A 72,089-nucleotide genomic window follows, 5' to 3' on the forward strand; every position below is an offset into this window, starting at 1 on the left:
AATAAGAAGTGGCAACGGCACCGAGTTCAAGAACTACACCTTGGATGAGTTTCTTAGTGATGAAGGGATCAAGCATCAATATTCTGCACCATATACCCCTCAACAAAATGGTGTTGCAGAGAGGAAGAACCGGACATTGATGGATGCGGCAAGGACCATGATGGCGGAGTTCAAGTCTCCATACAACTTTTGGGCCGAAGCCATCAACACAGCATGTCATGCATCCAATCGGCTCTATCTCCGCAAAGGCTTGAACAAGACTCCGTATGAGATACTCACCGGGAACAAGCCCAATCTCAAGTACTTCCGGGTGTTCGGGTGTAAGTGTTTCATTCTCAAGAAAGGTGTTCGTTTGTCTAAATTCGAGGCTAAAGCTCATGAGGGCATATTTGTTGGTTATGCTACAAACTCTCATGCTTACCGTGTTCTCAACAAATCCAACGGACTCATTGGGGAGACATGTAACGTAGAGTTTGACGAAAATAACGGCTCCCAAGTGGAGCAAAGTGGTACTTGTGATGTAGGTGATGAAATTCATCCCCAAGCCATAAGAAGAATGGGTATTGGTCATATCCTACCCATTGAGGAACCCATTGTGGCCGAAGGAGAAGGACAATGCTCCACCTCTGTGGAGCCTTCACCTACTCAAGACCCACACGCTTCCAAAGAACAAAGTGAAGGCCCTCAACCTCGGGAACAAGACCAAGGGCAAGATCAATCTCAAGATGGTGGTGAACCTTCTAATGATGCCCAAGGTCAAGTTCTCCCCCTCGAGCAAGTTCAAGATCATGAGAAAGCTCAAGATCAAGAACAAGCTCATGACGATGCTCAAGATGATCAAGTGAACCCTCCTCCTTCGACATCCGAGGAGGAATTGGAGCGCCGTGCCGCGAAGATTGCTTCCAAACTCAACACCAAAGGTCATCTCATGGAGAATGTGGTTGGAAGCCTAAGAAAGGGGGTAAGCACTCATAGACAATTATCAAACTATTGTGAACATCACGCGTTTGTCTCTTGTGTTGAACCCCATAAGGTCTATGAGGCGCTCGAAGACTCGGATTGGCTCAATGCCATGCATGAAGAACTCAACAACTTCGAGTACAACAAGGTGTGGAGGTTGGTGCCAAGGCCTTCCGGGAACCATAACATCATTGGAACCAAGTGGATCTTCAAGAACAAGCAAGATGCTCATGGGAACATAATTCGCAACAAGGCAAGATTGGTAGCTCAAGGCTACTCCCAAGTTGAGGGTATCGACTACGGTGAAACCTTTGCTCCCGTTGCTCACCTTGAATCCATTCATTTGTTGATTGCTTATGCTTCCCATCACAACTTTAAGTTGCAACAAATGGATGTGAAAAGTGCTCTTCTTAATGGTCCTATTAATGAGTTGGTCTTTGTCAAGCAACCCCCCGGGTTCGAGGATCCCTTCTTTCCGGATCATGTATATCAACTCGATAAGGCACTCTATGGCCTTAAACAAGCCCCACGTGCATGGTATGACCACCTTACCGAGTTGTTACAAGATCGTGGATTTGAAGTTGGGCTAATCGATCCCACTCTTTTTACTAAGAAGGTCAAAGGGGAGTTGTTTGTATGCCAACTATATGTTGATGACATTATCTTTGGTTCCCCTAACAAAGCTTTCAATGAAGAATTTGCCGCTCTCATGACCTCTAAGTTCAAGATGTCTTTAATGGGAGAGTTGAAGTTCTTCCTTGGTTTTGATATCAAACAAAGAAGAGAAGGTACTTTCATCAACCAAGCCAAATACACTCAAGACATGCTCAAGAGATTCAAGCTAAGTGATGTCAAGCCGGCCTCTACTCCAATGCCCACCAAGTGCCAACTTGACATAGATCCCAATGGTAAAGCGGTGGATCAAAAGGTATATCGCTCCATGATTGGCTCCTTGCTTTACCTTTGTGCATCTAGATCGGATATCATGTTGAGTGTGGGGATGTGTGCACGGTTTCAAGCTGCACCGAAGGAAAGTCACTATGTGGCGGTCAAGCGAATCTTTTGATATTTGGCTCATACCCCAAACTTTGGCTTATGGTACCCAAGAGGGGCAAACTTCAAGCTTGAAGGATATACGGATTCCGATTGGGCGGGAGACAAAGTGGATAGGAAGTCCACTTCCGGAGGGTGCCAGTTTCTTGGGTGCTCTTTGGTGAGTAGGTCTTCCAAAAAGCAAAGTTGTGTATCTCTCTCGTCCACCGAAGCTGAATATGTGGTGGCCGGTAGTTGTTGTGCACAACTCTTATGGATGAGGCAAACCTTAAAGGAATACGGTGTCATTTGTGACAAAGTGCCTCTTTGGTGTGACAACGAAAGTGCCATCAAGATTTCTCTCAACCTGGTGCAACACTACAAGACGAAGCATATTGAGATTCGGTATCATTTCATCCGGGATCACATTAGGCGAGGAGAGATCGAGCTCAAGTATGTCAACACTCATGATAACCTTGCAGATATTTTCACGAAGCCCTTGGATGAAGCAAGATTTCGCGAGTTAAGGCATGAGCTAAATATCATTGATTCGAGCAATGTGACTTGAACCCTTGCACACCCCACCCCTCTCAACTTGGTGTCTAGCTTAGATGTAGGCATGGACATAGGGGGAGTGTTGTTCTCTCAATGAACTCTCCCTCCCCCCATTATGCATAAATCGATCAACTCTTTCACATTAGCCAATTTTGATGGTATTTGTGCTTCAAAGACGAGTGTTGGTCATGGGCCCAAGGATAATTCTTCGCGGTGCCATACCAATTGACTCAAACATAGGTGGCTCCGGCCACCGTTCTCTCCTGAGAGAGGCCAGAGCTCGCTTTGTCTTGTGTGTTTGTTCTTTTTTGAGTGGTTTCTGGTCCGTTGTTTGTGTGTGTGCTGCCTGGTTGGTCTTCTCTTTCTCTTGCCCTTGCTTTCATTTTTTTTTGGAGCGTTAGCCGTTTGTTTAGGAGCAGTGTGGTTGCTGAAGCGGTACTACCGCTTGTGGCGAGCGGTACTACCGCGCTCCAGCGCGGTACTACCGCCGTGAGGCACGGGGCGGGGGTTATATCGGGGGCAGGGGGAGTTTTCTTCTCCCCCATATCCATTCGCTCGCCCCCTCGCTCTGTTCCTCCCTCCTCAGCAACCGGCGCCGCGGGAGGGCTCCGGCGGATCTCCCTCTCCGGGGCGCTCCTCTCCATTTCCTTCGGTGGAGTCGATCCCCACCGTTTCCTCTTGCCATGGATGCCGGTATTGCCCCCGTTCTCTTTTTCCTTGTGTCTAGATTTCCAATCTAGCTTCTTAAGGGCAATAGCAGTTGCATCTCTAGATTTTTGTCCAGATCTAGGCTTGAGTAGGATGGAGATTGCTTCTAGACAGTTTGGATTAGTGTTTGGTTGGAGTATTTTTGAATTTGGTAGGACGGTAGTACTGGATCTGACCACGGAAGTAGGAAACTGCTGTTTCCCCGCCTCGAGTGGTACTACCGCTTTCTCCAGAGCGGTACTACCGCTTGGAGCGGTACTACCGCTCTCTCCAAAGCGGTACTACCGCTTAGAGCGGTACTACCACTGAAGGGTCATGGTACTACCGCCCCTCTACAAGTTTCCGTCATGCTCCTACCTCTCAGTGATCTTTTTGCTTGTGTTTTGTGGCTTACGCTCGTTCTCTCTGTTTTTTTTTTGCGTGTTTGTGTGTGTGGTTCCAGGTGATGAGGTTCCTGAGCATCAGGCTCGTCGTGTCAACCCCGGTCGTGCCTCGTCCAAGTGCTACCGCACCACTGAGCCTGCCGGAGGATCTTCTAGTGCTCCACCTCCTCCTCAACTGCAGAAGAAGCCTGGGGTCAAGCCAAAGCCAGGCAAAACCGTGCCAGAAATGCCGCCCAAGGAGTTCTGGGCAAGGAGCCGCCGCAACCCGTATGAGATCGACCAAGATCCCACTTTGGTCAACCGTCCGTTCTGGAACAGGTTCCAGTTTGCCATCTTCTTTGATGTCCTCAAAGCCAAGAAGAATCTCTATGTCAACATGCACTCCATAGACACCGAGCATATGGAGAACGATCCTGAATACTTTGGTGAAGCTCTTCAAATGTGCACTCAACTGAACATTCTCGGGATCATGCAATTCAACAAGGACTATGATGCTGATATTGTGGCCCAATTCTATGCCACGGTTCACCTTGGGACTGATGAGGACAGGACACTGACTTGGATGACCAATGGCAAGTTGCTTTCAGTCAAGTGGAAAGCTTTCATGGAGTTGATTGGGGTGGAAGATCTAGGTCTTGAGTCTTCTGTCGGCTTTCGCCCCCACCGTCGCGCCAATGCCACTCACAAGCAAGCTCTATGGCCCTACTGCACCTTGAGGATCAACCCTGAGACGAAGAAGGAAACCTATGAGCTGCCTGCCTATCTGGATATCCTTTACCGTATCTTCAGAGAGACTCTTTTCCCTCGTATTGGGAATCTGGACCAGGTTCACTCCTATCTCGTGGAGATGCTTCTCTTCTGCCAGCGTGAGAAGGGATAGAACACCGGAGAGTCCTTGGATATCTCTCATGTTATGTGGTCCGAGCTGCTTTCTGCTATCTCCGAGCGCAAGTGCCCGATTTATGGTCCGTTCATTATGCTGCTCATTGAGAAGGCCTGGGATCGTGTCTATCCCAAGGTGCTGCTGGAGACTGGAGAGTTGGTCTCTCACGATGTCAAGCGTCTGAGGAAGAAGGATAACTGGGGCACTCAGGCCCCTAGGACTGGAGTTCCTTCATCTGCTGCTGCCATGGAGACTGAGGAGGAGATTGGGGCTGAGGCTGAGGATGAAGATGATGACTACATGCCTTCTGAGACAGAGCCCTCTTGGGCCAAGAAGCTCAAGATCAAAGTGAAGAAGCTATTCTGCATGGGGTCTCACGGTCAGTACATGACTCATGTGGCTGAGAAGAAGGCCCGAGGTCACCACAAGGAGCTCATGCGTCAATGGGTGCTATTGTGATTAGTGGTTCTGAGGATCAGCTTACCGAGGAGGAAGAGTGGATTCAGCAGCACTGCCCTTGGACTGATTCTGATGTTGAGCACTTCCCGGCCGACGATGGTGGCGCAGATGATCCCTCTGAGATCTGATGTGTGTCCCTCGTTTGCCATCTCCTGGAGCCGTAGCAGCACTCCCTCTCCTTTTTGGTGTCTCGATGCCAAAGGGGGAGAGAGTTTAGGGATTTGTGCTTTGTGTCTTCCGTCTTCTGTGTTTGTGTTTTCGCCTGTTGCTTTATTTGGTTTGTGTCTGTGAGACCTAAGTTATGGTTTCTGTCAGTGAGACCTAAGCTCGAGTCATATGGTGTGAGACATATGCTACCTTGCCTTTCCAGTATCATTATCTATGTCTATCTAGCTTATGATTTGCATGCTTATCCTGTTATCCATGTTGCTCTCATATATCTTGCTTAGGTAGTTGGTCTCTAAAATGTAGGGGGAGCATTGATCCTGGCATCTGTGTCGTGCAGTCCAAAGCACTTATCTAGGTAGCACACATCCAGGGGGAGCCCTTCTACATTTTAGGACGGTTGTGTTTTGCGCTTATCCTTTATCTATCATATTGTGCAAATCCCGTATTGTCATCAATCCACCAAAAAGGGGGAGATTGTAAGGGCATATTTATCCCCAAGATGTTTTGGTGATTGATGACAATGCTTGTGCGGATTAATCGCCTGCGTTAAGTTCTTTCAGAGATTCATCCTTTGGCACGAGACGATTTTCTCCCCTCGGTGTTTTATTCAAGACGGTGTAGCTCCTTCATTTCGTTGTTGGTGTTCTAGTCTCGTAGGAGTCACCGTACTATCAAGAGGGGATCCGCTTTGGTAAGACTTGGGTGGAATCGACACGTACACATCCATATCACACCCGTCGTTTTCTTTCCGCTTCATTGGAGCTGTCGTTTTCCCCTTAGTATGCTTTGCTCTGCCCCAGCGGTAGTACCGCGACCCACAGCGGTAGTACCGCCGAAGCTCCCCAGCGGTAGTACCGCTCTCAGAGCGGTAGTACCGCTCTCAGAGCGGTAGTACCGCTCTCAGAGCGGTAGTACCGCTCTCAGAGCGGTAGTACCGCTCTTAGAGCGGTAGTACCGCTCTCCGTATGATAGTACCGCTTGGGACCTTCAGCCGTAGTACCGCAGTGCTTCCGGGCTACTGCCGCCTCGATTCGAGAACGATGTTTTTCGTGTCGGGTTTTGCGGTACTAAGGGCGGTAGTTGTGGCGGTAGTACCGCACCTACCCCCACGGTAGTACCGCCCTGGGGTCAGGCCCCTGTCAGCGCGGCAGTACCACTGGGTTGAGCGGTAGTACCGCCCTTCCCTAGCGGTAGTACCGCTCTGTGCGGGGCTGCTCAGTGGGATAACGGTTGGATTGTTCCCCCCACTATATAAAGGGGTCTTCTTCCCCAAAGTTGACCTACCTCTTTCGCCCAAAGCTCCATTGTTGCTCCAAGCTCCATTTTTGCCCGATCTCTCTCCCTAGCCAATCAAACTTGTTGATTTGCTCGGGATTGGTTGAGAAGACCCAGATCTACACTTCCACCAAGAGAAATTTGATTCCCCCACTTATCCCTAGCGGATCTTGTTACTCTTGGGTGTTGAGCACCCTAGACGGTTGAGGTCACCTCGAAGCCATACTCCATTATGGTGAAGCTTCGTGGTGTTGTTGGGAGCCTCCAAGTGTTGTGGAGATAGCCCCAATCTTGTTTGTAAAGGTCCGGTTGCCGCCTTCAAGGGCTCCAATAGTGGAATCACGGCATCTCGCATTGTGTGAGGGCGTGAGGAGATTGTGGTGGCCCTAGTGGCTTCTTGGGGAGCATTGTGCCTCCACACCGCTCTAACGGAGACGTATTTCCCCTTAAAAAGAAGGAACTTCGGTAACACATCCTCGTCTCCACCGGCTCCACTCTTGGTTATCTTGTCCCTTTACTTTTGCAAGCTTACTTAAGTTGTATCTATTGCTTGCTTGTGTGCTTATTGTCTTTGCATCATATTGTTGGAAATATGCCCTAGAGGCAATAATAAAAGTATTATTATATTTCATTGTTCATGATAATTGTCTTTTATTCATGCTATAACTGTATTATCCGGAAATCGTAATACACGTGTGAATACTTAGACCACACATGTCCCTGGTAAGCCTCTAGTTGACCAGCTCGTTGTGATCAACAGATAGTCATGGTTTCCTGACTATGGACATTGGATGTCGTTGATAACGGGATCACATCATTAGGAGAATGATGTGATGGACAAGACCCAATCCTAAGCATAGCATAAAAGATCGTGTAGTTCGTTTTGCTAGAGCTTTGCAAGTGTCAAGTATCTCTTCCTTCGACCATGAGATCGTGTAACTCCCGGATACCGTAAGAATGCCTTGGGTGTACCAAACGTCACAACGTAACTAGGTGACTATAAAGGTACATTACAGGTATCTCCGAAAGTAGCTGTTGGGTTGACACGGATCGAGACTGGGATTTGTCACTCCGTATGACGGAGAGGTATCTCTGGGCCCACTCGGTAATGCATCATCATATTGAGCTCAATGTGACCAAGGTGTTGGACACGGGATCATGCATTACGGTACGAGTAAAGTGACTTGCCGGTAACGAGACTGAACAAGGTATTGGGATACCGACGATCGAGTCTCGGGCAAGTAACGTACCGATTGACAAAGGGAATTGCATACAGGGTTTGATCGAATCCTCGACATAGTGGTTCATCCGATGACAACATCGAGGAGCATGTGGGAGCCATCATGGGTATCCAGATCCGGCTGATGGTTATTGACTGAGAGCGTCTCGGTCATGTCTGCATGTCTCCCGAACCCGTAGGGTCTACACACTTAAGGTTCGGTGACGCTAGGGTTATGAAGATATGTATATGCAGAAACCCGAATGTTGTTCGGAGTCCCGGATGAGATCCCGGACGTCACGAGGAGTTCCGGAATGGTCCGGAGGTAAAGAATTATATATAGGAAGTGCTATTTCGGGCATCGGGACAAGTTTCGGGGTTATCGGTATTGTACCGGGACCACCGGAAGGGTCCCGGGGGTCCACCGGGTGGGGCCACCTGTCCCGGGGGGCCACATGGGCTGTAGGGGGTGCGCCTTGGCCATCATGGGCCAAGGGCACCAGCCCCTATAGGCCCATGCGCCTAGGGTTTCCCCCTAGGAGGAGTCCTAGTGGTGGAAGGCACCCCTAGGTGCCTTGGGGGGGAGGGAAACCTCCCCTAGGCCGCCGCCCCCCTAGTAGATCTCATCTACTAGGGCCGGCGCCCCCCTTGGCACCCCTATATATAGTGGGGGAGAGGAGGGACTTCATACACCAGCCCCTGGCGCCTCCACCTCCCCCCGTTACGTCTCTCCCTCGTAGTCTCGGCGAAGCCCTGCTGCTGTGACGCCCTGCATCCACCACCACGCCGTCGTGCTGCTGGATCTTCATCAACCTCTCCTTCCCCCTTGCTGGATCAAGAAGGAGGAGACGTCTCCCGTCCCGTACGTGTGTTGAACGCGGAGGTGCCGTCCGTTTGGCGCTGGTCATCGGTGGTTTGGATCACGTCGAGTACGACTACATCATCACCTTGCAAGCTTCCGCACGCGATCTACAAGTGGTATGTAGATGCAAACTCTCTCCCTAGACTCGTTGCTTAGATGAACTCATAGATGGATCTTGGTGAAACCGTAGGAAAAATTTTAATTTTCTGCAACGTTCCCCAACAGTGGCATCATGAGCTAGGTCTATGCGTAGTTCTCTTTGCACGAGTAGAACACAACTTTGTTGTGGGCGTGGATTTTGTCATCTTACTTGCCTCTACTAGTCTTTTCTTGCTCAACGGTATTGTGGGATGAAGCGGCCCGGACCAACCTTACACGTACGCTTACGTGAGACCGGTTCCACCGACTGACATGCACAAGTTGCATAAGGTGGCTGGCGGATGTCTGTCTCTCCCACCTTAGTTGGAGCGGAATCGATGAACAGGGCCCTTATGAAGGGTAAATAGAAGTTGACAAAATCACGTTGTGGTGATTCGTAGGTAAGAAAACGTTCTTGCTAGAACCCAATTGCAGCCACGTAAAAGATGCAACAACAATTAGAGGACGTCTAACTTGTTTTTGCAGCGATTGATCATGTGATGTGATATGGCCAGAAGTTGTGATGAATGATGACTTGTGATGTATGAGATCATGTTCTTTGTAATAGGATTCACGACTTGCATGTCGATGAGTATGACAACCGGCAGGAGCCATAGGAGTTGTCATTATTTTTTGTATGACCTGCGTGTCATTGAATAACGTCATGTAAACTACTTTACTTTATTGCTAAACGTTAGTCATAGAAGTAGAAGTAGTCGTTGGCGTGACAACTTCATGAAGACACGATGATGGAGATCATGATGATGGAGATCATGGTGTCAAGCCGGTGACAAGATGATCATGGAGCCCCGAAGATGAAGATCAATGGAGCTATATGATATTGGCCATATCATGTCACAACTATATAATTGCATGTGATTTTTATTATGCATTATGCATCTTGTTTACTTAGGACGACGGTAGTAAATAAGATGATCCCTTATAAAATTTCAAGAAGTGTTCTCCCTAACTGTGCACCGTCGCTACAGTTCGTCGTTTCTAAGCACCACGTGATGATCGGGTGTGATGGATTCTTACGTTCACATACAACGGGTGTAAGACAGTTTTACACAGCGAAAACACTTAGGGTTAACTTGACGAGCCTAGCATGTGCAGACATGGCCTCGGAACACGGAGACCGAAAGGTCGAACACGAGTCGTATGGAAGATACGATCAACATGAAAATGTTCACCGACGATGACTAGTCCGTCTCACGTGATGATCGGACACGGACTAGTCGACTCGGATCGTGTAACACTTAGATGACTAAAGGGATGTCTAATCTAAGTGGGAGTTCATAATTTGATTAGAACTTTATTATCATGAACTTAGTCTAAAACCTTTGCAAATATGTCTTGTAGATCAATGGCCAACGCTAATGTCAACATGAACTTCAACGCGTTCCTAGAGAAAACCAAGGTGAAAGATGATGGCAGCAACTATACGGACTGGGTCCGGAACCTGAGGATCATCCTCATAGCTGCCAGGAAACAATATGTCCTAGAAGGACCGCTAGGTGACGCTCCCGTCCCAGAGAACCAAGACATTATGAATGCTTGGCAGTCTCGCGCTGATGATTACTCCCTCGTTCAGTGCGGCATGCTTTACAGCTTAGAACCGGGGCTCCAAAAGCGTTTTGAGCATCACGGAGCATATGATATGTTCGAAGAGCTGAAACTAGTTTTTCAAGCTCATGCCCGGGTCGAGAGATATGATGTCTCCGACAAGTTCTACAGTTGTAAGATGGAGGAGAACAGTTCTGTCAGTGAGCACATCCTGAAGATGTCTGGGTTGCACAACCGTATGACCCAGCTGAACATTAACCTCCCAGATGAGGCGGTCATTGACAGAATCCTCCAGTCGCTCCCACCAAGCTACAAGAGCTTTGTGATGAACTACAACATGCAGGGAATAGAAAAGACCATTCCTGAAGTGTTCTCGATGCTGAAGTCAGCAGAGGCTGAAATCAAGAAAGAACATCAAGTGTTGATGGTCAATAAGACCACTAAGTTCAAGAAGGGCAAGGGTAAGAAGAACTTCAAGAAGGACGGCAAAGATGTTGCCGCGCCTGGTAAGCCAGTTACCGGGAAGAAGTCAAAGAATGGACCCAAGCCTGAGACTGAGTGCTTTTATTGCAAGGGGAAGGGTCACTGGAAGCGGAACTGCCCCAAATACTTAGCGGATAAGAAGGCCGGCAACACCAAAGGTATATTTGATATACATGTGATTGATGTGTACCTTACCAGTACTCGTAGTAACTCCTGGGTATTTGATACCGGTGCCGTTGCTCATATTTGTAACTCACAGCAGGAGCTGCGGAATAAACGGAGACTGGCGAAGGACGAGGTGACGATGCGCGTCGGGAATGGTTCCAGAGTCGATGTGATCGCCGTCGGCACGCTGCCTCTACATTTACCTACGGGATTAGTTTCGAACCTTAATAATTGTTATTTAGTGCCAAGTTTGAGCATGAACATTGTATCTGGATCTCGTTTAATACGAGATGGCTACTCATTTAAGTCTGAGAATAATGGTTGTTCGATTTATATGAGAGATATGTTTTATGGTCATGCTCCGATGGTCAATGGTTTATTCTTAATGAATCTCGAGCGTAATATTACACATGTTCATAGTGTAGATGCCAAAAGATTTAAAGTTGATAACGATAGTCCCACATACTTGTGGCACTGCCGCCTTGGTCACATTGGTGTCAAGCGCATGAAGAAGCTCCATGCCGATGGACTTTTAGAGTCTCTTGATTATGAATCGTTTGACACGTGCGAACCATGCCTCTTGGGCAAAATGACCAAGACTCCGTTCTCCGGAACAATGGAGCGAGCAACCAACTTGTTGGAAATCATACATACCGATGTGTGCGGTCCAATGAGCGTTGAGGCTCGCGGAGGATATCGTTATGTTCTCACTCTCACAGATGACTTGAGTAGATATGGGTATGTCTACTTAATGAAACACAAGTCTGAGACCTTTGAAAAGTTCAAGGAATTTCAGAATGAGGTGGAGAATCAACGTGACCGAAAGATAAAATTCTTACGATCAGATCGTGGAGGAGAATACTTAAGTCACGAATTTGGTACACACTTAAAGAAATGTGGAATCGTTTCACAGCTCACGCCGCCTGAAACACCTCAGCGAAACGGTGTGTCCGAACGTCGTAATCGCACTCTATTGGATATGGTGCGGTCTATGATGTCTCTTACCGATTTACCGCTATCATTTTGGGGATACGCTCTAGAGACAGCTACATTCACTTTAAATAGGGCACCGTCTAAATCCGTTGAGACGACACCGTATGAATTATGGTTTGGAAAGAAACCTAAGCTGTCGTTTCTAAAAGTTTGGGGATGCGAAGCTTATGTCAAGAAACTTCAACCTGAAAAGCTCGAACCCAAGTCGGAAAAATGCGTATTCATAGGATACCCTAAGGAAACTGTAGGGTATACCTTCTACTTAAGATCCGAAGGCAAGATCTTTGTTGCCAAGAACGGATGCTTTCTGGAAAAAGAGTTTCTCTCGAAAGAAGTAAGTGGGAGGAAAGTAGAACTCGATGAAGTACTACCTCTTGAGCGGGATAGTGACGCAGCACAGGAAACCGTTCCTGTGATGCCCACACCAACTGAAGAGGAAAACCATGATGATGATCAAGGTACTTCGGATCAAGTTACTGCTGAACCTCGTAGGTCCACAAGGACACGTTCCGCACCAGAGTGGTACGACAACCCTGTCCTGGAAATCATGTTGTTAGACAACAATGAACCTTCGAACTATGAAGAAGCAATGGCGGGCCCGGATTCCAACAAATGGCTTGAAGCCATGAAATCCGAGATAGAATCCATGTATGAAAACAAAGTATGGACTTTGACAGACTTGCCCGATGATCGGCGAGCGATAGAAAACAAATGGATCTTTAAGAAGAAGACGGACGCGGATGGTAATGTTACCATCTATAAAGCTCGACTTGTCGCTAAGGGTTATCGACAGGTTCAAGGGATTGACTACGACGAGACATTCTCTCCCGTAGCGAAGCTAAAGTCCGTCCGAATCATGTTAGCAATTGCCGCATACTATGATTATGAGATATGGCAGATGGACGTCAAAACAGCATTCCTTAACGGGCATCTTAAGGAAGAACTGTATATGATGCAGCCGGAAGGTTTTGTCGATCCTCAGAACGCTAACAAAGTATGCAAGCTCCAGCGATCCATTTATGGACTGGTGCAAGCATCTCGGAGTTGGAACATTCGCTTTGATGAGATGATCAAAGCGTTTGGGTTTATGCAGACTTATGGAGAAGCCTGCGTTTACAAGAAAGTGAGTGGGAGCTCTGTAGCATTTCTCATATTATATGTAGATGACATACTCCTGATGGGAAATAACATAGAATTTCTGGACAGCATTAAGGCCTACTTGAATAAGTGTTTTTCAATGAAGGACCTTGGAGAAGCTGCTTATATATTAGGCATCAAGATCTATAGAGATAGATCGAGACGCCTCATAGGTCTTTCACAAAGCACATACCTTGATAAGATTTTGAAGAGATTCAGAATGGATCAGTCCAAGAAGGGGTTCTTGCCTATGTTACAAGGTATGAGACTGAGCTCAGCTCAGTCACCGACCACGGCAAAAGATAAAGAAGAGATGAGTGTCATCCCCTATGCTTCAGCCATAGGATCTATTATGTATGCCATGCTGTGTACCAGACCCGATGTAAACCTTGCCGTAAGTTTGGTAGCAAGATACCAAAGTAATCCCGGCAAGGAACACTGGACAGCGGTCAAGAATATCCTGAAGTACCTGAAAAGGACAAAGGACATGTTTCTCGTTTATGGAGGAGACGAAGAGCTCGTCGTAAAGGGTTACATCGACGCTAGCTTCGACTCAGATCCGGATGACTCTAAGTCACAAACCGGATACGTGTATATGTTGAATGGTGGAGCAGTAAGCTGGTGCAGCTGCAAGCAGAGCGTCGTGGCGGGATCTACGTGTGAAGCGGAGTACATGGCAGCCTCGGAGGCAGCGCATGAAGCGATTTGGGTGAAGGAGTTCATCACCGACCTAGGAGTCATACCAATGCGTCGGGGCCGATCAAACTCTTCTGTGACAACACTGGAGCTATTGCCCTCGCAAAGGAGCCCAGGTTTCACAAGAAGACCAGGCACATCAAGCGTCGTTTCAACTCCATCCGTGAAAATGTTCAAGATGGAGACATAGAGATTTGCAAAGTGCACACGGATCTGAATGTCGCAGATCCGCTGACTAAACCTCTCTCGCGTGCAAAACATGATCAACACCAGAACTCTATGGGTGTTCGATTCATCACAATGTAACTAGATTAGTGACTCTAGTGCAAGTGGGAGACTGTTGGAAATATGCCCTAGAGGCAATAATAAAAGTATTATTATATTTCATTGTTCATGATAATTGTCTTTTATTCATGCTATAACTGTATTATCCGGAAATCGTAATACACGTGTGAATACTTAGACCACACATGTCCCTGGTAAGCCTCTAGTTGACCAGCTCGTTGTGATCAACAGATAGTCATGGTTTCCTGACTATGGACATTGGATGTTGTTGATAACGGGATCACATCATTAGGAGAATGATGTGATGGACAAGACCCAATCCTAAGCATAGCATAAAAGATCGTGTAGTTCGTTTTGCTAGAGCTTTGCAAGTGTCAAGTATCTCTTCCTTCGACCATGAGATCGTGTAACTCCCGGATACCGTAAGAGTGCCTTGGGTGTACCAAACGTCACAACGTAACTGGGTGACTATAAAGGTGCATTACAGGTATCTCCGAAAGTAGCTGTTGGGTTGACACGGATCGAGATTGGGATTTGTCACTCCGTATGACGGAGAGGTATCTCTGGGCCCACTCGGTAATGCATCATCATATTGAGCTCAATGTGACCAAGGTGTTGGACACGGGATCATGCATTACGGTACGAGTAAAGTGACTTGCCGGTAACGAGACTGAACAAGGTATTGGGATACCGACGATCGAGTCTCGGGCAAGTAACGTACCGATTGACAAAGGGAATTGCATACAGGGTTTGATCGAATCCTCGACATAGTGGTTCATCCGATGACAACATCGAGGAGCATGTGGGAGCCATCATGGGTATCCAGATCCGGCTGATGGTTATTGACTGAGAGCGTCTCGGTCATGTCTGCATGTCTCCCGAACCCGTAGGGTCTACACACTTAAGGTTCGGTGATGCTAGGGTTATGAAGATATGTATATGCAGAAACCCGAATGTTGTTCGGAGTCCCGGATGAGATCCCGGACGTCACGAGGAGTTCCGAAATGGTCCGGAGGTAAAGAATTATATATATGAAGTGCTATTTCGGGCATCGGGACAAGTTTCGGGGTTATCGGTATTGTACCGGGACCACCGGAAGGGTCCCGGGGGTCCACCGGGTGGGGCCACCTGTCCCGGGGGGCCACATGGGCTGTAGGGGGTGCGCCTTGGCCATCATGGGCCAAGGGCACCAGCCCCTATAGGCCCATGCGCCTAGGGTTTTCCCCTAGGAGGAGTCCTAGTGGTGGAAGGCACCCCTAGGTGCCTTGGGGGGGAGGGAAACCTCCCCTAGGCCGCCGCCCCCCCTAGTAGATCTCATCTACTAGGGCCGGCGCCCCCCCCCCCTTGGCACCCCTATATATAGTGGGGGGGAGAGGAGGAGAACACACCAGCCCCTGGCGCCTCCACCTCCCCCCGTTACGTCTCTCCCTCGTAGTCTCGGCGAAGCCCTGCTGCTGTGACGCCCTGCATCCACCACCACGCCGTCGTGCTGCTGGATCTTCATCAACCTCTCCTTCCCCCTTGCTGGATCAAGAAGGAGGAGACGTCTCCCGTCCCGTACGTGTGTTGAACGCGGAGGTGCCGTCCGTTCGGCGCTGGTCATCGGTGATTTGGATCACGTCGAGTATGACTACATCATCACCTTGCAAGCTTCCGCACGCGATCTACAAGTGGTATGTAGATGCAAACTCTCTCCCTAGACTCGCTGCTTAGATGAACTCATAGATGGATCTTGGTGAAACCGTAGGAAAAGTTTTAATTCTCTGCAACGTTCCCCAACACATATAGGTTGTCCACGTAGTTGCACATCTAGACAACCTATTTCATTGCAAGGTTTAAATTGTTAAAGAAAAGTCTAAAAATTGTTAGTTGCCTATTCACCCCCCTCCCTCTAGTCAACCATATCGATCCTTTCAGCGGCAAAGCAAGGACGAGCAAATGAAGCAATACCTAGAGCTTCAAAGGAAGAAGCTTGAGATGGAGGAGGCGGACAAGAAGAGGAAGATCGACCTGGAGGAGGCGTCCTGGCAAAGGCAGCTCGACATCGAGGCCACCAACACCGCAACCAAAGCAAAGGAGGTGGCCCTAGCGATCATGAGCGTGGACTTGAGCAAGATGAGCGACAAGACGAGGAGCTGGTTCGAGGCCAGACAGAAGGATATGTTCGACGCCGACGGCCTGAACTAGGTCGTCTGTTCGGCGCCGTTCTTTTTGGAGGCTGGCATGGATGCCGGCCGCTGGGCCGCTGCCTGTGTGCCGGTGAGAAACCTATTCTTTTTTAGGGCTGGCTGTGTTGTCGGCGACAAAACAATTCATTTTGTAGGTTGGCTCTGTTGCCGACCGCTGGTTGTGTTACCGGCGAGGACGTATAGAGACCACTAATTGTGTTGTTGGCGTGAACTGGGGCCGCTGGCCTAAACTACGGCGTGGTTTGAAAAAAGGCCTTTGAAAAAATGATGCAGACAGGATGCGGCCGGGATGCAGCCGCATGTTGGGCGTACAGCCACCGCATCAGAGATGACCTGGACACGAACTCGTTACCCTACCCAAACAAACAGAATCCGAATAAAACGGATGTCCGTTTGTGGTCGTGCGCTGGAGTTGCCTCACAGCTGCTATGGAGGAGCAGACCCGGGACGCTCCCACAGCCGTTCGCTGCATTGCATAATTGCATTGCCATTTCGGTGTAACAGAGTGTTGCCATTTTTTCAGCTTCGGTTTCACATGCGGTGGCCATGTAACGTACAGCTAGTCCTTTTCAGTTTTCCCGGATCATGAACCAGTTGGAGGCCGCCCTACCAGAGCCTTTGCTACACGCCTACACCCGAACTGAGAAACAAATTATTCCATCGGTTGGCTGCTGTTGGGTACTAGTACTACTGCTGGGTTCATGCCATCGCTCGAACTCCGCTCCGCAGCGCATACTCTTCTCTCACCACTCTCTCTCTCTCTCTCTCTCTCTCTCTCTCTCTCTCTCTCTCTCTCTCTCTCTCTCTCTCTCTCTCTCTCTGCAAGCAAAGCGCGGCCGCGGACGCCATGGACAACCCTCAGGCTGCGGCGGCGGCCAACAACGTGGTCAATCCTCCGGCGGCGGGGGCTGCGGTAATGTGCTTCACATTCACACTCTTTCTGTCAAGATATATCGACGCTGCTGCTTTTTCCTTGCTCAACTGCATGGCTTGTGGGGGGCGGGATGCCATCATTGCCACTGATCTTCTCGAGTAACCCCTCCGTCTCAAAACAAGTGTCTCAGATTTAGCAATACAACTTTAATACTCCCTTCATAAAAAATTATAAAAATGTTTAGATCACTGTAAATTTATAGTGAAGTTGAGACACTTGTTTCAAGACATACTGACTTGTCGCGCTGAACTGCAGCAGGCCAATCCTCCGGCGGTGGCGGCGGCACCAGCCAACAACGTGGCCAATCCTCAGGCGGTGGCAGCTGCGGCAGTGTGGATCAACGTGGCCAACCCCCCGGCGGCACCAGATGTGGTAATTTCCCACAGATTTGCAGCTTTACCAGTATCCCCGCCCCGATGAATTGACTTGAGATGGAACCTGTGGTCGCATGCTCAACTGACTGCTGCAGGGAGCTCTGCTGCTGATAGTTGGGCTCGTCTTGTTGGCGATGGTGTTGCTGCTTAGGCTGGTGCTGGCGTGACTCTGAGTAGTACGACCTCATCGTGTGCGCGGCTAAGGAGTACCACTACTACTTATTACGTATAAAACTATAAATTATAACCTGCATATATATAGAGAGTTTGTTGTTCGTACCATCTATGAACTTCATTGCGAACCAAGTTTCTCTGGGCCTGGAACAGCATTCGACATGCTTTTCCTCGTCTGAATGATCGACTAAATAAAGCGGCAAGTTTGTAACCCCTGCTTCTACTTCAGGCTTGGAGAATAACTCAGCATGGTTTTACAGTTTGGATTGTCGACAAGATAAACCGACTTGTACTCATGTGCGCATGAATTGTTTCTGAAGCAAATCTACAGCTTGGTACTATATATCAACTATGACCTATATTGCATTTTATCCACGGATGTGTAAATGTAGCAAATTTTGCTGAAAAGGCCTAGTGAATATATATAACATTTCTTTGAGCGAATCATAATGCCTAATTAGCTACAATGAGAAATTTTGAGAGGGCCCCTCTTACCTCCGAGAGGTAAGAGGATAATTTAATCCTAGCCGCTGGTTAATTGAGGGCAATTTGTCTATATAAATATGGTAAATATAACAAAATAAATGCGAAACAATTTTCGACAAATTTCGTGGTCTCTCTATTTTCAAGAAGAGATTTTGCCTCTATCAAAAAATGCATACTTTCATTTATACCATGTATATGTTCGTTGAAATAGAACATGGCATACATGTTTTTTCCTTGGAGCTACAGGTGTATAATACATACTCCCTCCGTCCCAAAATTCTTGTCTTAGATTTGTCTAGATACGGATGTATCTAATAGTACTAAAATGTGACTTGATACATCCGTATTTAGACAAATTGAAGACAAAAAATTTGGGATGGAGGGAGTATTAAAGTACAATTTTCTTAATCTTAGGACATTCCTTGGTTTTAAAATTAGAATCATGTGATATATCATCATGTCAATGCCACTTCAACATTCATGTGGCACACATGGTTAGCAACTCAAACTTGATGATTTTTTTAATATTATTTATACTTAAGTATGCATATTGATAGGTTGCATGCTGATGTATTTCCAATGTCAAAAATATGGTTTCTCTAAATTAAGATTGATATATAATCAACATATTCATGTATTTCAAAAATTGGGTATGCTATATTCATATCATATGTACTTCTCACAAATGTCACATCATTTACATAAATAGTACTCCCTCCGTCCCAAAATAAGTAGTAGTATCTTTTTTAGTTGGAACCAAGTAAAATTTCAGATTGGTGTGCCGAGGGTGAACGTGCAACAGCTGCTTAATTAGTGCTCACTCAAGTCACTCATATAATCTGTACTGATAGATATTGACAGAAAGATTGTGAAATTTATTTCTTCTTCCTGGGTTGTTGAAGCTACGAGAGCCGAACTTCTTCTGATGCTCATAAAAAAAAGCTGGCGAGGGACGTTCATAAACTTTAACCCGCTGAACCTCACTAGGATTCAGAAAAACGCACGACGACCTGATTATTTGTGCCAATAGATCAGAACTTGGGGAGTGTGAAAACACAATTCTGAAGAAATTAAACTGAACTAGATTGAATTATTATTTTCTGTATAATAATATAGTCAGAGGTTACAAGGCGAATTCGATGGCACAGTTGAATGATACGGGTTCCATTCTCAGGCAGTATAAAGAGGTACAAATATCACAAGATCAATAAGTTTACAGTTCATATGTCCTGAACCAGGGCATTGGTTTCCGATAAATCAATTGAATAAGTCTATGATTTGTCACACCCATTAAATTCCGTTTCTGGGGATTTGGGAAGAGCCTCCTGTACAAGGCTCGCTGTAAGCTACAAGAACCCGCCTAGTGTGCCTATCTACTCTTGCACTAACATCACAACCCCCATTGGAGAGGGATTTCTAAAGACCAGCAAAGCTACAGAACCTCCTGATTCCATCATCCAATGGTGAATATTCCTTTCTTGATTCCATCACTGGATGTACTAGAATGGTGTTTGCTTTCATCGTCCTCCGACGGAAGCGGCACACCGAATACCCAGTCGAGGACATTCAGGTACTTGGACCGGAAAACCTCCCTTTCCTGGGCATAGCAGTGCATAATGATCGAGGTGGCCATGCTGAAAACCACTACATCAGCTCGCTTGATCTGCAATATTGGAGGGCAGAGTCCGGCGTCGGTCATGCATGTGAAGAAACTCTCGATGGCTCTGGCAAGGCAGTACAGGGATATCTCGGTTCTCCTGCTTTTCTTCTCGATAAACAGTGCCAGACCCGCCGGGAACTGCCACATCAAAGCAAGTTAGTATCTCAGAGATGGTTAACTGGACTACGCTTAGTCCATGCGGTGCGGTAAACTGTGTGTCTTCACTTACCGTGCCAAGTACAACGAGTGGAGTACTGCACTTCTCGAAGGTTCTAAAAAGGAAGCATGTCCAAGCCCTAAAATAGAGAAAGAAACAGCATGAATTGCTGTGCCAACAAGGGAGGTTGGCGCTACATCCACATTCTTGATACGACAAGTTAGGGGTTAAAATAAAAAGAACTCACCATGCAGATGCGCAATACATTGAGAGGAACAGGCTAGATCTTGCTGTTCCTAGAAGACTCTTGCCCATTATTGTGTAAGGCCTGCATGTTGTGAGGTCTTCAGCACACTTAATGTTGTAGACACATGTTAGGTGTATCCAGCTATGCTAGAGTTGTACCCAATAAGGAGTCGTTGTCCTAGGGGTGAAGTTATGTTTTTGCAAAAACTGCAGAAGGCAGCATGACAGCTCCCGTAGAATGCAAATAGATAACATACCACGAAGAGCACTCGTTTTTTCAATCTAGATAGGACATAAATTTTTACGCTTTGATACTTACACGAAGCACAATTACCCTGAGGACATCAAGCCCAATTAATGCAGGGCCTGCATGTTTTTTGGCAGCAAAAAAAAAGCGCTCTTCACAAATATGAGCAACGTAACATGTCAGTTTGCTTGATACAGTTGTGTACCTTTTCATCAGATCCTGCCGATGAACTACAAGTGCAGGGACTAGGTAGACTGGAATATAGACAGGAACTGCTCTTCCATATGCTTGTAACAAGAACGAAATAAAATGTCCTGCACATGATTGATTACCATGCACAATCTGGTTTGAAGAGAGAAGAGATTAGATGAAGGAAAAGGTTTAGATTAACAGAAGGAATAAAAACAACAAATGGTAGGAATTAACAAGGAAAACTTCAACAATTATTCACAGCAAAATGTTATACCTGAATGCTTGATAGGATACTATAGTATATTAATGTGATGCAATCATGCGACACAACATGTTATAAACAAAGGAAATTTTGACAGTTATTCACAAATTTGTAGTACTTACTGAGCAGGGCACTTTCATGTCTGGATCCAACTTTATGTCAACACCAACAGATTTGTAGTACTTCTCAATAGCCTCTAGGTTAGAGAAAGCAGTGTGGTTAACTACTTCCTTCAAGCCTTGCAGAATAGACTGATCCTTTCCACCATGCATCTTCAGAAATGATTTATATGATGACGGCAAACTGTCCTGCTGTAGAATGTATGCAGATCTGCGGAATCAACAATATAGGCAAAACTCACTATTCCCACATCCTATTGAATGTATACCGCAAAATATATATAACAAAATACTCACCAATCACTGGTGCATGATGCCTATATGTTTTAATAATGTAACAAATGGTTGAAGTTATTTCAAACAAGATAACATGGGAAATGCCCTTGAATCTACAAATGTATCACATTCTTACATTTATATTCCAGTCCCTGTAATGCACTCTATGATTCCATGTCTCAAATATTTGGACTCGCAAAGCAATTACAGTCCAACAAACACATTCCTTTTACACATTTTCTCAAAACTGACCCTATTGTTGACTTGTGACTTTTGCCTAACATCAAAATATTGTCTGCTCATTTGAATTGAATACGATGCATTCCAATGAGACATTAGTGAACAACATGAAAGATAAAGCATTGCCTTCTAGGTTTACATGCTATTTTTTTATGATATAAATAAATAGCACATCATCTCAAATTTCACTGAAGAATGACACAACTGTTACGGATCAAATGTAGCTGCTATTTTTGTTAACAAAGTAGCCCTTATGTGTCACAAACAAGGTATCTCAAGAGGATTTTGAAAATTCAGAGAAGTTGTCCGTACTACTTTGTAATGCCATGTGCAAATAATATTTCCAGAAGTTAACATACAATGGTTCAAAAATCTGTTATGTGACCCTTTTTTACAATAATCAGTACTTGACCTGCATAAATTTGAAATGCTATACTAGTTTCAAGCGTTGGGTGTAGCGCAATAGGGCCATCAGACCCAAATAACTCCATACACTGCATATCAGTGTATATTAACAGGGCTAAGCGATCTCTGTACATAATACAGTAATAACATTGGCATATACGAAAACGCATACGAATTCTGTCAATGGAACTTACAAAATTTGTGCAGATGAAAGGCACATAAGGAAGACATCACCATGTGACCAGGTCAAAGGTTTGCAAATCTTTCCAAATCTTTTGCTCTTTATTCCACAACGGGATGCAAGCACCGCAGCACGCATGAGAATGTATATTGCCAAACTGGTATGCTGCGTGCCTGGCCCCGTCAAGAGCATAGAAGGACCAGCAATTAACCCAGATAATAATGACCTCCACCTTGCTGTTCTGAAGCAACAAGAGTATTGAGTTATATACTATCCCAAAACAAACTCATACATTAAAGAAGGACAGTGTGGAAGATAGAATGGGACAGAAAACAAATTGCATTCTGTGATATAACCAAAGTTTAAATGTGTAATGCGTTTTGTAGCGGCCAACCCCCTTCATAACTTTGTAACGCTTATGTCGTATTGTAAGGCGACTTCATAGGCACAGCCTGGGAGTCCATTCAGTGGTTTCATGGCATGTGTGTAGAAACCTGACTAAAGTCACTGAAAATTGGAAATGTGGGATATTTTCTTCTTTTTTAATTATTGGAAAACAAAATAAAACCAAGTTTGCGACTTTTTGTTTGCAGGATTCAAAAGTGAAGTTTGAAAGTTCTAGGTTGCAGTATCCCAAGGGAAGTTTCGAAGTCCAAAATCATCCAAGCAACATTTTATGTTAGAAAGGGGAATGAAAGAAGACCTTGCTATGGTCCTTTCGGAAGCCGTATTGATTCATCATAACGATGATGATTTAAGTTCAGACAGACTCACTATACACTATTGAGATTGCGCTCAGGTGGTTGTAAGGATCTTATTTTGGGTTAGCAAGCAACATTATATCTCCAGATCACGCAGAGTTGCATCATTTGGTATTTCCTAGCGTCAATGGAAGTCCAAGATTAGAATTTAGCAGTCAAATATTACAAATCTGTTTTGACGATACCTCAGAGTTGCAAAATGTTGGTCACTGATCAGTACCAATCTAATACTACCTCCGTTCGGGTTTATTAGGTCCGCTTATATTTTGGGTTAAACTTTGACCATCGATTTGATTTGCAAAATAAAAGTGATACTTATAAAAATTATATTGTTGGATTCGTATTTGAAAGAAGTTTTCAGTGATACTCCCTCTCTCTCAGTTTACAGGGCGTGCGCGTACCCCTAGATCGTCAATTTGACCAACGTAATACAAGTCATATATTACAAAAAGTATACCGATATAAACTTCAGATGTTCTATTTTCAAAAGGTATAATTTTTGTGTTATATAGTTTATATTAGGGTGATAAAATTGGCAACCTAAGCATACGTGCAGGACTTGTGAACTGAAACGGAGGGAGTACCATTTTTCCTACATATAACTCATATTTTATTCTGCAAATGTATAGTCAAACTTTGGCTCAAAATGTGAGGGAGGCTAATAAACCCGGATGGAGGAAGTAAAAACGAGCAATCATAGATTAAAGTAGCAAAAAAAACATCGTTTCCACACTGTAATCATTTGCAAACTGCAAGAGGTTGATCCCCAGGCCCTGACCAAAAATAAGCAAGCTTTGCTTGCAATTGACGGTACCAAAAAACAAAGAAGAATTTCTATGGCAATACACCTAATCCACATCAAAGCACATCTCCTTGAAAATATGAGCAGTCAGTAACAAGACATATACTACTGCTCTTCCTCCTGTCCTTCAAGAGTCTGCTCACACACTGTTTTTACACGCAACTCAGCAAAGACGGAGGCAATTATTACTTCAAATCAAGGAATCGCCCACCATCTTTGTTACAGCCAAATCGATGGCCCTTGCTATAAATAGGACAGGGAGGAACTGGCTGGTAGTAGTAGTAGTAGTACTTAACTGACAGCGGGGTGTGAGAGATACTGAGACGGCTGACCTTTTGCGGCCCCAGAGGGCGGCGATGCACTCGTCGACGGAGACGTAGGCGCCGGCGAAGGTGCCGAGGAACATGCCGTACCTGAGCGTCTCCTTGAGCGCCAGGAGCGCCGCCTCGTCGTTGGTCATCGCGCCCGCCTTCCTACACGCAGCACGCCACACGGGTTACAACTTGCAACGCAACAAGAAGCCGCGAGCGACGGCACGGATCAGCCGAGCTTTTGCCTGCAGCGGAGCCGCGAGCGGCGGCAGCAGGGATCAGCAGAGCCGCGTGCGGGGGAGAGCGGCGAGCGCCCACCTCGATCTGGGGGAGCGGCGGCTGCGGAGGCGGACGAGGAGGGAGAAGAGCGCGAGGCCGCCCTTGAGCCCGGCGCCGATGGCGAAGCCCTTGGTGGCGGCCCCCACGCAGCGGCGGAGCCAGCGGAGGTCGTCGCCATCCCCCGCGCACCGCCGGAGCCACCGGAGCTCGCCCTCCGGGGCCGAGGGCGGGGGCTTCTCCGGCGCGGGCGCGCAATGGAGCTCCTCCAGCGAGGCGGGGGCCATGGATGAGCGGGAGATGGGGATCCACCCCCTCGCGCTCGCAGCCGCAGCGGAGCGGAGGAGACAGGAAGCCGTGCTCCGGGCGGCCTGCCTGCGTGCGTGCGTGGGCAACGTGTGTCAATGTGGGGACTAGACGAGGGAGGAATAGTAGGCCGCGGCTGCTTCTGGACTACTTTGGGGGCTCCGACGGTCCGACCAGGCGCGACCCATTCTACGTATACACAGCTAGCTCTGCGCTGCATCTGCAGGAGAACTGCTGCATGTGCTGGCTGGACCTGCAGCCGCTCCGGCCATCACTGGTTTAAGGCTGCGTGTACTACTACGCATGATTGATCTGGCTCTAGGGCGGTGCTTCATTATGGTGCCAGATGCGTAATGGGTGGATGGATGATGATTGATGGGTTTCCCCTCTCTTGGTGGGCAGGCTACAGTTGTGTGTGTGTGCGGAAAATACGATGGTTAATCATCTCCTCGGACATCACATCGACCATGTACTTGTACTAGAGCTGCGACAGTTAATTTGGATCGGACGGAGTAGCAGGTATTAGTGTTACACGCGGCGGTAGTTCTACACTGACATGTTTCAGCCTACTGAAAATAGCAGTGGAAAATCAAACACCCATGGCCGGCGAGAGGCAACAAACCACGGTCTGGTCATCGGACCACTCGCTCGGAGCGAGTGACCGGCCAGAGAGCGGGAGTTGTGCACGCAACAGCCGACACGCACGCGCACGCCCCCGTCGTGTCCAGTTACACGTCCGCGTCCGACCCATTACCAAACCGGTGGCAACTGGCAACCGCGACGGACGGACCGCGCGTTGATCCTTTCCATGCGATGCCCCATGTTTCGGGAAAGCAACACTGAGCCGATGGCATCCACGCGTGTCGCACTCAAACCGTTCTCGTTTCCACTCTAGTCTGCACCAACAGACTCGTGGCCTGAGAGCGGCGTGGCATCGCTATCGCGCAGAGGCGTCAAAACGCTCTGGAAACGAGAGAATTTTCCTTAGGGCGACGTGTCTATGTTGCTCCTTCTTCTCTACTTGCTCGTTTGGACACTTGTAGCTGGACGGCGCGGCCCAAAGTTTATTTGGCTGGGTGTTTGGCTTGGGGTTTTGTCCTGGCATCTTCCGGTTCACGTCACAGCAAGAAAACATACTGACCAAAGCAACAAAACAGCAGCACTGCAAACCATGCTCGGGGACAAAATACAAATGGATGCGACATTCACCACTGCAGGTTTCGACACCTACAGCTGCATCAAAACCACGCGATCATGTTGGTACCTATCACATGTCCCTCCCAACAAAACCAAGGTCGGCACTAGGTTAAAAACCTCATGGGAATCCAAGCTTAACTAGTTTAATTTCAGGCAACTAACTGGACGGTTTCAGTTTCATAATCCAGATACATTTTCCTCCAGGATTGGATATACTGTACAAGGAGTCACTAGAGCTAGACAACCAAGAGACCAACAAAAAAACTCAAACCATAATGGACAAGGTAATTTAGTCACTATCATCTATCTGGTGAGCCTAACAAACAAATCAGAGAGGTAATTTACAAGAACAAACGCCACTTGGTTACGACCTAGAAATAGCCAGGCAACGGCGGCATGTCATCGTCCCAGAGCTCTTTGAATTCACTCATCAAAAAGCCTTCATCCATCTCCGTCGACTCCTCAAGCATACTTTCTTCCACAGGCTGTGCCACATTAGCAACAAAAGAATTGAGTAAGCATCCCATTAAGAAAACAGAGCAAAACTCCCATTTCTTTTTTTCACCCCCAAACTCTTAAATCGGCAAAATCACGTCCAGATTTATCAAAACCAGATAGATCTCTTCCCAGGGACTACCCCCAGGCGGGGTTTTATGACGTGGCTTTGGAAATCAACTCCACGCCATCCAAAACTACTTTGGAATAGCCTCCACTTTTGATAGTTGTCCAATTTGTCTGGTTTTACAGTCGAGGGGTAAAATATATACTCTGGCAGAAAAACATGCCTAATTTTGAGCCAAAACATCATGCCTAATTGTTCAGCATCACCCTAAAACTTTTGTATTGGTGCTAGAAGGGCGGGAAAACGTAATGCTACCTGGGATTCCTGCATTTTTGTTACGACAGTCAGAATCCTCTGATATTGGTCCCGGGCTTCGGGGTACTGAACCATGGACTTCACTCTGGCAAGAGCTCTCTGCAGTCTTTCTTCAGTTTGCTTCCGTCCTTCTTGCAAGAAGTTATAATCATCCTCTGCGGGTTTAACTGGGGTTACATCGACACTGCTGCTCCTAGTGCTGCTGTCTGTTGCACCTTCTGTAGACCGAAACCCGCGTAACCCAGCTCCTCGCCGCCTCCATCGCAATATAACCTTCTCCACTATCCCGACAGACCAAATTATTTTGCGATAATGCTTTCTCACTTGGTGACCTCGCACATGAGCCTAGCCAGTACACAATATAGCACGGATGAGAAAATTTGTTCATTATAATGATAGCATCAGAAGAAAAGATACTTGACAAAGCATTATACTACTGTTAAAACATCATGTTATGATACCCTGTCCTAGATACTAGATTAGTCGAAGAGAAAAAAAATGTAGCTCATGTTTCACTCAATTACCTTTACATAAATTTGTACTCCCTCCGTCCCAAAGTAAGTGTCTCAACTTTGAACTAACCTTAGTACAAAGTTGTACTAAGCTTGAGACACTTATTTTGGGACGAAGGGAGTACATGATATATGGTCATAGTTGATTTTAGTATTGCAAAATTCAGTAGAAAAAATATGGTGTGTTGGCGTACTCATTCAGTATTAATCTGGAGCGTTCAGAATTTCAACAAAAATAATTTGATTAATTGTCATACACTTAATATTCATACCTGGATCTTGACAATTCGCTGTCTAATAAGCAGAAATTCTTTTCTTCCCTTCCATCCACGGAATTTGTTTTGTATTCGAGTTGCAGCAGCATGCATGGGATCGAATTGCCCTGGTTTAGATGGTTTATAAGACAAGAGTGACATGGCACGTTCATCTGATATCACACCATTGTCATCCTCATACTGAACTGCTTGCTTTCTCTGGAAGGACTGCACCCTGAAAACTTGATATATCCGAGCAGCAGCTTGGGCAGCATTCCGCACAGCACCTAGTGAATCTCCCATCGATCCAGCCTGAAGACCTTGACCTGCCGATGGTGAAGCAATTCTTCCGGTAACATCTCCAATACCAGGTAGACCAGATACCTCTGATGCATTGCTCCCCATGGCTTCCTTCAGGTTGAGGGTTTGAAGATGGCTTGTTAAAGAAAACTCTGCCAGGAAACCAGAAATTCCCTTGTGCCCATTGAACGACGCAAGATCAGCTGGTGTGCGTCCTGAAGGGAAATCAGGCCTTGGATCCGTCAAAGCTCCAGGAGCCGCACCTAATGCTATAAGAGCAACAACTGTTCGCTCTCTGCAGAACAGGGCAAACAAGTTTAATACATATATATCAATATATGTATGTATGGATGGATGGATGTATATATGTTCAAACAAAAACTATCACCCTCACAAGAACTTACCTGCCACAAAATGCTGCCCAGTGAAGTGCAGTCCACCCATGAACATCTCTGAAATTTATGCTTACACCAGCAGTTATTGTTGGCCTTATCGCCCAGTCATATCCTAGAGCAGCTGCCAGATGAAGAACGCCCTGCCCTTCATCATCTAACACACTGGGACCTTTGCCACCACCTCCTGCTTTACGGAGAAGCCAGATATGCAGCTTTTCTTTCATACCGCTTTCAACAAACTGATCCTGCCTATCATCAGGGGCAAGCTGATTATCATCAGCGAACTTTAGCAATTCAGACCACTGATCATTGTTTGTCATCAATGAGGTTATCTTCTTGTTCAAATCAATCAACTCCTTTGTGGGGTTAGATAAAGCTGCCTGGAACTCATCTTGCTCATCTTGTCCCAAAGACAATAATTCATCGAGACGCGCCTGGAGATATATTTTGTTTGTAGCACCATGTGGACTTGGAGCATCCATGTATTGAGAATCACTTGGTCGATATTCAAACTCTCGTACTTCACTGCAGGCTAACCTGTTGGAGCAAGTCACATAAAAAGGGACCCTGCCAGGTTTGTGCGAGGGAGAATAACACCTGAGAGTTCCGTCTGCTAAAATATCTGCTGGAACTTCGACTTCTCCAAACATACACGACCACTTGAGCTTTATAACTTCGTCAGAAGTTAGGAATCTACCAGTAACAAGAACCTGCAGGACACAAGAAATTTTGTAAGCAGTTAAAAAACACCAATTCACTCAGACACCAAGACAGTTCTATTTCGTATGGCACTCCTAAGACTTTCAAGCTTTAGAAGCATAAAGGTAAATAAAAGGATAAGTGTAAGAAGACATACCCTAGTCTTTGAACCTGCGTATGTCCAGCTTGGAAAATATTCAGTTATACTAAACAGCTGATCTTGTGCAACCATTGGGTCCAGAGTAAACTGATCCAACTGATCACGGCTCGATGCTCCAATGATATTGTCAGCATCTTCACTGTTCCAGTACAATCCAGAACTGGACTTAACTTGGGAATCATCTACTTCAGCAAGTTCTTTGCTCATCCATCTAGTAAAACTATCACTTTTCTTAAAGCTGTCCTTCAGGATATCAGAAAGATTAGATGATTGAGTTTTCAGGACGGGGAAATTAATGGCTTCCTCCAAAAGTTTATTGTTTTGTTCAAAACTGTCCACTGTAGCAAATGTACTATCAGTAGCACTTGGAAGCTGAAATTCAGTAGTCCTGCCATCAATAGCACTTGGAAGCTGAAGAAATTCAGTAGTCGTACCATCATTAGCACTTGGAAGCTGAAATTCCGTAGTTTCACAAGTGAGTGCAAAAACCAAATTGAAGCCGGACAATAATAGTATATATTTTAGGGGGAAGACAATAATAGTATATATTTTAGGGGGAAGACAATAATAGTATAATATCAGTAGCATGGAAGTCAAGCAGATGCAATTAATCACAATGTGCAAAACAACATACAAAATAAGTCTCTGGGATGCCAAGAAACAGCAAGGGAAAGAAAGAAAAAGTTCTATCCATGGAAACAAAAACCAGGAAATCATCTTTTAAACAATGTAATAGGAAACACTATTACTACGACTATTCAAAGAAAATAAATGCACGTCATCCTGAAAAAATCACTATAAAAGCTGCAAATATTAATCTGTGCAAAGTGAATATATAATACATCCAATCCATAACTATTATGGATCGGAGGGAGTTTCATAGATTCATACTTTAACAACACTACATAACCGAAAGGCTGGAGAAACGAACATGTTAAGATTGGCTATGCTCTTTTAGCTCTGACAATGACATTGCCGCTCTATAGTCTAGCATTTCCCCCCTAAAATTCCAATTTCCTATTATTTTTCCCTAGTAGAAATCATTTAGCATTTGAGCTCACCATCCTCATCCTAAAAATCATTTGAGCTACATTTTGGAAATATTGAGGAACAATACACCTATGAGGAATAAAAACAATACATAAGGCACTTTGTGGGATTACTATTGTACTTCCAGTCTGGTACTGTCTGTTAGAGAAAGATGTGCTCCTAATTGACTTTTGAGAAGAACCAATACCCCATTTCAAAAATTAGTATGTAGGCTACTTCATCAAACAATGTCGCGCAAATTACTATTGTTAATAAAAGTGAAAGGGTTATCAGTTACAAAACTCTCTGCATTTCTGAATATAGGGAAACAATATATTCCATTTTGCAAATTTCTGAAGCAACTCAGGCACTAAAAGTACAAGTTGACATAAACAGACAGACACAATTTCATGGGCAGTGTGCCACGGCCTATGCTCATAGCTGTGCAGATCCTCGTGCCCCATGGGCACAGCAGGAGACGAGGGTTGGGGGTAATCAGAGGCAAACCTCCTCTTTACATAAGCAAAACTTTATCATCAGAGAACATTAATATGCTACATATATTATATTGCCACACAAAAATGTGCCTGTTACCTGCCACAGTGCTTCTCTATCAGTGTCTGCATGACCACCATCCTTGATATCCAGCCCATTGCTATATACTTCATCAAAACTGAAAGATTCTATTCCAGGGCCTTCTGTAAAAGGAGGCTGTTCAGAAGGAACATGAGACTGGTATGGAGGCAATTGATGGATCCCTTTATTCAGTTTCGTCATTTCATTCCATGATGACAGATCAAATTGAGTACTGGGCCCATTGAATGTAATTCCAAGAGTGGACTCGTTATGAATCACAGGTGAGTTATCTTGATAATGAGAATAGAAGCCTGTATTAGGTGATGTCGCCCGTAATCCTTGATGATTACCTAACCATTAGTAGCAAATGAAGAGTCACAAATCCATCCAACTTAGGTTCATAACCTGAATAAATCATTTTTGGTGGCACATACCTACAGACGATGCAGGACTGTATGAGCTGACAACAGAAGCATCAATTATGGATCCACCTCCATTTTCATGCTGCTGCATCCGAGAGATAGAGTGGTATCCGGCTCCTCCCGAATAAATATCTGCTGCACCGAATTTTGCTTTAGATACGCTGTGCATAATTGGAATAGTATCAGTGAAACTATTTAACTGGACTTCGTGCGGAACAGAATAAGATGATCAAACAGCTCTACCTGATTCTGCCTCATATTCGGAGGCGCGTCCGCTAAGTGAGCTTTCACCGTCTGTACTTTGTGAAGGCAAGTGGCTTAAAGGGCTATCAACATAGGCCCCTTGTAGCATGTTATCATGCCCCCTAGTACGAGAACTTGATTTTCCAGCCTGATGTTCGTATCCACATACAAAGAAAATGAAACTTTAAGCGGCTTATTGCAGAAAAAGCTTTTGTTCACAGCGAATGAGGCAGCAATGACTTAATCTCAGACTTTGAACCCAGGATAGTAAAAGTAAGTAGGCAAAGTAAAAAATTGTAAGCAAAGAAACGAGACAAATTTACTTCTAAAACCAACATAAACAGAGGGTTTCCAAAATAGGCTGATTAGGTTCCTATACGGAGAGACAAAACAGTTTAACATGTTCAGATTAGTCAGTTTATCATGAGATAATAGTTTTCAAACAATGTGCTACTGGGACATATGCAAGCATAAACGCATAATATTCTTACAAACATGGAGTCCAATTTCTTAACCCTTTTAGTTAATTTCACTCCAAGTTCTGCACTTATTTTACATTTTTATCCTGTTATCAACGGCGTTATTTAACAACTTATGACAAGGCTATCTAATCACAGAAGGAACAGTATATGAAGACCAATCATGTCACTGAAGCAATACAATTTACATGGAACACCTAAAGTGTTGTCCAGACATAAGGATAAGGTAAACAAGTAGCTAACAACATTGCAACCATAGAAGGATTAGGTGTAACCTTGACTTCGAGATAATGTACAAGGACAATGTGCATATAGTCCCTGCAAAAGCAAAGGTAGGATAGCTTAAATACAAATGCAGTGTAGTATTTCTAAGTTAACGTGCATGGATGTAGGCCCCATACAAGCATATATGATGCACATGCCATGAGTTATTTAGCAACTGTAAACTTTGCAATATTACAAAAGCAGAATGGATCACTGAAAGTTTCACTTACTCTTCCAGCATCCAATAGCTCCTCCTCTGGAAGTTTATATTCTCTTCCCCATGAGCATAGTAGCAATGAAGCACATCGATGCTTCCAGACTAGATTTATAAGGAAATATCAGTTAATTTGCCTCTGTAGACAAGCGATGCAGTATGACTAGGAAATTCTTAGAAAATTACTGCAAGATGTCACAGAAATAAGTACTGTAACATTCAACTTTACTTACTTTTAATCTTTCATGGGCTTCTTTGACGGTCTTTCCATCCTTTTTCTTCCTCCAATTATGGCCATCCTTCCTAAAAAATCTCAATACCTTCCGATCAAACAAGAAAAGTGAACCGCCTACAACCAGAGATACAAATGTTAGTGAGATACAATTGGACCTTAACATGACTACTTGGAGACACTTTGTCAGCTCATGTGCATGTTTACTTTCATAATATATAGGCTCCAAATAGCAAGTGTCATTACAAGCCTGGAGATATTAGTAAAATAGAATGTTCAAATCAATGTCAAGGCTGATCCAAAGGCAAAATGGGATCGATCTAAAGGCACTAATAAGGTATAACCGAAAGCTTAAAGAATAGTGTTGCGCAAGGGCACAAGACACGGCCCTTGGCATAAGAAGGTGCCTGATCACATAGCAACCATTCAATCCTGATACCAGGAGAAAGATCATGGTGGATCCAGAGGCTTAACCATGTGGTTCAAACTAGTCACAGTGAGGATTACATCATAATTTTGTGTTGCTATATGGCACTAAAAAGTATGCAGCGCTGCCAGGATGTGCCAAGTTTACACCTGACAACAATATTTGACTAGATTAAAACGGAAAAAAAAACATCATAAACCCTATTTTCTGTTCTCGCAATTTCGATGGAACTTCTATTCTCAAACAGTGATGTACAAGTTATCAAATCAATGCCAGTGCCCAAGTTACACAAATTGCTTTGGTATATATTTGCCCAAAACATAAGTTAATTTTGAAAACAAAAACAAATAATCAAATAACAAGAGTGTTGAACAGCAAATGGTGGTCATACTTGCAGGCATATTTGGCGGCTCTGGAGCTATACGGAAATTCCTGTAATTCTTAAGTATTTCGCAAATCTCAGTAGGGCGTAACCATCGGGTCTGAGCCTCCTTCAGTATCTGCTCCATGTCTGTTCAGAAGTCAATGAAATGCAGAGTTAGGACAATTCAACAAAACTGAGAATTAGTCATATAAAAGTGGATTTTAAAACACTGTCATCAGTGTCGCTTCTCAATCTACACAAAACGAAGCATGTGTCGTCGTCAAAATTCGCTTGCACAATTCAATTTCATATTTCGTGTTGATGCGCACACATCACTGCAACCCCGATTTCCCCCAGAAAACCTCGTAACTATTAGTAGTTCCAAACACCTAAGTGAGTAGCACTCCAACTTTTAAAATTGTGAAACTGACTTCGGTCCAAACCCAAGAGCACAAGGACCACCACGTAAGGGTATGTTCATCACACAGATGAAACACAACTCGTAGAACCGCAGGGTACCCGAAATTCATCCTCAGAACACCGAAACCCAAAGCAAGTTGCCGGTTATTTCAGCTCCGGGTGGTTCCACTCTCAGGACACTCACGCGCCCAGTGACCAAACCGAGATCTCCACTTTCCGCACCATAAACTTCCCGAAAATCCCCGCCGCGAAAACAGAGAATTATAGTCAATTACTTCGAGTTCCACCAACCAACCAGGATCCATGGCCGCCAGATTCCGCAACAGCCGAACGCCATCTTCCACGACGCCACAAGCCCAGATCCCCGCACGCAACGAAGGCGTCGGGAGGAAACAAATCGAAACAAAGACCGGGAGGCGTTGACCGGCGCCAGCCGCCTGAAGCCGGCGCGGGCGGATCAAGCCTAACCAAACAAACAAAACCCCACCAAAAAATCCGAGGCGGCTCTCACCCAGCTGCGGCGCGATCCCGTAGCGCCGGCCCTCGGCCATCTGCGGAGCGGCGCGTGAAACCAGGCACCGCCGCCGCGACCGCGAGCCCCGAGCAGGCCTCCGGGGGCTCCCCTCTCCCGGCGATCCGCGCCGGGCGAATTCTGCGGTAGGGTTTTGGGGGATTCCGTGCGGGGGAGAGACGGGCTGCTGCTGGTCAGGTGGTGGCGATGGGTATTTTAGCCGACAGATGAGGCGAGGCGGGGAAAGGGAAACAACTGGACACCACGCGCGATGGCTACGAAGGAAGGGAGGGAGGAAAGGGGGAGCCGTGGATGGGGAAATGCCCGGTCTGCCCCTCGCGCTGGAGTATATCTGATCTTTCTGGCAAGAGGAGACTGCGGGGCCGTGATGGAGAGGATCCCGGCCGTCCGATGACGGTTGGTGGTGCGGTGCGGGCCGGCCGCATGAGTACACACGAACGAACGACTTGACTTGTGGCGCGGTAGGTGGAAGGCGCCAAACCTGTCAGCTTTGCGTGTATACTATACCCCGGTCTAGTGTCCCCTTGCTGGTGGCCCTGCATCTGCATGCTACGGTTTTTACACGTGCCTACGATGCCACCAGGCACCCTGAGCCCACTTCTCCCAAAGAGACAACCCTGGGTTAGAATTCAGGCCAAACTCCACCGCGCGATCCCAAACGGACGTCCATTTTGTCCTATTCTATCTATTTGGGTAGGGCAATGGGGTCGTGTCTGGGCAGTTTCCGGGATGCGGTGGCCGTGCGCCCAGCGCGTGGACGCATCCCGGCCACATCTTGTCCGCGTGCACATTTCTTTGCAAGTCCTTAAACTTTTTTTCATCATTCATTTTTGGTACATGACAATACATCATCACATTTTGACTAGTAAAGCAAAGCAAAAAAAATAAGAACCACAAGAATACATTTGAGAAGATACCCAACTTTCATAACTGCTCCCTTGAGTTGGGCTATGGCCTTCTCGATGCACTCATTGTTGATCTGTGGAGAAGGTTCGACGTTGCACCCTCCTTTCTTCTTCAAGCCAGAAGTCAATGTTGCTTCCTCACGCGTAGTATCGTGCCTAGCCTCTAATCTAGCAACAAGTGCACTTGTCTCATCTACATCCTCTAGGCTAGCTAAAAGTGCACGAACATGTACTAGATTTTGCTCTATCAATATATCGATGTACTCTTCTTCCCAATACCAAAACTTGCATCCATTCTACACAATAAAACTTAAAGTTAGCACAACTAATCTAATCCGAGAGCACAAACCAAAGCTAAAAAGAGCACGTACCCCATCGTTTAAGCACTTAGTGAACAGCCATCCAGGATGCTCCGGTGTTGTAGACACGCGGCGCACGACCATCCTTGGGCAGTGGTCGCACTTGATGAGGGGCAACGGTGCGCCGACGAGCTTTTGCGCAAGCACCGAGCCCGGCCGGCCGCCATTCGCGTATCTGTCGGCGGACCACCGACGGTGCAGATCCGAGCGGCTAGAGGACGAGCCACTGCCCGCATGTGGCCTTGCGGCCCTGCCAGGGCCTTCCGGCGAGGTGCCCGGCCAGTCCATGGCGCGGCCCGGCCTCCCACAGCCGGGCGAGCTCAAGACCGACCGAATCCGCCTCAAATCCTCTTGGCGGGTGCGCAAACCAGGTGGCCGTGGTTGGGTAGCTCGGCGGCGACGAGGGGAAGGGGTTGGGCGAGCGTGTGTCCGTGTTGCACGGCCGCAATGGCAGCGGCGGCGGCGGCGGGCGGCGAGGGAAGAGTGTGGAAGAGTGGAGAAGAGTGGAGTGGGATGCGGCCGGAGGGAGGGAGGGGGCGGATAGAAAAAGGCCCGTCCTGTGCCACCGACGGGCGGGCCAGGGGAGGACACGCGCAGACGGCCGGCGCGTCCGCGTGGTGACCGTTTCACTCCAAAAGTGGCGCAAATTTGGGTCGCGGATGGGTCGAAAGCGGACACAAAACGGACAAAAGTTCGTTTGCTCCCGCGCGCTAGGCCGCCCGGTTTGTCCGTTTTACCCCAAACGTACGGGCCCGGACAAGATGGGGTCGCGCGGTGGAGTTGGCCTCAGCGCGTCTATAGCCGGACTTGGTAAGAGCAACTATGGGGTGACCTATTTCATCCGTCGCCGTCCGTTTGGATCGGCGCGAACACAAAAGGCAGCCCAATGTGCCAACCCAAACGGACGCGTGTCTGCTTGGTGTCCGCATGGCGACCCATTCCCGACTTATTTTTTAACCGGATTTGCGTCTGCGCGGACATGAGACGGACGCGCGCGCGCCTACTCCTCTCCCCGGGCCCGCCGGTCGGTGGCAGCCACCATCATTTTCCCCCATTTTCCCCAAAAACACTCCCGCCTGCGCGCGCTCGCTCCCGCCCCAACTAGCCATGGATGACGCCATCGACCTCGATGCCGCCGCCGGCCTCGCCTCCCTTGCCTCGTCCGCCGCCGCCGTCGCCCCCGCCTAGAAAGGCAAGCCTCGTGCCCCGCGCAAGACAGCCGCCACGACCAAGCCAAAGAAGGCACTGACGCCCGAACAGCGGGCACATGAGTCGGCCAAGAGGAAGGGCCGGAGGCACGCCGCAGACGCGAGGGATGAGGCCGCTGCTCAGGCCGTCGTCATCGCTGCTGCGCAGCAAGAGGTCACCAATGCCCGCGTCGCGGCGGCAACGAGGGAGGCGCTCTACATGCTAGGGTTAAACCCTAGCCAGCATGGCCTCGTCCAAGCCGCCGTCATCGCGGCCAGCACCGGCTCAACGGTGTTTCCTCGGATGGTGCTGCCCGACTCGTCCCGCGCGTCGGCTTGCAACCCGATCCCCGGCTTCCATGTCTACCCGCAGGCCTCCCGCCTCTCCGGGGAGTGCTCACCCGAAGTGAGCGTGATCGCGCCTTCCACGCCCGCGCCCGCGCCCATCGACCTCAACTCCACCCCGGTGGTCGGTGGCTCGTCATCCGGCGGCGCGAGGAAACGCGCGCGGCAGACGCCGGCCGGCGTGCTCCCAGAGGCCCGCAACCTGTTCGAGGAAATGTCGTCCGCCGCCGACAAGGACTACATGCAGAACCTCATCTTCGAGGGCGGTGCGCCGGCCGCTGGCTACGATCCCGATGAGACACAAAGCCAGGACGGCCGCGGGGCGTTCACACCGGCCGCTGGTTATGATCCCGACCAGGCGGCCTTCATGTGTGATCAGGTCGGCATCGACCTGGACGGCTCCCCCCTCGACCACGAGTTCCCGGACGACTACGGGCTAGAGGAAGAGGACAGTGCGACATCGACGTGGAGCCTTTGTTCGAGGACGAGCTCGCCAACCAAGCCGCAAGTCCTAAGCCGAAGCGCAAGAGCAAGTGTACGAAGGCGTACACGACGGCCGAGGACAAGCTTCTTTGTGAGGGTTGATGAGACATTGGACAAGACCCCAAGACGGGCGCTGAGCAAAAGCATTCAACCTTTTGGATTCGTGTCCACCGACAGTTTCATGAGCGCAAGAAGTTTCCGCCATACCAATTTGTGAGCACGTGCGGGTGGGTCTCCATTTCCAATCGGTGGAGGGTGATCCAACAAGTGCAACAAGTTTTGCGCCACTCTTGAGAGCATCAAGGCCCGCCCCGTGAGCGGCATCGGCATGCAAGACATGGTATGCTAGCAAGCCGCCCTCTTTTGTGTCATCAAGTTCATCATTTGCGTGTTCATTTGCATATCACTTGCCCATTTGCTTGCATGGAAATATTTTGTAGGCATTTCAAGCTTTGGAGGCATTCAAGGTGCAACACAATGGCAAGTGCTTCAACCTCTCCCATTGCTATCGGGTCATCAAGGATGAGGAGAAGTTCAAGGCGCAATATGTCGCATTCAAGGCGCGTGGGGGGAAGAAAGCCGTGGAGGATGTTGTGGAGGGCGAGCCGGCACGGCCACGGGGGAAGTCCAACTCCAAGAAGGAGGAAAAGCGAGATGCGGCCACCAACGCTTTGATCGCAAGCGTGGACGGCATGATCAACAAGAAGGACTCAAGGGAGGAGGAGCGTCGGCGTTTCAAGGCGGAGCAAATGGACGCTTTCATGGAGATCCAAAGGAGGAGGCTTGACCTAGACGCCGAGAAGCAAGCCAAGATGTTCGAGATAGAGGCGGAGAAGCAAGCCAAGATGCTAGAGATCGAGGCCGCCAACACCAAGACCAAGGCGAAAGAAGTGGCTCTTGCGAGCATGATGACCGGGGTGGAGATCATGAAGGTGGATCTCAACACCATGTCACCAAGGAAGAGGCCATGGTTCGAGAAGATGCAGGCCGACATGCTCAAGTTCGATGACGAGTGATCTATGGCGGCGAGCGCCATCTTTTTTGTATGCCGGCAAGTGTGCCGGCATGACCACGGGAGCCGCGAAGGCATGGTCGAACTCAAGTCCCACCCTTTTTGTGTGCTGACATGTGTGCTGGCCGGCTGGCGAGTGCGCCAGCATGAACTGTGGTGATATTTTCTGAAGCCGGCATTGTATGTCGGTGCTGGCATGGTGCCGGCATGAGACATGGCCGCTGGCATGATCGCCCATGAGCCCTTTTTTAAAAGTTGAATGCGGACATGAAATGGGTCGGCGCGTTGGGCGCACTACCGACCCAAATGCAAACTTGGGCGGATGCCGGGCGGGCAGCCGACCCAAACGGACAAAAAGCGGACAAACGCGTCGTCCGTTTGGGTCGGCCCGTTGGAGTTGCTCTAAATCGGACCCTCTGTGCATGCGACCGGGCACGTCTGCGGATAGTGACCGGTCACGCCTCAAATATTTGATCCTACAATCAAATATCTCAAATTAGAAATCTCAAATCCATGTTATTACATGCAACATGGAATTCAGACGATGCCGGTGGACGTCAGATCGATTATGGATCCGTCTTGGGACAAGTTGGCGACATTCACCACGACACGGTTGCTGCGCCTGAACTGATGCACCATATGGGGCGCTGAAGAATGCGACTCCACCTTGACGATGTTCACCGCCGCAAGGGCTGCCACCGCCTCCCACGCCCGCTGCCTCGCACGGCGGGAACGTCGCGCCATGTTTGCGTCGAACGAGCCCATGGGGCGTCCATGGCTTCTGCGCGCCAACAGAGGGGTTGCGCGTCCGCCACCGCGTTCGGACGTCAAATGGACCACACCGCCTCCGATGAGACATCGACGGCACACCTAGCGCCGGATCCATGCGCCATTTGGGCGGATGCAATGGATTCCCGGTGGAAGGAGTCCGAGCGGGGCGCAAGCCAGGCGGCCATCTCCTCCTCGGGGTCGCGTGAGATGAGCTCGGGGTTGACGGATCTGGAGGTGAAGGACTCAGATCCGCTGCCCGCCATGTCGAAGAAGGCCGGACAGGAGATTGGGTGGCGGAGAGGGTGGAGTGAAGTGGCTAGGGTTTGGTCCGATGAGCGAATGGGGAGAAATATATGTGGAGTCAGGAGTGCCAGCGTGGGCCGGGTCCGACATGGCAGACGCGCCCGGTCCTCCCCATATTTGGCTGGATACGAGGGGTGCCGGTCAGCACGGACATTTGAAGCCCATTTCAGGCGCCTGTCTGGATCGAATTTTTGTGACCAGTCAGTGACCGGACTGTCCGCCTAGGCGTTTAAGGTGGATTTTGGGCCTCCGACTCTAGATGCTCTTAGAACTGTCGTGTTAAGTGAGAGCAAATACAATAATGTGACATAAACAGGCTATATGAACTAAAATATTACTCCCCCCATTCCCAAAATATAAGTTTTTTTATTTATAATGAACTACATATGGATGTATACAGACATTATTTAGAGTGTAGATTCACTCATTTTTGCTCCTTATATAGTCTATATTGGAATCTCTAAAAAAGGCTTTATATTTAAAAACAAAGGGAGCAAATCCGACCCCTTAAACGCCCGCGGATGCGCTTGGGTGCATCTGTGAATAGTGGTCAGTCATGCCTCAAATAATTGATCCATGGCCGGATACCTTAAATTAGAAACCTCAAATCCACACTATTACATGCAAGTAGACCTAATCTTAAACGGAGCTCGTCTAGCTCCCCTGTGCCCATGTACGACGGCCCGCTGCGCCCCTTAGAGTGTTGGTCCCTTCGTCGGCGAGGTAGAGTAGGACATGGGACACGGGCCGACTGATGGGACTCAAGGCGTTGCCGTCTCCTATGCCCAACTCTTTCTTGTCGGAGCCAGGAACCCTGACGGTGCCGGTGGATGTGAGATTGATGATGGATATGTTCTGTGAAGAGCTGGCGACATCTGCTACGACGCGGTCGCGGCACCCGGATTGGTGCACCATACAGAGCGCCGGAGAATGTGACTCCGCCTCGCCAACGTCCACCGACGTGACGGTTGCCGCCGTCTCCCAAGCCTGCTGCCTCACCCGGCATGCACACCACGCCATGTTTGCGTCGGACAACACCCATGGTGCGTTCACCTCTGTCTCGGCGCGCCAATGGAGGGGTTGCACGTCCGCCACCGCGTTTGGACACCAGACGAACCGCACCGCCTCCGGTGAGCCATCGACGACATACCTCGTGGCGGATCCATGCGCCATTTGGGCAGACACAACGGATTCTCGGTGGAAGGATTCTGAGTGCTGCCACCAGGCGGCCTCCTCCCAGCAGCGGCGCAACACAAACCGGACGGTCATCTCCTTCTCAAGGTCGCGTGGGATGAGCTCAGGGTCGACGGATCTAGAGGTGTAGGACTCAAATCCGTTGTCTGCAATGCTTGAGAAGGCCAGAGATTGCAGGACAGGAGCTTGGGTGATGGAGTGGCTAGGGTTTGATCCGGGGAACGAATATGGACAAATATATGTGGGGTCGCATTCGACATGGTAGACGCGCCCAGGTCTCCCCATATCCGCCCCACATTTAGGCTGGATATGGGGGTGCTGGCTAGGTAGAGTGTTTGAGGTCGGTCTGAGTCGTCTGTCTTGATCGGCTTTTTTTACCGATCAAACTGGGCCGTCCGTCCGGGCGTACGAGGGGTGTTTGAGGCCCCCGGCTATATATGCTCTAATTGTTGGGGAACGTAGCAGAAATTCAAAAATTTTCTACGAGTCACCAAGATCTATCTATGGAGAAACTAGCAACGAGAGAGAGGGGAGTGCATCTACATACCCTTGTAGATCGCTAAGCGGAAGCGTTCAAGAGAACGGGGTTGAAGGAGTCGTACTCATCGTGATCCAAATCACCGGAGATCCTAGTGCCGAACGGACGACACCTCCACGTTCAACACACGTACAGCCCAGGGGTGTCTCCTCCTTCTTGATCCAGCAAGGGGAGAGGAGAAGTTGAGGGAGAGCTCCGGCAGCACGACGGCGTGGTGGTGGAGCTTGCAGTTCTCCGGCAGGGCTTCGCCAAGCACTACAGAGGAGGAGAAGGTGCTGGGGAGGGAGAGGGTTGCGCCAAGGGCAAGCGTGAAGCTCCCATGCACCTCCCCACTATATATAGGGGTTGAGGGGGCTGGTTTCTTGCCCTCCAAGTCCATTGGGGCGTCGGCAAAGGTGGGAGGAAAGAAATCCCATATTTCCTTCCCCACCGATTGTTATCCCTCCTTTTTAGGGATCTTGATCTTATCCCTTCGAGATATGATCTTATTCCTTCTAAGGGGGGATCTTGGTGCGCCTTGACCAAGGGTGTGGGGCCTTGCCCCCACTACCCACGTTCATGTGGGTCCCATCATGCTGGTGGGCCCCACTCCAGAACCTTCTAGAACCTTCCCGGTACAATACCGAAAAATCCCAAACATTTTCCGGTGGCCAAAATAGGACTTCCCATATATAAATCTTTACCTCCGGACCATTCTGGAACTCCTCGTGACGTCCGGGATCTCATCCGGAACTCCGAACAACATTCGGTAACTACACACCAATTCCCATAACAACTCTAGCATCACCGAACCTTAAGTGTGTAGACCCTACGGGTTCGGGAATCATGCAGACATGACCGAGACAGCTCTCTAGCCAATAACCAACAGCGGGATTTGGATACCCATGTTGGCTCCCACATGTTCCACGATGATCTCATCGGATGAACCACGATGTCAAGGATTTAAGCATTCCTGTATACAATTCCCTTTGTCTAGCGGTATTGTACTTGCCCGAGATTCGATCGTCGGTATGCCGATACCTTGTTCAATCTCGTTACCGGCAAGTCTCTTTACTCGTTCCGTAACACATCATCCCATGATCAACCCCTTGGTCACATTGTGCACATTATGATGATGTCCTACCGAGTGGGCCCAGAGATACCTCTCCGTTACACGGAGTGACAAATCCCAGTCTCGATTCGTGCCAACCCAACAGACACTTTCGGAGATACCCGTAGTGCACCTTTATAGCCACCCAGTTACGTTGTGACGTTTGGTACACCCAAAGCATTCCTACGGTATCCGGGAGTTGCACAATCTCATGGTCTAAGGAAATGATACTTGACATTAGAAAAGCTCTAGCATACGAACTACACGATCTTTGTGCTAGGCTTAGGATTGGGTCTTGTCCATCACATCATTCTCCTAATGATGTGATCCCGTTATCGACGACATCCAATGTACATGGTCAGGAAACGGTAACCATCTATTGATCAACGAGCTAGTCAACTAGAGGCTTACTAGGGACATGGTGTTGTCTATGTACCCACACATGTATTTAAGTTTCCTATCAATACAATTATAGCATGGATAATAAATGATTATCATGAACAAGGAAATATAATAATAATAGCTAATTTATTATTGCCTCTAGGGCATATTTCCAACAGTCTCCCACTTGCACTAGAGTCAATAATCTGGTTCACATCGCCATGTGATTAACATTGACAGGTCACATCGCCATGTGACCAACATCCAAAGAGTTTACTAGTGTTACTAAACTAGTTCACATCACCATCTGATTAAGACTCAATGAGTTCTGGGGTTTGATCATGTTTTGCTTGTGAGAGAGGTTTTAGTCAACGGGTCTGCAACATTCAGATTCGTATGTATTTCGCAATTCTCTATGTCATATTGTAAATGCTGCTTCCATGCTCCACTTGGCGCTATTCCAAATGGTTGCTCCACTATACGTATCCGGTTTGCTACTCAGAGTCATTCGGACAGGTGTTAAAGCTTGCATCGACGTAACCCTTTACGCCGAACTCTTTATCACCTCCATAATCGAGAAACATGTCCTTTATTTACTCCAAGGACAATTTTGACCGCTGTCCAATGATCCATTCCTGGATCATTCTTGTACCCCTTGACTGACTCATGGCAAGGCACACTTCCGTTGCAGTACACAACATAGCATACTATAGAGCCTACGTCTGAAGCATAGGGGACAACCTTCGTCCTTTCTCTCTCTTCTACCGTGGTCGAGCTTTAACTCTTAACTTCATACCTTACAACTCAGGCAATAACTCCTTCTTTGACTGATCCATCTTGAACACCTTCAAGATCATGTCAAGGTATGTGCTCATTTGAAAGTACCATTTAGCGTTTTTGATCTATCCTCATAGATCTTGATGCTCAATGTTCAAGCAACTTATTCCAGGTTTTCTATTGAAAAACACTTTTCAAACAACCCTATATGCTTTCCAGAAATTCTACATCATTTCTGATCAACAATATGTCAACAACATATACTCATCAGAAATTCTATAGTGCTCCCACTCACTTCTTTGGAAATACAAGTTTCTCATAAACTTTGTATAAACCCAAATTCTTTGATCATCTCATCAAAGCATACATTCCAACTCCGAGATGCTTACTCCAGTCCTTAGAAGGATTGCTGGATCTTTGCATATTTGTTAGCGTTCTTCAGGATTGACAAAACCTTCTGGTTGTATCACATACAACCTTTCCTCAAGGATATCGTCGAGGAAACAATGTTTTGACATCCTATCTGCAAGATTTCATAAGTCATGTAGTAATTGCTAATATAATTCCAACAGACTCTTAGCATCGCTACGAGTGAGAAAGTCTCATCGTAGTCAACTCCTTGAACTTGTCGGAAAACATCTTAACGACAAGTCGAGCTTTCTTAATGGCGATACTTACCATCATTATCTGTCTTCCTTTTAAAATCCATCTGTACCCAACGGCCTTACGACCATCAAGTATTTCTTCCAAAGTCATGGATCCTCTCTCGGATTTTATGGCCTCGAGTCATTTGTCGGAATCCGGGCCCACCATCGCTTCTCCATAGCTCGTAGGTTCATTGTTGTCTAGCAACATGACCTCTAAGACAGGATTGCGTACCACTCTGAAGTAGTACGCGTCCTTGTCCACCTACGAGGTCCGGTAGTGACTTGATCCGAAGCATCATGATCACTATCATCAGCTTCCACTTCAATTGGTGTAGGTGCCACATGAACAACTTCATGTGCCCTGCTACTCACTGGTTGAAGTGATGGTTCAATAACCTCATCAAGTCTCTACCATCCTCCCACTCAATTCTTTCGGGAGAAACTTTTCCTCGAGAAAGGACCCGTTTCTAGAAACAATTACTTTTGCTTCCGGATCTGAGATAGGAGGTATACCCAACTGTTTTGGGTGTCCTATGAAGATGCATTTTATCCGCTTTGGGTTCGAGCTCCTCAACCTGAAACTTTTTCACATAAGCGTCACAGCCCCAAACTTTTAAGAAACGACAACTTAGGTTTCTCCAAACCATAGTTCAAATGGTGTCATCTCAACGGAATTACGTGGTGCCCTATTAAAGTGAGTGCGGTTGTCTCTAATGCCTAACCCATGAACGATAGTGGTAATTCGATAAGATACATCATGGTACGCACTATATCCAATAGGGTGCAAATATGATGTTCGGACACACCATCACATTATGGTGTTCCAGGCGGTATTAATTGTGAAACAATTTCCACAATGTCTTAATTGCGTGCCAAAGCTTGTAACTTAGATACTCATCTCTAGGGCTGCAAACGAGTCGAGTTCGAGCGAGTTGGACTAGGCTCAGCTCAAATTATACTAAAATTCGAGCGAGCTCAAATTAAGTGAAGTTCAAGGTCGAGCCCTAGAAAGTGGCTCATGCTCAGCTTGTATCGATCTCGAGCTGATCTCGAGCTAGTTTCGAGCTAAATAATAAGATGATTTTATGACTAATCTAAGACAATTTTTCAAACATTTTGGCCAACGACACAACATAGAAATCACTATAGAATTTGACTTATTCTCTCTCGACTAAAGACTAGCACTTGATAAGTATGGATAAATGAACTAGAAAGATAGAAAGATGGAGGTGCGTCTACTCTTAAATTCTAGCTGAGAATAATAGGATATTTGACACATGACTGATCACGCACCAAATTGAGGCTAAATTCCTCGTGTTTAATTAAGCCTCCATGTTTCCTACTAGGTAAAATTGAGAAAAATTGTACACAACATATATGGCAATAAATTATCCTATTTTCTTTAAACATACATCAAGATTATTTAATATAGTTATATGACATCGAGCTATCGAGCTAAAATCGAGCGAGCCAGTGTTGGCTCAATATTAACTCATTTTTCTATAGAGCTACATAAAGTGTTCATACTCAACTCATTTCTTTTCGAGTCGATCTCGAGTTGAGTCAAAATACGAGTCGGTCTCGAGCGGCTCACGAGCCTCGAGCTTTTCTTGCAGGCCTACTCATCTCTATGATCATATCATAGACATTTTATCCTCTTGTCACGATGATCTTCAACTTCACTCTGAAATTACTTGAACCATTCAATAATTCATACTTGTGTTTCATCAAGTAAATATACTCAATATCTACTTAAATCATCCATGAAGTAAGAACATAACGATATTCACTGCATGCCTCAGCACTCATTGGACTGCACACATCAAAATGTGTTACTTCCAACAAGTTGCTATCTTGTTCCATTTTACTGAAAATGAGGCTTTTCAGTCATCTTGCCCATGTGGTATGATTTACATTTCTCAAGCGATTCAAAATCAAGTGAGTCCAAATGATCCATCTGCATGGAGTTTCTTCATGCGTATACACCAATAGACATGGCTCGCATGTCTCAAACTTTTCAAAAACGAGTGAGTCCAAAGATCCATCAACATGGAGCTTCTTCATGCATTTTATACCAATATGCCTTACATGGCAGTGCCACAAGTAAGTGGTACTATCATTACTATCTTATATCTTTTGGCATGAAAATGTGTATCACTACGATCGAGATTCAATGAACCATTCTTTTAGGTGCAAGACCATTGAAGGTATTATTCAAATAAATAGAGTAACCATTATTCTCCTTACATGAATAACCGTATTGCGATATACATAATCCAATCATGTCTATTCTCAACGCAAACACCAAATAACAATTATTTAGGTTTAACACCAATCTCGATGGTACACGGAGCAAGCGATGCTTGATCACATCAACCTTGGAAACACTTCCAACACACATCATCATCTCACCTTTAGTTAGTCTCCGTTTATTCCGTAGCTCTTTTATTTTGAGTTACTAACACTTAGCAACCGAACCGGTATCTAATACCCTGGTGCTACTAGGAGTACTAGTAAAGTACACATTAACATAATGTATATCCAATATACTTCTATCAACCTCGCTAGCCTTCTCATCTACCAAGTATCTAGGGTAATTCTGCTCAAGTGGTTGTTCCCCTTATTACAGAAGCACTTAGTCTCGGGTTTGGGTTTAACCTTGGGTTTCTTCACTAGAGCAGCAACTGATTTGCCATTTCATGAAGTACCCCTTCTTGCCCTTGCCCTTCTTAAAACTAGTGGTTTCACTAACCATCAACAGTTGATGCTCCTTCTTGATTTCTACATTCGCGGTGTCAAACATTGCGAATAGATCAAGGATCATTATATCTATCCCTGTTATGTTATAGTTCATCACGAAGCTCTAGTAGCTTGGTGGCAATGTCTTTGGAGAAACATCACTATCTCATCTGGAAGATCAACTCCCACTCGATTCAAGTGATTGTTGTACTCAGACGATCTGAGCACAAGCTCAAGATTGAGCTTTTCTCCCTTATTATGTAGGCTAAGAAAATCGTCGGAGGTCTTATACCTCTTGACGTGGGCACGAGCCTAAAATCCCAATTTCAGCCCTCGAAACATCTCATATGTTCTGCGACATTTAAAAAATGTCTTCGGTGCCTCAATTCTAAACCATTTAACATTACCGAACTATCATGTAGTCATCAAAACGTGTATGTCAGATGTTCGCAACATCCACAGACCATGTTCGAGGTCCAGCACACCGAGCGGTGCATTAAGGACATAAGCCTTCTATTGTCCGCATAATTGCTATTGTCAACTTTCAACTATATTTTCTCTAGGAACATATCTAAAACAGTAGAACTAAAGCGCGAGCTACGACATAATTTGCAAAAACCTTTTGACTATGTTCAGGATAAACAAGTTCATCTTATGAACTCCCACTCAGATAGACATCCCTCTGGTCATCTAAGTGATTACATGATCCGAGTCAACTAGGCCATGTCCAATCATCACGTGAGACGGACTAGTCATCATCGGTGAACATCTTCATGTTGATCGTATCTACTATACGACTCATGCTCGACCTTTCGGTCTCTTGTGTTTCGAGGCCATGTCTGTACATGGTAGGCTCGTCAAGTCAACCTAAGTGTTTCGCGTGTGTAAATCTGGCTTACACCCGTTGTATGTGAACGTTAGAATCTATCACACCCGATCATCACATGGTGCTTCGAAACGACGAACTTTCGCAACGGTGCACAGTTAGGGGGAACACTTTCTTGAAATTTTAATGAGGGATCATCTTATTTACTACCGTTGTTCTAAGCAAATAAGATGCATAAACATGATAAACATCACATGCAATCAAAAAGTGACATGATATGGCCAATATCATTTTTCTCCTTTTGATCTCCATCTTCGGGGCTCCACGATCATCATCGTCACTGGCATGACACCATGATCTCCATCATCATGATCTCCATCATCGTGTCTTCATGAAGTTGTCTCGCCAACTATTACTTCTACTACTATGGCTACCGGTTAGAAATAAAGTAAAGTAATTACATGGCGTTGTTCAATGACACGTAGGTCATACAATAAATTAAGACAACTCCTATGGCTCCTGCCGGTTGTCATACTCATCGACATGCAAGTCGTGATTCCTATTACAAGAACATGATCAATCTCATACATCACATATCATTCATCACATTCTTTTTGGCCATATCACATCACATAGCATACTCTGCAAAAACAAGTTAGACGTCCTCTAATTGTTGTTTGCATGTTTTACGTGGCTGCTATGGGTTTCTAGCAAGAACGTTTGTTACCTACGCAAAAACCACAACGTGATATGTCAATTGCTATTTATCCTTCATAAGGACCCTTTTCATCGAATCCGATCCCACCTTATGCAACAAGTGCATGTCAGTCGGCGGAACCTGTCTCACGTAAGTGTACATGTAAGGTCGGTCCAGGCCGCTTCATCCCACAATACCATCGAAACAAGATTGGACTAGTGACGGTAAGCATATTGAACAAAATCAACGCCCACAACTACTTTGTGTTCTACTCGTGCAAAGAATCTACGCAATAGACCTAGCTCATGATGCCACTGTTGGGGAACGCAGCAGAAATTCAAAATTTTCCTATGAGTCACCAAGATCTATCTATGGAGAAACTAGAAACGAGAGAGAGGGGAGTGCATCTACATACCCTTGTAGATCGCTAAGCGGAAGCGTTCAAGAGAACGGGGTTGAAGGAGTCGTACTCATCGTGATCCAAATCACCGGAGATCCTAGTGCCGAACGGACGGCACCTCCACGTTCAACACACGTACAACCCGGGGACGTCTCCTCCTTCTTGATACAGCAAGGGGAGAGGAGAAGTTGATGGAGAGCTCCGGCAGCACGACGGCGTGGTGGTGGAGCTTGCAGTTCTCCGGCAGGGCTTCGCCAAGCACTACAGAGGAGGAGAAGGTGCTGGGGAGGGAGAGGGTTGCGCCAAGGGCAAGCGTGAAGCTCCCATGCACCTCCCCACTATATATAGGGGTTGAGGGGGCTGGTTTCTTTCCCTCCAAGTCCATTGGGGCGTCGGCAAAGGTGGGAGGAAAGAAATCCCATCATTTCCATCCCCACCGATTGTTACCCCCCCTTTTTAGGGATCTTGATCTTATCCCTTCGAGATATGATCTTATTCCTTCTAAGGGGGGATCTTGGTGCGCCTTGACCAAGGGTGTGGGGCCTTGCCCCCACTACCCACGTTCATGTGGGTCCCCCCATGCTGGTGGGCCCCACTCCAGAACCTTCCCGGTACAATACCGAAAAATCCCGAACATTTTCCGGTGGCCAAAATAGGACTTCCCATATATAAATCTTTACCTCCGGACCATTCTGGAACTCCTCGTGACGTCCAGGATCTCATCCGGGAACTCCGAACAATATTCGGTAACTACACACCAATTCCCATAACAACTCTAGCATCAGCGAACCTTAAGTGTGTAGACCCTACGGGTTCGGGAATCATGCAGACATGACCGAGACAGCTCTCTAGCCAATAACCAACAGCGGGATCTGGATACCATGTTGGCTCTCACATGTTCCACGATGATCTCATCGGATGAACCATGATGTCAAGGATTCAAGAAATCCCGTATACAATTCCCTTTGTCTAGCGGTATTGTACTTGCCCGAGATTCGATCGTCGGTATGTCGATACCTTGTTCAATCTCGTTACCAGCAAGTCTCTTTACTCGTTCCGTAACACATCATCCCGTGATCAACCCCTTGGTCACATTGTGCACATTATGATGATGTCCTACCGAGTGGGCCCAGAGATACCTCTCCGTTACACGGAGTGACAAATCCCAGTCTCGATTCGTGCCAACCCAACATACACTTTCGGAGATACCCGTAGTGCACCTTTATAGCCACCCAGTTACGTTGTGACGTTTGGTACACCCAAAGCATTCCTACGGTATCCGGGAGTTGCACAATCTCATGGTCTAAGGAAATGATACTTGACATTAGAAAAGCTCTAGCATACGAACTACACGATCTTTGTGCTAGGCTTAGGATTGGGTCTTGTCCATCACATCATTCTCCTAATGATGTGATCCCGTTATCAACGACATCCAATGTCCATGGTCAGGAAACCGTAACCATCTATTGATCAACGAGCTAGTTAACTAGAGGCTTACTAGGGACATGGTGTTGTCTATGTACCCACACATGTATCTGAGTTTCCTATCAATACAATTATAGCATGGATAATAAACGATTATCATGAACAAGGAAATATAATAATAATAGCTAATTTATTATTGCCTCTAGGGCATATTTCCAACACTAATGCCTTTTTATTGCTAAACCTCCACAAGCCTCCCCATGCTCGCTAATTGAACCGACAACGAAACATAATCCAACGCTATTAAGAGCAACTCCAACGCGGCGACCCATTTCGTCCGCGCGCGTCCGTTTGGGTCGGCGCGGACAGAAAATTCGGCCCAACGCACCGACCCAAACGAACACGCCTCCGCTTTTCGTTCGCCTGCCGATCCATTCCCGACCCATTTTTTAGCCAGAATTGCGTCGGTGTGGACACATGACGGACACGCGCGCGCCCGCGTTCTCCTCCCCCCTGGTCCACTGGTCAGTGGCACATTGGCCATCCTCTCCCATTCCAGCAAGCCCTCGCCAGCCTCCTTCGTCATCGCCGCCGCCCACACTGCTTATTTCTCCAGTGGCTCTGCCAGCTGCCGGCGCCACAACATCCCCTATGCAATGTTGCCACCTCCAACGTCGCCCGCCACCGTCATCTTGCCGTCGGGGAACCGAAAGCTTCCCGCAACCGTTCCCCCGACACAACCGCGACCAAGAAGCCACCTCGCCGCCCCGTCCAGATCCTCTCCAGCACGCTCGTCGGACATCGACACGCTCGTCGGACGCCGCCAGGGCAGCTAGCTGGTCCAAGGGCGGCGCGAGTCATCGACGCCCGCAAGTTGTTCGACAATTGGCCAAGGTACAAATGGACTCGGCCAACGAGTTCTTTTTTTTCACAATTTCCTTTGCGACTCCGACGATTCCTCGTCCGATGATAAGAAGGAGATCTTGGCTGTCGTGTTGGTCCATCACCACCTCAATAGCCAGCGCCCATCATTCCATGGCTCCATTCTGGGGCACCTTCTGGCGTTGAATCGCAACTGAGAGTGCGGGCATTTCCTTCTTTGGAAGGACTAATTTGGCACAACAAACCCATTGTTCAAACATCGGAAATTTCGCCGCCGTTTTCGTATGAGTGGGCATCTTTTCAATCGTATTAGAGAGGGGGTGGTCGGCTATGATGACTATTTCAAGTGCAAAGAGGATGTCGTTGGAAAGATTGGTTCCTCCTCTTATCAAAAAATGCACTGCCACCATCTGAATGCTTGCATACGAAGTTCCTGGTGATCTCATTGACGAGTACGTCCGTATGAGCGAGTCTACATGCCTAGACTCCCTGTATAAGTTCTGTAAGGTTGTTATTACTGTGTTTGGCCCTGAGTACTTGAGAGAGCCGACTCCTGAAGATATGGCTCATTTGTTGGCAATGAATGCCAGGAGTGGCTTCCCAAGGATGCTTGGCAGCATAAACTGCATGCACTAGGAGTGGAAGAACTGCCCTTCTGCTTAGCAAGGGCAGTATAAGAGCCATGTGAGAGCTTGCATTGTCATACTTGAGGCCGTGGCGTCTCAAGATCTCCAGATCTGGCCCTCTTTCTTTGGCATGGCCAGATCACACAATGATATCAACGTGCTTCAACGCTCGCTGGTGTTTGCTAGGCTTGCCGAAGGTAACAGCCCACCGGTGAACTTTACTATCAACAACCAAAACTACGACAAAGGATATTGCCTGGGTGACGGTATCTATCCTCAGTAGACCACTATTGTGAAGACAATCCCCAACCCTGTCGGAGAGAAGAGGAAAATATTTGCCCAAGAGCGAGTGCTAGGAAAGACGTCGAGCGTGCCTTTGGTGTTTTGCAATCTCGATGGGGCATCATTTGATGTCCTGCTAATACTTGGAGCACGCAGAAACTGTGGGAGGTGATGACTACTTGTGTGATCATGCACAATATGATCGTAGAAGATGAGCGCCCGGAACGTCTCTACGATCAAGGGTTTGATGTCTACTACACAACTTATTCCTTATAGACGTTGTTGGGCCTCCAAGTGCAAAGTTTTGTAGGACACTAGCAAATTTCCCTCAAGTGGATGACCTAAGGTTTGTCAATCCATGGGAGGCGTAGGATGAAGATGGTCTCTCTCAAACAACCCTGCAACCAAAAAACAAAGAGTCTCTTGTGTCCCCAACACATCCAATACAATGGTAAATTGTATAGGTGCACTAGTTCGGCGAAGAGATGGTGATACAAGTGCAATATGGATGGTAGATATAGGTTTTTGTAATCTGAAAATATAAAAACAGCAAGGTAACTAGTAACAAAAGTGAGTTAAAAGGGTATTGCAATGCTTGGAAACAAGGCCTAGGGTTCATACTTTCACTAGTGCAAGTTCTCTAAAAAATTATAACATAATTGGATCATATAACAATCCCTCAACGTGCAACAAAGAGTCACTCCAAAGTCACTAATAGTGGAGAACAAATGAAGAGATTATTGCAGGGTATGAAACCACCTTAAAGTCATTCTTTTTGATCAATCTATTGTGCTATTCCTATAAGTGTCACAAACAGCCCTAGAGTACATACTAAAATAACACCTTAAGACACATATCAACCAAAACCCTAATGTCACCTAGATACTCCAACGTCACCACAAGTATCCGCAGGTTTGGTTATACGATATGCATCACACAATCTCAGATTCATCTATTCAAACCAACACAAGGAACTTCAAAGAGTGCCCCAAAGTTTCTACCGGAGAGTCAAGACGAAAATGTGTGCCAACCCCTATGCATAAGTTCACAAGGTCACAGAACCCGCAAGTTGATCAACAAAACATACATCAAGTGGATCACGTGAATACCCCATTGTCACCACAGATAAGCACATGCAAGACATACATCAAGTGTTCTCAAATCCTTAAAGACTCAATCCGATAAGATAACTTCAAAGGGAAAACTCAATCCATTACAAGAAGGCAGAGGGGGAGAAACATCATAAGATCCAACTATAATAACAAGGCTCACGATACATCAATATCGTGCAAATCAAGAACACGAGAGAGAGAGAGAGAGAGAGAGATCAAACACATAGCTACTGGTACATACCCTCAGCACTGAGGGTGAACTACTCCCTCCTCGTCATGGAGAGCGTCGGGATGATGTAGATGGCCACCGGTGATGGTTTACCCTCTAGCATGGTGCCGAAACAGGCTCCCGATTGGTTTTTTGTGGCTACAGAGGCTTGCACCGGTGGAACTCCCGATCTAGGTATATTTAAGGGGGTTTCTATATTTATAGGAATTTTTGGCATTGAGAACAGGTCAGGGGGGGTCCACGAGGAGCCCACAAGACCGAAGGGAGCGCCCTAGGGGGCGCACCCTCCATCCTTGTGGAGGCCTCGTGGCTCTTCTGGCCCAACCCTTTTGCTTCGGGGGCTTCTTCTGGTCCATAAAAAATCAGCGTAATTTTCAGGTCATTTGGACTCTGTTTGGTATTTATTTTTTGTAAAACTCAAAAACAAGGAAAAAACAGAAATTGGCACTGGGCTCTAGGTTAATAGACTAGTCCCGAAAATAATATAAAATAGCATATAAATGCATATAAAACATCCAAAACAGATAATATAATAGCATGAGACAATAAAAAAATATAGATACGTTGGAGACATATCAAGCATCCCCAAGCTTAATTCGTGCTCGTCCTCGAGTAGGTAAACGATAAAAACAGAATTTTTTATGTGGAATGCTACCTAGCACATTTATCAATGTAATCTTATCTATTGTGGCAAGAATATTCAGATCCATAAGATTCAAAACAAAAGTATAATATTGACATAAAAACAATAATACTTCAAACATACTAGTAAGGCAATCATGTCTTCTCAAAATAACATGGCCAAAGAAAGTTATCCCTACAAAATCATATAGTCTGGCTATGCTCCATCTTCATCACACAAAAAATTCAAATCATGCACAACATCAATGACAAGCCAAGCAATTGTTTCATACTTTTGATGTTCTCAAACTTTTTCAACTTTCACGCAATACATGAGCGTGAGCCATGGATATAACACTATAGGTGGAATAGAATATGGTGGTTGTGAAGAAGACAAAAAGAAGCAGATAGTCTCACATCAACTAGGCGTATGATGTCTACAATGCAACTTTATTCTTGTAGACTCGTGTTGGGCCTCCAAGCGTAGAGTTTTGTTGGACAGTAGCAATTTTCCCTCAAGTGGATGACCTAAGGTTTATCAATCCATGGGAGGCGTAGGATGAAGATGGTCTCTCTCAAACAACCCTGCAATCAAATACAATAAATCTCTTGTGTCCCCAACACACCCAATACAATGACAATTTGTATAGGTGCACTAGGTCGGCGAATAGATGGTGATAAAAGTGTAATATCGATGGTAGAAATATATTTTTATAACCTGGAAACAAAAAACAACAAGGTAGCAAACGATAAAAGTGAGCACAAACGATATTGCAATGCTTGAAAATGAGGCCTAGGGTCTATACTTTCGCTAGTGCAATCTCTCAACAATGCTAATATAATTGGATCATATAGCCATCCCTCAACGTGCGATGAAGAATCACTCCAAAGTTCTTATCTAGCGGAGAACATAAGAAGAAATTGTTTGTAGGGTACGAAACCACCTCAAAGCTATTCTTTCTGTTCGATCTATTCAAGAGTTTGTACTAAAATAACACAAAGCTATTCTTTCCGTTCGATCTATCCAAGAGTTCGTACTAAAATAACACCATATGATACACATCAACCAACTCTAATGTCACCTAGATACTCCAATGTCACCGCGAGTATCCGTGAGTTGATTATACGATATGCATCAAACAATTTCAGATTCATAATACTCAATCTAACACAAATAACCCCAAAGAGTGCCCCAAGATTTCTACCGGAGAAACAAAGATGAGAACGTGCATCAACCCCTATGCGTAGATTACCCCAATGTCACCTCCAAAATCCGCGAGTTGAGTGCCAAAACACATATCAAGTGAATCAATATGATACCCCATTGTCACCATGGGTATTCATAGCAAGACATACATCAAGTGTTCTCAAATCCATAAAAGTATTCAATCCGATAAAATGAAATCTCAAAGGGAAAACTAAATTCACAACAAGATAGAGAGGGGAAAACACCATATCATTCGACTATATTAACAAAGCCCGCGATACATCAAGATCGTGACATCTCAAGAACACGCGCGCGCGAGAGAGAGAGAGAGAGAAATTAAACACATAGCTACTGGTACAAACCCTCAGCCCCGAGGGTGGATGATACGTCTCCAACGTATCTATAATTTTTGATAGTTCCATCCTATTATATTATCTGTTTTGGATGTTTAATTGGCTTTACTATGCACTTCTATATTATCTTTGGGACTAACCTATTAACCGGAGGCCCGGTCCAAATTGATGTTTTTTTGCCTATTTCAGTGTTTCGCGAAAAGGAATATCAAACGGAGTCCAAATGGAATGAAACCTTCGGGAGAGTTATTTTTGGAACAGAAGCAATCCAGGAGACTTGGAGTGGACGTCAAGAAAGAAACAAGGAGTCCACGAGGTAGGAGGGCGCGCCCAGGGGGGTAGGCGCGCCCCCACCCTCGTGGGCCCCTCGTGGCTCCCCTGACCGACTTCTTTCGCCTATATATACTCATATACCCTGAAAACATCCAAGAGCACCACGAAACCCTATTTCCACCACCGCAACCTTCTGTACCCGTGAGATCCCATCTTGGGGCTTTTCCGGCGCTCCCCCCGAGGGGGAATTGATCACGGAGGGCTTCTACATCAACACCATAGCCTCTTTGATGAAGTTTAAATAGTTTACCAGAGACCTTTGGGTCCATACTTATTAGCTAGATGGCTTCTTCTCTCTCTTTGGATCTCAATACAAAGTTCTCCTCAATCTTCTTGGAGATCTATTCAATGTAATTCTTTTTGCGGTGTGTTTGTCGAGATCTCATGAATTGTGGGTTTATGATCAAGGTTATCTATGAACAATATTTGAATCTCCTCTGAATTCTTTTATGTATGATTTGTTATCTTTGCAAGTCTCTTCGAATTATCAGTTTGGTTTGGCCTACTAGATTGATCTTTCTTGCAATGGGAGAAGTGCTTAGCTTTGGGTTCAATCTTGCGGTGTCCTTTCCCAGTGACAGCAGAGGCAGCAAGGCACGTATTGTATTGTTGCCATCAAGGATAAAAAGATGGGGTTATATCATATTGCTTGAGTTTATCCCTCTACATCATGTCATTTTACCTAATGCGTTACTCTATTCTTATGAAGTTAATACTCTAGATGCATGCTGGATAGTGGTTGATGTGTGGAGTAATAGTAGTAGATGCATAATCGTTTCGATCTACTTATCGCGGACGTGATGGCTATATACATGATCATGCCTAGATATTCTCATAACTATGCACTTTTCTATCAATTGCTCGACAGTAATTTGTTCACCCACCGTAATACTTATGCTATCTTGAGAGAAGCCACTAGTGAAACCTATGGCCCCCAGGTCTATTTTCTATCATATAAGTTTCTGATCTATTTTATTTTGCAATCTTTACTTTCCAATCTATATCATAAAAATACCAAAAATATTTATCTTATTATCTCTATCAGATCTCACTTTTGCAAGTGGTTGTGAAGGGATTGACAACCCCTTTATCGCGTTGGTTGCAAGGTTCTTATTTGTTTGTGCAAGTACGAGGGATTTGAGTGTAGCCTCCTACTGGATTGATACCTTGGTTCTCAAAAACTGAGGGAAATACTTACACTACTTTGCTGCATCACCCTTTCCTCTTCAAGGGAAAACCAACGCATGCTCAAGAGGTAGCAAGAAGGATTTCTGGCGCCGTTGTCGGGGAGTCTACGCACAAGTCAAGACATACCAAGTACCCATCACAAACTCTTATCCCTCGCATTACATTATTTGCCATTTTCCTCTCGTTTTCCTCTCCCCCACTTCACCCTTGCCGTTTTATTCGCCCTTTTTTTCTTGTTCGCGTCTTTTTCGCTTGCTTCTTGTGTACCTGTTTGCGCTGATGGCCTTGCCTAAAAATGTTGACCTTCACCTTAGAAGGTTGTAAGAAATCAAAAACAACGTTAGAAGCTTTATGAATTTACAATTTGAGCATAATAATTTCTTTAGAAACAAGCTTAAAGAACAAAAAAGCTTTATGGAATACATGAATAAAGAGATTGATGATATGTCTAAGGAAATTTGTGGTTTGAAATCTCAGTTTGCTCGTCTTGAAAACTCAATAGCCCAAATTTCGTATAAGCGGGCCACCTTAGTCAATAAGATGGCCACCAAACCAGAAGGGTTAGAAGGAAATAGGGATGAAGATCTAAAAGTGATTGATGTTTCTCCTATTAAATCTTTTTTTAATATGAATCTTGATAAATATGGGACTGGAGATGAGTCAACTTCAGCTAAAAGGCGTCCCAATGATTCAGAGTTTTTAGAACTTGATGCAAAAATTAGTAAAAGTGGGATTGAAGAGGTCAAAACTTTACATAGCAATGAACCACTATTTTGGATTTCAAGGAATTTAATTATGATAATTGTTCTTTAATAGATTGTATTTCCTTGTTGCAATCTGTGTTAAATTCTCCTCATGCTTATAGTCAAAATAAAGCTTTTACTAAACATATTGTTGATGCTCTAATGCAATCTTATGAAGAAAAACTTGAATTAGAATTTTCTATCCCTAGAAAACTTTATGATGAGTGGGAACCTACTATTAAAATTAAAATTAAAGATCATGAATGCTATGCTTTGTGTGATTTGGGTGCTAGTGTTTCCACGATTCCCAAAACTTTGTGTCATGTGTTAGGTTTCCGTGAATTTGATGATTGCTCTTTAAACTTGTACCTTGCGGATTCCACCATTAAGAAACCTATGGGAAGGATTAATGATGTTCTTATTGTTGCAAATAGGAATTATGTGCCCGTAGATTTTATTGTTCTTGATATAGATTGCAATCCTTCATGTCCTATTATTCTTGGTAACCTTTCCTTAGAATGATTGGTGCAATTATTGATATGAAAGAAGGAAATATTAGATTCCAATTTCCATTAAGTAAAGGTATGGAACACTTTCCTAGGAAGAAAATCAAATTACCTTATGAATCTATTATGAGAGCCACCTATGAATTGAATACCAAAGATGGTAATACTTAGATCTATTCTCGCTTTTATGCCTAGCTAGGGGCGTTAAACGATAGCGCTTGTTGGGAGGCAACCCAATTTTATTTTTGTTCTTTGCTTTTTGTTCCTGTTTATTAATAAATAATTCATCTAGCCTTTGGTTAGATGTGGTTTGATACGTCCCCAACGTATCTATAATTTTTGATTGTTCCATGCTATTATATTACCCCCTTTGGATGGTTATGGGCTTTATTTTACACATTTATATCATTTTTTGGGACTAACCTACTAACCGGAGGCCCAACCCGTATTGCTATTTTTTTGCCTATTTCAGTATTTTGAAGAAAAGGAATATCAAATGGAGTCCAAATGGAATGAAACCTTCGGGAGCGTGATTTTTGGAATGAACGTGATCCAGAGGGCTTGGAGTGCAAGTCAAGAAGCAATCGAGGCGGCCAGGAGATAGGAGGGCGCGCCCCTGTCTCCTGGGCCCCTCGGGCGGCCACCGACGTACTTCTTCCTCCTATATATACCCACGTACCCCGAAAACATCCAGGAGCCAACGAAAAACAATTTCCATCATCGTAACCTTCTATATCCGTGAGATCCCATCTTGGAGCCTTCACCGGCGCTCCGCGGGAGGGGGAATCGACCACGGAGGGCTTCTACATCAACACCATAGCCCCTCCGATGAGTTGTGAGTAGTTTACCATAGACCTTCGTGTCCATAGTTATTAGCTAGATGGCTTCTTCTCTCTCTTCAATACCATGTTCTCCCCCTCTCTTGTGGAGATCTATTCGATGTAAACTCTTTTTGTGGTGTGTTTGTCGAGATCCGATGAATTGTGGGTTTATGATCAAGTTTATCTATGAGAAATATTTGAATCTTCTCTGAATTCTTTTATGTATGATTGAGTTATCTTTGCAAGTCTCTTCGAATTATCAGTTTGGTTTGGCCTACTAGATTGATCTTTCTTGCCATGGGGGAAGTGCTTAGCTTTGGGTTCAATCTGGCGGTGTCCTTACCCAGTGACAACAGGGGTTGCAATGCACGTATTATATTGTTGCCATCGAGGATAAAAAGATGGGGTTTATATCATATTGCTTGAGTTTATCCCTCTATATCATGTCATCTTTCTTAATGCGTTACTCTGTTCTTATGAACTTAATACTCTAGATGCATGCTGGATAGCGGCTGATGTGTGGAGTAATAGTAGTAGATGCAGGCAGTTGTCGGTCTACTTGTCACGGACGTGATGCCTATATACATGATCGTGCCTAGATAATCTCATAATTATTCGCTTTTCTATCAATTGCTCAACAGTAATTTGTTCACCCATCGTAATACTTATGCTATCTTGAAAGAAGCCACTAGTGAAACCTATGGCCCCCAGGTCTATCTTTTATCATATAAGCTTTCAATCTACTTTTATTTGCATCTTTACCTTTTGCATCTATATTATAAAATACCAAAACTATATTTATCTTATCATACTATCTTTATCAGATCTCACTTTCGCAAGTGGTCGTGAAGGGATTGACTACCCCTTTATTGCGTTGGTTGCGAGTTCTTTGTTTGTTTGTGTAGGTGCGTGGGACTTTTGAGGAGCCTCCTACTGGATTGATACCTTGGTTCTCAAAAACTGAGGGAAATACTTACACTACTTTGCTGCATCACCCTTTCCTCTTCAAGGAAAACCAAAGCAAGCTCAAGACGTAGCATGGTTTTATGTTTTAGTTAGTGTTTGTGCGGAGTAGAACCTTTGGGAAGACTTGGGTGAAGTCTTTATGATCTTGCTGTAAAAAACAGAAACTTTAGTCCTCACGAGATTAGCTGATTTTACTGGAGAGTGCTTTTAGGTTGATTCTTTTTGCATATGATTAATAGACAAATTCCTCATGTCCATCAATTTATTTCAGAATTTTTGGGGTTCCAGAACTATTAGAAAGTTACAGACTGCTACATATTGTTCTGTTTTTGACAGATTCTGTTTTTCATGTGTTGTTTGCTTATTTTGATGAATCTATGGCTAGTATCGGGGGGTATGAACCATAGAGAAGTTGGAATACAGTAGGTTTAACACCAGTATAAATAAAGAATGATTCCATTACAGTACCTTAAAGTGGTGGTTTGTTTTATCTCGCTAACAGAGCTCATGAGATTTTCTGTTGAGTTTTGTGTTGTGAAGTTTTCAAGCTTTTGGGTAAAGATTTGATGGATTATGGAATAAGGAGTGGCAAGAGCCTAAGATTGGGTATGCCCAAGGCACCCCTAGGTAAAAATCATGGACAACCAAAAGCCTAAGCTTGGGGATGCCCCGGAAGGCATCCCCTCTTCCGTCTTCGTCCATCGGTAACTTTACTTGATGCTATATTTTTATTCACCACATGATATGTGTTTTGCTTGGAGTGTCTTGTATGATTTGAGTCTTTGCTTTTTAGTTTACCACAATCATACTTGCTATACACACCTTTTGGGAGAGACACACATGAATCGGAATTTATTAGAATACTCTATGTGCTTCACTTATATCTTTTGAGCTAGATAATTTTGGTCTAGTGCTTCACTTATACATTTTTAGAGCACAATGGTGGTTTTATTTTGTAAAAATTATTGATATCTCATGCTTCACTTATATTATTTTGAGAGTCGTTTAGAACAACATGGTAATTTGCTTTGGTTATAAAATTAGTCCTAATATGATGGGCATCCAAGTTGGGTAAAATAAAAACTTTCATATAGAGTGTATTAAACACTATGATAAATTTGATACTTGATAATTGTTTTGAGATATAAAGGTGGTAATGTTAGAGTCATGCTAGTTGGGTAATTATGGAATTGAGAAACACTTTTGTTAAAGTTGGCAAGTCCCATAGCATGCACGTATGGTGAACGTTGTGTGACAAATTTGAAGCATGGGGTGTTCTTTGATTGCCTTCCTTATGAGTGGAGGTCGGGATCGCGTGATGGTTAACTCCTACCAACCCTTCCCCTAGGAGCATGTGTAGTAATACTTTGCTTCAAGGGCTAATAAACTTTTGCAATAAGTATATGAGTTCTTTATGACTAATGTGAGTCCATGGATTATACGCACTCTTACCCTTCCGCCATTTGCTAGCCTCTACGATACCGTGCATTGCCCTTTCTCACCTTGAGAGTTGGTGCAAACTTCGCCGGTGCATCCAAACCCCATGATACGATACGCTCTATCACACATAAACCTCCTTATATCTTCCTCAAAACAGCCACCATACCTACCTATTATGGCATTTCCATAGCCATTCCAAGATATATTGCCATGCAACTTTCTACCATTCCATTTATTATGACACTCTCCATCATTGTCATATTGCTTTGCATGATCATGTAGTTGACATCATATTTGTGGCAAAGCCACCTTTATAATTCTTTCATACATGTCGCTCTTCATTCATTGCATATCCCGGTACACCACCAGAGGCATTCACATAGAGTCATATTTTGTCCTAAGTATCGAGTTGTAATTCTTGAGTTGTAAATAAATGGAAGTGTGATGATTTCCATTATTAGAGCATTGTACCATGTGAGGAAAGAATGATGGAGACTATGATTCCCCCGCAAGTCGGGACGAGACTCCGGACTTTTATGAAAAATAAAAGAGGCCAAAGAAGCCCAAATAAAAAAGAGAGGCCAAAGAAGCCCAAATAATAAAAAAATGAGAGAAAAAGAGAGAAGGGACAATGTTACTATCCCTTTTCCACACTTGTGCTTCAAAGTAGCACCATGATCTTCATGATAGAGAGTCTCCTATGTTGTCACTTTCATATACTAGTGGGAATTTTTCATTATAGAACTTGGCTTGTATATTCCAATGATGGGCTTCCTCAAAATGCCCTAGGTCTTCGTGAGCAGGCAAGTTGGATGCACACCCACTTAGTTTCTTTCTGATGAGATTTCATACATTTATAGCCCTAGTGCATCCGTTGCATGGCAATCCCTACTCCTCGTATTGACATCAATTGATGGGCATCTCCATAGCCCGTTGATTAGCCGCGTAAATGTGAGGCTTTCTCCTTTTTTGTTTTCTCACATGATCCCTATCATCATACTCTACTCCACCCATAGTGCTATGTCCATGGCTTATGCTCATGTATTGCATGAGGGTTGAAAAGGCTGAAGCGCGTTAAAAAGTATGAACCAATTGCTTGGCTAAAACCGGGGTTGTGCATGCTGGGAGCATTTTGTTTGACGAAAATGAAGCATGGCCAAACTATACGATTTTATAGGGATAAGCTTTCTTTGGCTATGTTATTTTGATAAGACATAAACTGCTTGGTTAGCATGCTTGAAGTATTACTACTTTTATGTCAATATTAAACTTTTATCTTGAATCTTTTGGATCTGAACATTCATGCCACAATAAAGAAAATTACATTGAGAATTATGTTAGGTAGCATTCCACATCGAAAATTCTGTTTTTATCATTTACCTACTCGAGGATGAGCAGGAATTAAGCTTGGGGATGCTTGATACGTCTCCAACGTATCTATAATTTTTTATTGTTCCATGCTATTATATTCTCTGTTTTGGATGTTTCATGGGCTTTACTATGCACTTTTACATTATTTTTGGGACTAACCTATTAACCGGAGGCCCAGTCCAAATTGCTGTTTTTTTGCCTATTTCAGTGTTTCGCAGAAAAAGAATATCAAATGGAGTCCAAACGGAATGAAACCTTCGGGAGAGTTATTTTTGGAACAAACTAAATCCAGGAGACTTGGAGTGGACGTCAAGAAAGAAATGAGGAGGCCATGAGGCAGGAGGGCGCGCCTAGGGGGGTAGGCACGCCCCCCCCCCACCCTCGTGGGCCCCTCGTGGCTCCCCTGACTGACTTCTTTTGCCTATATATACTCATATACCCTGAAAACATCCTGGAGCACCACGACACCCTATTTCCACCGCCGCAACCTTCTGTACCCATGAGATCCCATCTTGGGGCCTTTTTTGGCGCTCCACCGGAGGGGGGGATCAATCACGGAGGGCTTCTACATCAAGACCATAGCCTCTCCGATGAAGTGTGAGTAGTTTACCAGAGACCTTCGGGTCCATAGTTATTAGCTAGATGGCTTCTTCTCTCTCTTTGGATCTCAATACAAAGTTCTCCTCGATCTTCTTGGAGATCTATTCGATGTAATTCTTTTTGCGATGTGTTTGTCGAGATCCGATGAATTGTGGGTTTATGATCAACATTATCTATGAACAATATTTGAATCTCCTCTGAATTCTTTTATGTATGATTTGTTATCTTTGCAAGTCTATTCGAATTATCAGTTTGGTTTGGCCTACTAGATTGATCTTTCTTGCAATGGGAGAAGTGCTTAGCTTCGGGTTCAATCCTGCGGTGTCCTTTCCCAGTGACAGTAGGGGTAGCAAGGCACATATTGTATTGTTGCCATCGAGGATAAAAAGATGGGGTTTATATCATATTGCTTGAGTTTATCCCTCTAGATCATGTCATCTTGCCTAATGCGTTACTTTGTTCTTATGAACTTAATACTCTAGATGCATGCTGGATAGCGGTCGATGTGTGGAGTAATAGTAGTAGATGCAGAATCGTTTCGATCTACTTGTCGCGGACGTGATGCATATATACATGATCGTGCCTAGATATTCTCATAACTATGCACTTTTCTATCAATTGCTCGACAGTAATTTGTTCACCCACCGTAATACTTATGCTATCTTGAGAGAAGCCACTAGTGAAACCTATGGCCCCGGGTCTATTTTCTATCATATTAGTTTTCGATCTATTTTATTTTGCAATCTTTACTTTCCAATCTATATCATAAAAATACCAAAAATATTTATCTTATTATCTCTATTAGATCTCACTTTTGCAAGTGGCTGTGAAGGGATTGACAACCACTTTATCGCGTTGGTTGCAAGGTTCTTATTTGTTTGTGCAGGTACGAGGGATTTGAGTGTAGCCTCCTACTAGTTTGATACCTTGGTTCTCAAAAACTGAGGGAAATACTTACACTACTTTGCTGCATCACCCTTTCCTCTTCAAGGGAAAACCAACGCATGCTCAAGAGGTAGCAGTGGACTACTCCCTCCTCATCATGGTGGCCGCCGGGATGATGAAGATGGCAACCAGTGATGATTCCCCCCTCCGGCAAGGTGCTGGAACAGGGTCTAGATTGGTTTCTCATGGCTACAAAGGCTTACATCAGTGGAACTTCTGATCTAGGGTCTTCGCGAGGATTTTTGGAATATTTGACGATTTATAGGGCGAAGAGGGGGTGCGGGAGGCCATCGAGGTGGGCACAACCCATCGGGGCGCGCCTGGGGGTCCAGGTGCGCCCTGGTTGGTTATGCCCCCCTCGGGGCACCCCCAGGTGCTGCTCTGGCCCATTGGATGTCTTCCGGTCCATAGAAAATACACAAAAAGTTTCATGGTGTTTGGTCTCCGTTTGATATTGATTTCCTGCGATGTAAAAAGCAAGCAAAAAACAGCAACTAGCACTGGGCACTGGGTCAATAGGTTAGTCCCAAAAAATGATATAAAGTTCTATAAAATGATTGTAAAACATCCAAAAATGATAGTATAACAGCATGAATACTTCATAAATCATAGATACGTTGGAGACGTATCAGCATCCCCAAGCTTAATTCCTACTCGTCCTCGAGTAGGTAAATGACAAAAGAAATAATTTATGAAGTGTGAATGCTAGCAAAGTGCATAAGTTTGATCAATGATAATTTCAATCACTTTCCCTAGCATCATAACAACAACTCTTTCTTATAAAATTCATCATGACAAAGTAGCAACCAATTCACATGTTAAGGTTCAAACAATGAATTCTCTTGAAACTCAACAACCTATATTCTTAATCACCAAACAATTGCAATTCAACTTATTCAACAGAGTCTAAGCAAGAGATCCACATACTCAACAATCATATAGTCTTTGATGATTGCTAACACTCACCGCATACACATGAGCAAAATGTTTCATCTGGACACATAGAAAGATAGAGGCTTATAATTTCGCATGCCAACGTATTCACCTCAAGGGTGGTGTCAACAATAATAACTCATGCTACCCATATCCAACTGGATATATGTGCCTAGATCTTTCCTCACCACAGATGCTTGCCAGAAGAGAAAAATAAAAATGAATAGAGAGAAAAACTTCGACTCTTGCATGAAAGTAAATACATAAAAGTAAAAGGTAGACCCTTCACAGAGGGAAGCAGATGTTGCCATGCGTTTTTTGTTTGTATGCTCAATCCCTTAGTGCAAAAGAACATCATGTTTTAGTGCCCCTTATGATAACTACCTTTATTATGCACTTTTATTCTTTGCCATCACAAGTTCGTACAACGCTCAATTTCCCCTTACACTAAATGATGTAACACTTTCAGAAGCAATTTTTATTGCCTTATTGCACCAATGACAGCTTACTTGAAGGATCTTACTGAATCCTTAGGTAGGTTTGGTGGACTCTTGAGAATAAGATTTGGGTTTAAGGGTTTTTGGATGCACAAGTAGTATCTCTACTTGGTGTGGAATTTTTGGCTGGCAAAGATGGGGGACAAGCACCACATGTTGAAGGATCTATGACAATATAACTTCTATGTGAATATGAACAAACACAAATCATTACGTTGTCTTTCTTGTCCAACTCAACAATTTTGGCATATAATATTTTGATGGGGGCTCATGATACGTCTCCAACGTATTTATAATTTATGAAGCATTCATGCTATATTACTATGTGTTTTGAATGATTACGGGCTTTATTTTACACTTTTATATTACTTTTGGGACTAACCTATTAACCGGAGGCCCATCCCATATTGCTGTTTTATTGCCTGTTTCAGTATTTTGAAGAAAAGGAATATCAAACGGAGTCCAAACGGAATGAAACCTTTCGGCAACATGATTTTTTTGGAAGATTATCATCCTGGAGACTTGGAGTCCACGTCAGAAGATACTCGAGGAGCCTAGGAGATAGGGGGGCGCGCCCCCCCTACTGGGTGTGCCGCCTTGTCTCTTGGACCCCTCGAGCACCCCCCGACCGACTTCTTTCGCCTATATAAGCCTACGTACCCTAAAAACATCGAATATTAAGATAGCTCGGTAGTTCCGCCGCCGCAAGCCTCTGTAGCCACCAAAAACCTCTCGGGAGCCCTTCCCGGCACCCTGCCGGAGGGGGGATCCATCACCGGTGGCCATCTTCATCATCCCGGCGCTGTCCATGATGAGGAGGGAGTAGTTCACCCTCGAGGCTGAGGGTATGTACCAGTAGCTATGTGTTTGATCTCTCTCTCTCGTGTTCCCTCTAAGGCACGATCTTGATGTATCCCGAGCTTTGCTATTATAGTTGGATCTTATGATGTTTCTCCCCCTCTACTCTCTTGTGATGAATTGAGGTTCCCCTTTGAAGTTATCTTATCGGATTGAGTCTTTTATGAGAACACTTGATGTGTGTCTTGCCGTGCTTATCTGTGGTGACAATGGGATTCATGTGCCTCTTGATGTATGTTTTGGTGACCAACTTGCGGGTTCCGCCCATGAACCTATGCATAGGGGTTGGCACACGTTCTTGACTCTCCGGAAGAAACTTTGGGGCACTGTTTGAAGTACTTTGTGTTGGTTGGATGAATCTGAGATTGTGTGATGCATATCGTATAATCATGCCCACGGATACTTGAGGTGACAATGGAGTATCTAGGTGACTTTAGGGTTTTGGTTGATTTGTGTCTTAAGGTGTTATTCTAGTATGAACTCTTTAATAGATCGATCCGAAAGAATAACTTTGAGGTGGTTTCGTACCCTACCATAATCTCTTCGTTTGTTCTCCGCTATTAGTGGCTTTGGAGTGGCTCTTTGTTGCATGTTGAGGGATTGTTATATGATCTATCTATGTTATTATTGTTGGGAGAACTTGCACTAGTGAAAGTATGAACCCTAGGCCTTGTTTCCTATCATTGCAATACCGTTTACGCTCACTTTTACCACTTGCTACCTTGCTTTTTTTATAATTTCAGATTACAAATACCTTTATCTAACATCCATACTGCACTTGTATCACCATCTCTTCGCCGAACTAGTGCACCTATACAATTTACCATTGTATTGGGTTTGTTGGGGACACAAGAGACTCTTTGTTATTTGGTTGCAGGGTTGTTTGAGAGAGACCATTTTCATCCTACGCCTCCCACGGATTAATAAACCTTAGGTCATCCACTTGAGGGAAATTTACTACTGTCCTACAAACCTGTGCACTTTCAGGCCCAACAACGTCTACAAGAAGAAGGTTGTGTAGTAGACATCAAGCTCTTTTCTGGCGCCGTTGCCGGGGAGGCTAGGTAAATGACACTCATACCTCGTAAACTAAGCTCTTTTCTGGCGCTGTTGCCGGGGAGGTTAGCACTTGAAGGTATATCTTTAGATCTTGCAGTCGAATCTTTTTGTTTCTTGTTTTATCACTAGTTTAGTTTATAAAAGAAAACTACAAAAAAATGGAGTTAAGTTTGTCTCGTACGCTTCATCTTTTTAATATCTTTCGTGAGTATGATGAAAGGAAAATTGTGCTCAAGTGCTAGAAGAAGAAATCTATAGAATGTTTGATACTAAATCTTTGAACGATGAGCATGATTGCAATGTTGTTAGTATGAATTCCTTGAATATCCGTGATGCTAATGATATGCAAAGCCACAAGCTTGGGGAAGCTATGTTTGATGAATATGATATTTTTTGTCCCCCAAGTTTTGATGAGAATATTTATTATGATGAAAGCATGCCTCCTATTTATGATGATTATATTGATGAAAGTGGGTTTGGAAGAGTGTCAACTTTAGGTAGTATTGATCCCACTATTTTGGAGGATATTGAATCTTATTGTGATGAACATGAAAGTGGATTTGGAAGAGTGTCAACTTTATTTAGTGATGATTCCACTATTTCGGAAGAGGTTCCAATTGATTATGAGAACATAGTTGCTATCTATGATGATTATTGTGATGACTTGTATGCTATTAAGAATAATGATATCCATGAAACTTGTCATCATGATTTTAGTTTTCAATTGGATTATGCCTCACATGATAGTTATTTTGTTGAGTTTTCTCCCACTATTATTCATGATAAGAATTTTGCTTATGTGGAGAGTAGTAAATTTTCTATGCTTGTAGATCATGAAAAGAATGCTTTAGGTGCTGGTTATATTGTTGAATTCATTCATGATGCTACTGAAAATTATTATGAGAGAGAAACATACGCTTGTAGGAATTGCAATAATGCCAAGGTTCCTCTCTATGTGTTGAAACTCTTGAAGCTTTGCTTGTTTTATCTTCCTATGCTAGTCGATTATTGTTCCCATACGTTATTTGCTCACAAAATACCTATGCATAGGAAGTGGGTTAGACTTAAATGTGCAGGTCATATTCTTCATGATGCTCCTTTTATGTTTCAATTCTTATCTCTTATGTGAGCATCATTGTCATCATCATGCCTAGCTAGAAAGGCATTAAAGAAAAGCGCTTGTTGGGAGACAACCCAATATTTACCCTTACTGTTTTTGTGTGTCCACATGATTATGCTACTATAGTAATCATGTTTTATAGCTTTTTTTCAATAAAGTGCCAAGTAGAACCTTTGGGAAGACTTGGGTGAAGTTTATATGATATTGTTGTGAAAAACAGAAACTTTAGCGCTCACGAGAATAGCTGCCATTGTTTACTGGAGAGTGATTTTAGGTTGATTCCTTTTGCAGATGATTAATAGACAAATTCTTCAGCTCCATCAATTTATTTCAGAATTGTTTGAGTTCCATAAGTATACGTTTGATACAGAATACTACAGACTGTTCTGTTTCTGACAGATTCTGTTTTCATTGTGTTGTTTGCTTATTTTGATGAATCTATGAGTAGTATCGGAGGGTATGAATCATAGGGAAGTTAGAATACAGTAGATATTACACCAATATGAATTTGGAATGAGTTCATTACAGTACCTAAGTGGTGATTTATTTTCTTATACTAACGGAGCTTACGAGTTTTGTGTTGAGTTTTGTGTGGTTGAAGTTTTCAAGTTTTGGGTAAGGATTCGATGGACTATGGAATATGGAGTGGCAAGAGACTAAGCTTGGGGATGCCCAAGGCACCCCAAGGTAATATTCAAGGATAACCAAGCAACTAAGCTTGGGGATGCCCCGGATGGCACCCCCTCTTTCGTCTTCGTTCATCGGTAACTTTACTTGGAGCTATATTTTTATTCACCACATGATATGTGTTTTGCTTGGAGCGTCATTTTATTTTGTTGGTATTTTCTTTCTGTTACTTAGATTAATGTTTTGAATCTTTAGTTTCAATAAAGAAGTCAAGGATAGCCTTTGCCATGCTTATTTTGCTAGTATACATGTTGCTGTTTGAAAACAGAAAATTTACCACTGTTGCAAAAATTCCCTAGAAAAGTCAGAGCATGATATAATGTTGAAACTTTTTGCATAATTAGATATGATAAATTTACTACATTGGGAATTTTATTTCATAATTTTTGCAGTTAGGGAAGTATTGATACTCTTGCATTCTTTACAGACTGTACTGTTTTGGCAGATTGCTGTTATGTTTGCATTATTCGCATATGTTTGCTTGTTTAATGATTCTATTTGAGGATACGAGTATTAAATATGCAGAGGCATTTAGTATTCAATGTTGAATAATAATTTAAGTGATTTGTTACAGTAGAAAATGATAAGTTTTTGCATTGGTTTATACTAACCTATCTCACGAGTTCTTGTTGAGTTTGGTGTGGATGAAGCTTTTGATAAAAAGAGAAACCATGATATGAGAGGAATTAAGGAGACATAAAAGCTCAAGCTTGGGGATGCCCAAGGCACCCCAAGATAATATTTCAAGAAGTCTCAAGCATCTAAGCTTGGGGATGCCCTGGTAGGCATCCCACCTTTCTTCTTCAACAACTATCGGTTAGTATAGGTTGAGCCTAAGTTTTTGCTTCTCCACATGAGTTGTGCTATCCTTGCAATGTCATTTTATTCTGTTTTGCTTGTTGCTTGAATAATATACCAAGATCTTAAATTCTTTAATGAGAGAGAGTCTTCATATAGCTTCATAATTATTTAGCTACTCATTGATCTTCACTTATATCTTTTTGGAGTAGTTTGCCATTTACTCGTGTGCTTCACTTATATCCTATGAGTAAATTGTTGAATGAGTTGATTGTCATAAATATGAAATTATATATGTCTCATTTGCTTATCCCATGGGGAGTTATGACTTCACATATAAGAAGTAGAGGTTGTAAATTTATTGAATGTTAGCAAGCATTGTATTGGTCATTTATACAATTCATGAAAGAATATTGAACGAAGAGAGAGTTCACATATAAATATATTATCATAGACATCTTTTATAATTGTGAGCACTCATTATGTATGACATGCTAAAGAGTTGATGTTGGACAAGGAAGACAACGTAATGGGTTATGTTTTCTCACATCTCAGTTAAAGTATATTGTCATGGATCATTCAAACATGTTGAGCTTGCCTTTCCCCATCATGCTAGCCAAAATTCCTTGCACCAAGTAGAGATACTACTTGTGCTTCCAAATATCCTTAAACCCAGTTTTTGCCATGAGAGTCCATCATACCTACCTTTGGATTGAGTAAGATCCTTCAAGTAAGTTATCATCGGTGCAAGCAATAAAAATTGTTCTCTAAATATGCATGACTTATTAATGCGGAGAAAATAAGCTTTGTACGAACTTGTTATGGAAGCAATAAAGCGACAGACTGCATAATAAAGGTCCATATACAAGGGGCAATATAAAGTGATGTTCTTTCGCATTAGGATTTTGTGTATCCAACCCTAAAAGCACATGACAACCTCTGCTTCCCTCTGCGAAGGGCCAATCTTTTACTTTATGTCTTTTACTTTATGCAAGAGTCAAGGTGATCTTCACCTTTCCCTTTTTCATTTTATCCTTTGTCAAGCACTTTGTGTTAGGTGATCCTGATATATATATCCAATTGGATGTACGTTAGCATGAACTACTATTGTTGACATCACCCAAAGGTGAATAAGTTTGGAGGCAACATTATAAGCCCCAATCTTTCTCCGTGTCTGATTAAAAATTCATAACCACAAGTATTGCGTGAGTGTTAGCAATTGTAGAAGACTATATGATAGTTGAGTATGTGAAGTTTGCTAAATCAAAGCTTTGACATAGACTCTTCCTGAAAGTAAGATGAATTGCAATTGTTTGATGACTAAGAATGAAGTTTGCTAGTTTTCAAGAAAGTTTATGGTTTATGCTTTAACATGTGAATAGCTTGTTACTTGATTATGAATAGTTTTATGAGATGAACTACTGTTATGACATATATTATCATGGTAGAAAAGGTGATTGAAATTACCATTGATCAAACTTGTGCACTTCTAGCATTCACACTTCATAAATTCTTTCTTTATCATTTACCTACTGGAGGACGAGTAGGAATTAAGCTTGGGGATGCTGATACGTCTCCAACGTATCTATAATTTATGAAGCATTCATGCTATATTACTATGTGTTTTGAATGATTACGGGCTTTATTTTATACTTTTATAGGGACTAACCTA

At 44.8% G+C, this 72,089-nt stretch overlaps 2 protein-coding genes across 7 annotated transcripts; both read right to left on the reverse strand.

Moving 5' to 3' along the window:
* Positions 1-19,272: 19,272 nt before the first annotated feature.
* LOC123093458 (uncharacterized) lies at positions 19,273-24,881 on the reverse strand. Of its 3 annotated transcripts, none has more exons than XM_044515432.1 (8): positions 24,302-24,881; positions 24,005-24,145; positions 22,123-22,350; positions 21,011-21,218; positions 20,640-20,776; positions 20,189-20,269; positions 20,014-20,080; positions 19,273-19,922 (listed from the first exon to the last, which is right to left on the reverse strand). In XM_044515432.1, exons 1-8 carry the CDS (start codon positions 24,544-24,546, stop codon positions 19,578-19,580), a joined length of 1,452 nt encoding a protein of 483 aa, XP_044371367.1. In that variant the 5' UTR covers positions 24,547-24,881; the 3' UTR covers positions 19,273-19,577. The 3 variants fall into 3 exon arrangements, with proteins under 3 accessions (XP_044371367.1, XP_044371368.1, XP_044371369.1); XM_044515433.1 differs by having other exon boundaries at positions 24,005-24,141; positions 24,302-24,878; XM_044515434.1 differs by lacking the exon at positions 24,302-24,881 and having other exon boundaries at positions 22,123-22,345.
* A 1,004-nt stretch (positions 24,882-25,885) lies between these two features.
* Positions 25,886-34,446, reverse strand: LOC123093456 (calmodulin-binding transcription activator 3). 4 transcript variants are annotated; one of them, XM_044515429.1, is made up of 13 exons: positions 34,141-34,446; positions 33,237-33,356; positions 32,420-32,535; positions 32,203-32,291; positions 31,984-32,026; positions 31,230-31,377; positions 30,999-31,118; positions 30,583-30,914; positions 28,957-29,412; positions 28,110-28,810; positions 27,424-28,000; positions 26,640-26,984; positions 25,886-26,247 (listed from the first exon to the last, which is right to left on the reverse strand). In XM_044515429.1, the coding sequence occupies exons 1-13, from the start codon at positions 34,178-34,180 to the stop codon at positions 26,134-26,136; spliced, it is 3,201 nt and encodes a 1,066-aa protein (XP_044371364.1). In that variant the 5' UTR covers positions 34,181-34,446; the 3' UTR covers positions 25,886-26,133. The 4 variants fall into 4 exon arrangements, with proteins under 4 accessions (XP_044371364.1, XP_044371365.1, XP_044371363.1 ...); XM_044515430.1 differs by having other exon boundaries at positions 28,957-29,370; positions 30,999-31,121; XM_044515428.1 differs by having other exon boundaries at positions 30,999-31,121.
* Positions 34,447-72,089: the final 37,643 nt, after the last annotated feature.

Source organism: Triticum aestivum, chromosome 4B (assembly GCF_018294505.1).
Source record: "Triticum aestivum cultivar Chinese Spring chromosome 4B, IWGSC CS RefSeq v2.1, whole genome shotgun sequence".
NCBI classification, from domain to species: domain Eukaryota; kingdom Viridiplantae; phylum Streptophyta; class Magnoliopsida; order Poales; family Poaceae; genus Triticum; species Triticum aestivum.

Coding starts and splice junctions, on each gene's coding strand:
- LOC123093458 (XM_044515432.1), bottom strand. CDS start 24,546: ATGGCCCCCGCCTCGCTGGAGGAGCTCCATTGCGCGCCCGCGCCGGAG. Junction 24,146..24,301: donor CGCCGCTCCCCCAGATCGAG/GTGGGCGCTCGC, acceptor TGCTGCGTGTAG/GAAGGCGGGCGCGATGACCA. Junction 19,923..20,013: donor CACTCGTTGTACTTGGCACG/GTAAGTGAAGAC, acceptor TTGATGTGGCAG/TTCCCGGCGGGTCTGGCACT.
- LOC123093456 (XM_044515428.1), bottom strand. CDS start 34,180: ATGGCCGAGGGCCGGCGCTACGGGATCGCGCCGCAGCTGG. Junction 31,122..31,229: donor CGAATATGAGGCAGAATCAG/GTAGAGCTGTTT, acceptor AATTCGGTGCAG/CAGATATTTATTCGGGAGGA. Junction 28,001..28,109: donor TGGGCAGCATTTTGTGGCAG/GTAAGTTCTTGT, acceptor CCTGTTCTGCAG/AGAGCGAACAGTTGTTGCTC.